Source organism: Leiobunum rupestre, chromosome 1 (assembly GCF_980474605.1).
Source record: "Leiobunum rupestre chromosome 1, qqLeiRupe1.1.hap1, whole genome shotgun sequence".
In the NCBI taxonomy this organism is placed as follows: Eukaryota; Metazoa; Arthropoda; class Arachnida; order Opiliones; family Sclerosomatidae; genus Leiobunum; species Leiobunum rupestre.
The window spans coordinates 89,073,441-89,145,529 of NC_143384.1; the positions used below are offsets into that span (position 1 = coordinate 89,073,441).

At 34.7% G+C, this 72,089-nt stretch overlaps 5 protein-coding genes across 5 annotated transcripts; 1 reads left to right on the plus strand and 4 right to left on the minus strand.

Moving 5' to 3' along the window:
- The first annotated feature begins 3,551 nt into the window (after positions 1-3,551).
- LOC149968825 (uncharacterized) lies at positions 3,552-9,539 on the plus strand. Its single transcript, XM_090173418.1, has 8 exons — positions 3,552-3,682; positions 3,754-3,851; positions 4,562-4,655; positions 7,149-7,313; positions 7,398-7,557; positions 7,919-8,133; positions 8,907-9,196; positions 9,255-9,539. The coding sequence occupies exons 1-8, from the start codon at positions 3,650-3,652 to the stop codon at positions 9,463-9,465; spliced, it is 1,266 nt and encodes a 421-aa protein (XP_090029544.1). The 5' UTR covers positions 3,552-3,649; the 3' UTR covers positions 9,466-9,539.
- Positions 9,540-15,910: 6,371 nt separating this feature from the next.
- Positions 15,911-16,396, minus strand: LOC149968826 (uncharacterized). Its single transcript, XM_090168885.1, has one exon. The coding sequence runs from the start codon at positions 16,394-16,396 to the stop codon at positions 15,911-15,913; it is 486 nt and encodes a 161-aa protein (XP_090025011.1).
- Positions 16,397-17,942: 1,546 nt separating this feature from the next.
- LOC149968827 (uncharacterized) lies at positions 17,943-18,542 on the minus strand. Its single transcript, XM_090168899.1, has one exon. It carries the CDS (start codon positions 18,540-18,542, stop codon positions 17,943-17,945), a length of 600 nt encoding a protein of 199 aa, XP_090025025.1.
- A 7,702-nt stretch (positions 18,543-26,244) lies between these two features.
- LOC149968828 (uncharacterized) lies at positions 26,245-29,424 on the minus strand. The gene is made up of 6 exons (XM_090168911.1): positions 29,241-29,424; positions 28,881-29,137; positions 28,096-28,740; positions 27,153-27,222; positions 26,443-26,611; positions 26,245-26,374 (listed from the first exon to the last, which is right to left on the minus strand). Exons 1-6 carry the CDS (start codon positions 29,422-29,424, stop codon positions 26,245-26,247), a joined length of 1,455 nt encoding a protein of 484 aa, XP_090025037.1.
- A 278-nt stretch (positions 29,425-29,702) lies between these two features.
- Positions 29,703-32,405, minus strand: LOC149968829 (uncharacterized). Its single transcript, XM_090168923.1, has one exon. It carries the CDS (start codon positions 32,403-32,405, stop codon positions 29,703-29,705), a length of 2,703 nt encoding a protein of 900 aa, XP_090025049.1.
- Between the last annotated feature and the right edge of the window lie 39,684 nt (positions 32,406-72,089).

Genomic DNA, 72,089 nt, shown 5'->3' on the forward strand with positions numbered 1-72,089 from the left:
CGGTAAGAAAGTACGAGAGGGATTTAAAAAAAGATATAAAATTTCTTCTACGAAATAAATTATTAATCTTCTCTACACTGCAAATTCAATAAACACTGCAAGATCACACATAGAACACCTTTAGATCATTTATAACTCTATTGAATTAAGATCACTATACACCTCAAGACCACAAAGAGCCCATGAACCTGCTGAGATCTTAAATATTGCCCGAGTATTCCAAATGTTCAAATTGGTGTTCTAATTGTTTGTCTCACGTGATCTTTCTAAGTGATCTAGACTTACACCCTAAAATCCAAAGCTTCAACTGGGTAATCACTTTAAATTAAATGTATTTAAATAGAGCACTTTTATTTCAGTATAGTAATATTAAATTGTATCCCACAAGTGGTCTTTATTGTTTTTCATATCTGCGTACCTAGTATGTGTGGTAACCTAACTAGAGTTGGCCGTACTAAGGCCGTACATACGGCTTCCTTTCAATGTATTGACACGTCTAGTGGTGGGTATTGTTCACAGAAAATGTGAATTTTTGCGGGCGATTTTGATTTTCCAAAGCGTTGCAACCAGTTTACCGAACTTAAAAATGATAAAAAGTAAACCTAATTCATAAATTAAAACTAATATATCTGTATCGTCAAAAAGTTTTACCTCGAAGATTTAAATATCAGAAAAATGATTCCATTTATATTTAGAATTTATACAGTCAAATAATTTATTGAATTTTATCAAAAGTAAATGAACTAACGTTATCAGACTGCTACACTCCCCATTTTGGAGGCGTTTCCCTTATGAAGTTACATTTTGGCCACGAATTTTAAATTTTGCACGCTTCAAGGCCGAAATAAAAAACCTTTTTGTTTTAACGAAAAAAATAGAAATAGCTAAACCCACAATTACCCAGTGCAATTTATTGCGTCAAAAGACGAGGATAGAAAATCCTTTTTGGACACGATTTTTCACATCATTTTCATAAGGAAAACGCCCTCCGATTCTGAGCGCTATTTCCATAACTTCGGTTCATTTACTACTGATATTATCAATTTGATTTTAGTCAATTTATTAACCTTAAATAGTAATTAGAAGTTTGTAAATTGTTTGCGAAGAAGGGCATCCGTGAAAAAAGGATAAACATAAATTATTGTTAAAATAATTTATTTAAAAAATAAAAAAATAATATATTAAGTTATTTTTATTTTCATTTTTCAAATCGATTTTTATACGAGTGATATATCCTCAGGAAGTGGTCTCATTGCGTAAACTTGGTATGATCAAAATATTAACTCAAATTCCTACTTAGTGATCAAAAAGTTAACCACGTTCTAAAAAATAAATGGTTCACTTGTGGATCACTTTGATATTTTTGATAGATGACTGGAAGAACGCCTTTAGAACACACCTTTTACTGTGGTGTAAGTGAGCATCACAAAGAGCGGCATGAGACCACTAACTCAATCGTATGTGATCTAGCAGGGTAATTTGGATTTATAGTCTGTCCGTAATTCTACAAAAGAAGGGTGGAAATTTATCTGTATTTCTGAAATTCAAATTATGTACTCCTTTCCCAACTGCATTTACTTATTGGTACCACTAGTTACGATAATATTTTTGGTTAGCCGATTCTGGTGTGTCAGGTGTAGTCCACTAACTAATTTTGAAGTGATTTTAAGTTGCGGCTATCACATGCTGTGTCTTTTGAATATTCCTTTTTTCTGTAGAAATTTTGATTTAGTGAATTTTATATAAACTTCGAACTAAATTTTATTTTAGTGTCGTTTCATGTTTTCTATTATTTTGGTAGATGAAACACGAATAAGTGTTTCAGACTGATCACAGATTAATTTTAAAAGCGTGAGATAGGATTTTAATACATTGTAAAAGTTATGTTATTATAATGTTATATTTAACAGCCATTTTATTTCTATTTTAAAAATAAATAAATTGACTTCGGTGTTAGTAGCTAGAGGAATCAATTTGTTGTTGCAGACTTTAATATATTCTTTATTCATGTGGGAAATGACTCGCCCTATAAGCAAGTGTTTAGTTACTACCAAAGAAATGAGTAAAATCTACGAAGCGATAAATCTTTTAATCAAACCGATCTTCCAATTTGCTAAGAACTGCTAGTGCATAGAGTCTGAATGTGAAAACTACACCGTTCATTCTCAAATTTTGCGAGTTGGTTTATAAAGGATATGCACGACATGACTAAAGGTGAAACCACAAAATATGCTTTTTTTATTTGCTGAATGTTTTGTTACATCTTAAGCAATTTAAGAGTGAGTGAAAGAATGTGAATTCTTCTCGGTACTGGCAAGCACTAAGACGATCTGCTAGGGTTCGTTTTCGGTGAAATTTGCTGTATACTGTTCGGAGTAAAATGCATCATCAATTTCGATAATTATGGAAAACAATATGAAATTTTGTTATTACAGATAAGTAAATGGACTTAAACCTATTGCTGAAAAAAGGAATGTGAATAGGTTGTCTTCTCTCATTTTGACATACATTTTCTAAAATCTCAGGAATGTAAAGTGATATTGCAAAAAACAAATATTTAAAGAATAATTTTAAATAATTTAAAATTGTTTTAGACTTCCTTTTACTGCTTCATAACTTTATTCTCAAAAAGAGATAGGGATTAATTAATAACGGATATAACGTAATTATAGTCATCTATTAAAACACATTTATCAAAGATACACCTACCAATTGTTTAATCAAACGATTATAATATCAAACTTTTATAAATTATAATCCCCTTAACCTTTCAACTATCTTAATTATATAGAAAATATAAAGCACTCTTACACAGCTATATTTAAGTAGCATGTGGTCGATATTTAATGACCCCAAAATCATTTGTGTAAGCTCTGTATTAAGTTTCCATTCTTTTATGGATTTTTTCCCAAGGTTTGCTGATATCAATCTAAGTCCTTATCATTCAAACATTTTAAACCAATAATTTATAAGGTGCCTTTATCAAATTGCAATATTTATTCAAAACTTGAACTTGAAATGGTTCCACGATTGTTTTTCTTTTATTCGTGACGTATCTTACTTACTGCCTGGTCTTTCCTTCGATTGTCTAGAAAGCACATGCTTAGTTTGAAATCGGATCTATGTCCCTATAGTTTGCAACGGAAAGTTTTTGGTCTTCTTTATAAGCTTTGTCTACTTTTATATTAAACATCTATTTCTAATCACAAGCTACGACCCTTACAATTTGATTCTCGATTTTCTAATCCAACAGAGATAAGGTACAATCTGAGGAAATATTGTCTTGGTTCATCCAAAAACTTTTCTTTAGCGAAATATGTAACTGAAAGTTAAGGAAACTCTTCAGTTAAGGATGGACGTGGAAAATGCTTATGCGAATTTTTCCTTTCTACTCGTGTAGAAATTAATTGGTGCAGCCAGGATTCAATAAGGGTTAGGGGTATTTTAGATTTAAAATTTTAAATATATACTGCAGCGTTATGTAGTATCTGACATAAGATAGAGTAAAGAAAAACACTATAAGGGCCCGGAAAGCTAAAACTTTAAAACCAATGGGACTTTTTTCATTGTAACTGTACGAAGTTACCTCTTTAACCATTAACTTTCGAGTCTAGAACCTGAACGAATAGTCAAGTTATAAGAACCAACAATGAACAATATGATACGAATTTGCGCCACAGAAGTAAGTACAAATTGATTTGCAAAAGTAATTGATTTGCAGATCTGAGATTGGTTTTTGTGTAATATTTATAGATTCCTTTGTATTTCATGGTGGAGCAAGAAAAGCCTTTACTCATCTCGGGACACTACGCTCTATTCGCCTATTCAATTATTCGAAAGTTGAACTGCAGGTAATGAAGTGGTGTAGGAACCACAAAACAATTTACTAGATTATCTGCTTTAATTTAACTTTATTCGTGGAGTAGCTTCAAAAGGGTAACTTATCTCGGTCGCCATTGCCGGTGTTAATGGCGTTATTTCCGTTTAAAGCTCATGTCGATTCCTACATCTACAATTGTCAGAAAAACAAAAGCCCGCCATTTTCGTTGTATTTCAAAACAAAATATATCAATTTGGCAACGCTGCTGCCTTTTTCGGGAGATTAAGAAACGTTTGCTGGCAGCACTGTTTCTCCACACCGAATAAGGCAGACTTAATGCGAAACCGAAATAAAGCCAAAGCTTGTTTGTGGTTACTACGTCCGGTGTTATCCACGAAGTTACACCCCCTTGGGCCGCTGCCAGAATTGTATAAACTGCTTTGTTAAATAGACGCTTAAATAAAACCTTTTTAGTGATTTCCCTAGAAGGAGTAAATTTATAAGCGTGCTTCATTTAAGACTTCAATATAGTAGGGCTTGTTCAATTTTACACGCTCCTCCTGAAAGAAAATAATGCCCCTTCGCTATAAACTTTAGCTTTAAAATAAATCTAACATACACACGTCACTGTTTTATTCAGTGACTCGTACGCTAGCGCATAGGAGGGGGAGGGGAGAAAAAGAGAGCAGCATTTATTGAAGCGCCTATCCACTATCTATTAACTATCTACCGTTCAAATAGTGACTACTTGGTGACGACGGATGATTTAATGGATTATGGAATGGTCCACGGGGAGCGAAATGGTTCTGGAGTCCTCGGACACTTACTCAGAAATGTAAGAATGGCATTCAAAGATATCAAAATAGCAGAGACTTGGATCGGCGAGAGATTTGAGAGTTAATCTAGTTTTACAAATTTCGATTCCATCCTTTATCCTCACATTCCGTTTAAAAATGAATCTTCAAAATATGTACTATTCCACGGTAATACGTAGTTCGCTTCTTTTGGAGGCTTTTATGTTAGTGTTTACAGTTTCTAACAGAGCTATTTTTACTATTGCTAAAATAAATCAAATATTAATTGACAATTAAAACTAAAAATAGTACATAAATTTCTTAATAGGCTTTATAAAATAGGCGCAAAATAAGAGTACATTTATTAAAGAAATTAGCGCAAATTTACACCAATTTTATTGAATATTTGCTAATCGAGCTAATTTTTAAAACATCTCAACCACAGCGGAAGACCGAACAAGCCGACAGTCCAAGACTCCCTTTTAGGGTGATTTATCTCGTTCACACTTGGCTCGTAATTCACCTTCCCTCGTACTGTGCTTGAAATATCAAAGCCCTACTGATTTTTATAAATAAAAGCTGGAAAACTATGAAACAAGTTTGTTATATAGGAAAGTATGAGGAAACTATTTCGCAGTGCGAGGCTATTCACTCTTTTTCGCGCCTTTATTTTACCCCTCTTATTTGCCTCCTGCTCGTCGGCCATTGCCTCTGCCCCCCACGGGGAGTCTAGCATCCACTCTTTGGGTTGCGGTAAAGGAGGATAAGGCTGAGAGAGGAAAATCCAACATGGACGTGCCCAGGAAAATACCGCGAAAAAGAGTGTATAGGGTACATGATAATGTTTGGAAATTTAGTATTTTCCCTGGTGTAACAACATTTTCCGATAGCAATGCCAAATCTTAACATAAGTGACTACAACTACAACTATAACGAGTGCCGACTGTTAACTAGATCTATAAGTTTTAAATAGACTGATAACACTTATTTTTCTATATCAGAAATGACCCATCCCTCCGAATAACCCCGACACTATAACATAACGCAATCCCGACAATTTAATACATACATGGAAACAATAATCCACCGAAATAACCATGCAGAAGACAGTTTAAGCATACTAGAAAAAAGAAATGAACCCAACAATAATTATACGATTCAGTTAAAATAAATTATATTAGCCAGATGGATACGAAATTAAGATAACAATTAAAATGGTTTCATATGCCAACCCTTGTACTTGTCAGCTTAGTGCACATAATTACAGTACACGTCTCGACGAAAATCGGTTGGTGATTACAGCGGTGTCGAGCTCTCCCTTCACACGCACCTGGTTTTTATTTTGACTACTTTTTAAGTTTTACTTAAAGTCACGATCACATGACCGTAAATGGAGTTTCTCACGTCAAGATTTTTCTTGTCTCTCTTGTATATTGTCAAAGTTCTTTCGTTATAATCATGGGTCTCATCCTGCCACTTAACTTCACACCAATTAGTAACAAGTGGTGGAGCTTTGGTGACAAATTAAAAAATTTGGTTTAACAATGTTTTTACCAAACTGGTGACTTTATGACCTATTCGTCAATGTCGGCAAAGGAGAAATATCAAAGTAAAGCGTCTTTATAAAAAATACTACAGTTTTTAACTATGTAGAATTTTCCCAGGATTTTCTAATGACATCTATATTTAAAGGAAAAAGTTTGACAGGGAGTAGTTTCTATAAATCGCACTTTTCACAATTTAAATAGCACATGTAACATAATTACTTATAAGTTAACCGGAAAGGTATCTTTTAATGAAACTTGGTTCATCGGATATGAGGTAAATTAGGTCATTTACAACTTCTTAACGAAAAATGCGCCCTCAACTTTATAGAAGGGACACGGAAGTTACCGAAGCATGTTTTTAAAACGCGCTTTAACCCTGACCTGTTTATGGCTTTTGCAATCTTTTGTTGAGCTTATGCATCGCTACCGGGATATTTTGTTTCCATGGTGAAAAGTACAAGGATTACAAGAATTTCTCAATTTTCGGCCTACTTATTGTAAGTTCCGTAAAATGCAATGTGTCATTGAAAATTCCTTTATGAAAATGTTTTACAGATGCATTCTTATGAGTGATTATGTTACATATGATCTTTGTCTACCCCATCGGAAACACGAATATTTATGAAATATTATGGAATTCACAATAGGTCTATAGTCCCACACATCTTGTACGTACTATTATCAAGAATTATTTAAGATACTTGATAATAATGGTCTGTAGATATTCTAAACTTCACTTTCGCATTGAGTACCTTATTTGAACCTTGGTGCGTTTTTTCGACAATGGTAAAAAAATGAATAAAGTTGTATAACATCACACTCATCTTTTGTAGTAAAAATTCACCTGCTTTAGGTATTTCCTGACACTTTTTCACACAGACGAGCATTATCTAAGTTAAGGTTAAGTGATAAAAAAGCAGTTTAATTTTTGGTAACACTATTGAAACATACACGTTTTAAATGCTATTTACGATTGCTTTTAAACAGGAAGCCGAAGTGGCGGTCAATCTATTTACGATTACTGAGGATAATTTTGAGTATCTGGACTTTACAAACGTCATGTTGGTGGACGAGTGGAGAATCTTCAGCTCCCACAAGGCCCTCAAGCTCGAGTTCTTCTTCTTCGCTATGATAACCATCCTCAGTGTGCCGGTGAGCTAGGTGTCCAAGGACGTCTCTATTTCTATAACCTTCTCTCGTTATCCAATGAATTCGATTTTAATTAATGCGTCACAGTTGTGGTTGTTGTTTATCGGATGTATATTTCTAATTGGCGTCGTGTGGAGTCTTTTCGATATCGTCTCCTCTGAGCTCATTAAAGGCAGATATATTAATTTGAAGCCTTATCCAACCATGAAGACGCTTTTCATCTCATTCAAGGTGGCCGTGGGTCAAGGTAATTTTCTGAAAGTGGGACAAATCTGAAGACGCTTTTCTATGGCCTGCTCCAAAACTGCCCCATCTCCCGCTCAGATCAAGTTAATTATGAGTGAAAGGAAATCATTTGAGAACTTGCGAGATAAATTTCCGAATAATAAGCGCTGTTTTCGAAGCAGTTTAAATTTTAAATAATGTTTTACCGTAGATTAATATGATAATTAAAAAGTTAATTGAATCAATTGTTAAAACAATCATTTGATTTAAATAACTGATTAATTTATATCAACTTTGATAAAAAAAACCATTATGCCCCCATCAGCATTCAACTTAAACACATTTAATGATCGTAAACGCATTGTCATTTTTTGCAACTAAAGCGATAGATTATCCAGCGCAAATGGTCTTTCGGTTCCATCTTGTCTCGTGGATGTTGACGTGCGTCGTTGTTCGAGCCGGATTCAACAGTTTCATCTTGTCCAAGCTCACCCATCCGGCCAAACCTTTTCGCATTAACGAAGGTCAGGACCTGCTAGAGTTCCCCGACCTGCCTTTCCTCGTCGCCGAAAACAGCCTTCCTCACCACAAACTAAAGGTTCGTGTTTTATCGAGGCGTTTTAATTTCGACCGCTTGGAGACAAGTCAGCAAATTTTCACCGTGAAGGAAAAGCCAAGAAATATTTAGAGGAGGAACGGAAACTGTAGCTTTGACAAATCTTTAAAATTTATCAGAAGGTTATAAAGCTGGCGTTATGAGAGGGGTAGTTTCAGTTAGGATTTAATTGATCAGATAAAGCTAAAGTCGAACCCTTAACAGAAAGTATAATTATTATTCTCATAAAACCTCAAATGTTAACTATTTTATTAATTGGGGACGCTTCTTGTCATGGCCCTTTGCGGATTGAAAAAGGGCCTAGGCTCGAAACGAAACATCATCAATCAAAAAAATTGGTCAAACCCTGAGTTTCCTCGAGTTAAATGTTTAATTCTTATACTCAAGAAGGGTTGCGTTCCCTTTTATATTTTATATTCGCTATGGCATCTTACTTAATATGAAAGATATGCATGGTTGTCATAAAGTTGTCAACTACTAATAAAGGCTCGTGTGGACTCTATGGAGCGCGGTTTCCAAGTGCCCTGTTTATGGTATCCATTATTTGAAGAGAGCTCCGCTTGTACTACACCGTCCACAGAAATTGTAAGTGGACGGGTCAAATCATTATAAGGAGCCACTAAGCCCACCCTACAAAATTTACCGAAATATTTAAATGACAAATGTGTACCTAAACGGAATACTGCGATCCTTAAAGGAAAACGCAGTTAATTCTGGTTTAATGAATTAAAAATCATCTCTCTTGAATCATTCAGGCTGCCACCGGCGACGTAGAACGACGTCTTTGGGGAAGAGTGACGAGTTTTAAAACGCTGTTGCACCCCGATGACATGGACTTTCCCGACCTAGCGGGCAAAATCAGGAACAATCTGCTAGTCGGTGTCTTGCCGGGACACGTTATTGTGGAAGGAAGCAGGTATTTTGCGGACTGTAACATACAGCAAGGTAACTTTTATCTGTCCACCAAGCCTCTGTACACCACAGTTCTGGGCTTTCCCATGAGAAAGGACCTGAGGAACGATTACAAGCTCACAATTAAGAGCACGTAAGATTGTTCACCCTACCTGTACGGTGCTACAGACTATATTATTTTCCTTTTGCAGCGCCCAACGGTTGTTTGAGTGCGCAGTTATTTTTTACAATTTGCGCCTTGAATGTTGGAAGGGTGAAAAGTGTTTCACCAACAAAGATGTCGTTCAGGAACTCTACGTCTTAGGCTTCGAAGCGTTCTCCGTCCAATTTTACGTCTATAGTTTTGGTCACATTATGTCGATTGTGATATTCATTTTTCAGTGGTATTTAGTAGTGAACTGAAATGAACGTCGTGGATTGCCCATATATTCAATGCTTTCTTAACAAATTCTTCAATTAATCACCAGGATTTTAAAATGTCGTGTTCTTTTATTATATATAAAATTGTTGAATTGACCGGGGTTTACTATATTTCAAAGGGGCAAAAATTAGCTTACTTTAAACAGCATATGACTATACTCGAAGTCACTGTCTGAAAAAACAAATCATACAATTAAATATATTGTCTGACCCTGACACCATAAGTAACAAAATAATAATTTAAATATGGCAATTAACAAACATTATCGCCGACCTGATTTTCAGAGTTATTGCGCAGTCAAGGACTTATTCAGCATAGAGCACCCCTGCGTCCAAAATATAAGCTAGGTGAAATATTCTACTACCGAAGCCCATAATTTACTACTCAGTGTCGTTACAAATCCAAGTCAGAGCTGGTTTAAATGTTAGTGTGGAAAAAAAGGGTTCAGCCAGAATATTATACATCAGAAAAATGACATCTTTATCATTATTACGTTACTTTTGCCGAAACTAATATTGGCAACAAAATATTTTCGAACTGAAAAAACAAATTTAAAATAACTTCATAAATCGTCTCTACGTCAAAAAGAACAAGGCAACCATGCATGTTTTATTTACCCCCGAAAGTCTGGGCTTGGCTTTTCAGCGTTAAATAGTTTATTTTATATGCATTACGTGAAATTAGAAACAATTTCATCTCTTTTTATTATTGATTTTCTGTAATCACCTAGGGGTTGTAAATAAAGGCCAAAATGTTATATATTTTATTTAGTTTAAAAAGGATTAATTTTAGATTATATATTTTTATTAGATCGTCTTATTAATTTAAAGAGACATTTAGGATAGTCTTTTTAGGTCGAAACGTTACATAATTATTATTACTTTCAAACCGGAGGCATACCACATTTCGTGATATTTTTGTAACACCTTTTTAATAAAAAGAGGTAGTCTATTAAAGTGGATATCTTATGTTACGTATATTTTGTAGAAATTTCACATTCCATATATTTTTGGTTTGTCTTTCTGCCGTATAACCTTATTAATGAGGCAAATATGGTAGTAAAAAATGGTTAAAATATTACATAATTATAATAAATTTCATAAAGGAGTAATTTCCTGATTTTTTTGTCTGATGGTTGTACATCCTTTCTAACTTACAATAAAAGCGGTAGTCTATTAAGGTGGAAATGTTGTGTTATGTATATTTCGTAGAAAGTTTACTTTCCATGTTCGTTTTTTTTGCCTTTCCTCGGTATATTCTTTCAAAAATACTAAAAAGGTATCAACTTACTTAAAAATGTTAATCTGATGGCAATGCCAATGCCGAGAAATTCGCTGATTGGTTGAGAGCTATCTCTCACATGGGTCCCAAAAGTCTTGGCTTCTGAGTAATTGGCCCTCAATAATCGTATCCCAAAGATGGATTGGTCGAGGAGTCATCGTTGCGTGCTTGGCGCGATCTCCCGATTTAAACCCTCGCGACTTTTATATATGGAGACAAATTAGATCACTCTCCCACAAGACGTTATACTTCAACTGACCTCTAATATTGGAAAATGGGTTTAGTATATAAAATACAATTTTAAATACGTTGAACATTTCTATATATTTTCGTCGTCAAAATTAAAAAGTTTGTTTTAAAATCTTTTTTAAATTAAAATAATTAAACTCCAAGTCAATTTATATAGAATTTATATCAAATTATTGTTATATTAACATAAACTCACACAAATCGGTGTATGATACACTAAATTTCTTAAGTATGGTTCTTTCGCACAAAGACAGTTAGTATCAAAAATGGCCGCCATTTTGTATTCAAAACTTATAAGTTTGATAAAATCTATCCTTCAAAATTATATTTATATGATAGCGCCAACATTGACCTTCTATTGGTCAAGGCAATATTAAAACGATTTGTAGCTCAAAATGTCCCTCGTGATCAAAATGAGCACCATAATTCCCGCGAAAAAAAACAATCATCCCAATAACTCATAGTTTCCCTCAATCGGACGTTTTCCAACGCTGGTGACTGTTTCCTTCTCTTCCGCTTAAAAATTTAAAACGAATGTAACCCAATCATTTCTCAGATTCTGGTATCTATTCGCTCCAAGTACGGTGTTGTGCCTTGGTTTTCTATTTGGATATCGAACGGTTAACAATTCACTAACCTTATGCGCGTTACGATTGGCTGCACAATAAAATAACTCGACCATAAAAGCACGCTGATCACGAGAATAATTTAGTGGCATGTGGATTAGACTCAATAAACGTTAGAGAATGGTTGAAAACAAAAAGATTTCACATTAAATACTAATTGAAAACTTGACCTTTGTGCGTAGTTGGCCTACTGATACGTTTTTAGGCCTACTAAATAGGTAAGCATTTATTATCTTCAAATTTTAATAAACATGGTAAATTATTCCATTTTTTTACAATTTTAGGATCTTGACAATATTTTCATCTTTTCAGTTCCATATCCCGGAATTTAGAAACTCATTAAAAATCACTTTACCATTTCTTCTAAAACATTTATATTCGGTAAGTGCGTATAGGTTCATTTTTTTGTTAAAGCAGTCTTTTAACATTAGCAACGGATCACAGGTTTTTCATTGGAAAGTATAGTACACAGCAGGTTTACAAATATTGATTACATTCGAAATTAGTTTAAAATATGTTTTTTTTTCTGTTTTGTAAAACCAATACATTTGGTTTTTAAGATTAAAATTGACATATAAATTTTGCATATTCTTTACAATTTATCCTAAAAATATCTGAGTTGTTATACAATTAATAATATGTGAATTATGTCGCCAGGATTGTTTTCACATAAAATACATCAACTGTTTAAATTGAAAAGTTTTGGTGCTATTATTGGAGTTGTAATATTACCCACTGTAATTATTTTCTCTGAAGAAAAAACAAGGTTTCCAGATTGGACTTAAACAATAGTTAAAGGAAAAGTCCGGGTTGGGTAAAACTTGGGTCTATTTGAAAGATCATGTTTAAATATACTCAAAAATATCAGTCGTAAAATTGTACCTTTTTTTAATGACGAGAAATTAATTTTTAAAGGAGCGAAATTTACCGCCAAGCGAGCTGCCATTTTCTTTCGCCTTCCCTCCGCTGACCGCGCGCGGGGAACAGAGCGCTGTTATAGCGCGAACAGCGCGTGATTAAAGTCCTAAAACGTCACCCCGAAACAAAAAATGGCAGATCGCTTGACGGTAAATTTCGCTCGTTTAAAAATTAATTTCTCGTCATTAAAAAAAGATACAATTTTACGACTGATATTTTTGGGTATATTTAAACATGATCTTTCAAATAGACCCAAGTTTTACCCAACCTGGACTTTTCCTTTAAAAGATTCAGTTACATTAAAATGTTTTTCAATTCTACTTTGAAGTGCTAATTATTTTGGAAGTAGAAGGGCTTTAAATTTATTATTTGACACTTTTTTTATGAGCAACTTTTGCTCCTTTTTTAGCTCTAAATTAGAATATCATTCTTGTGGTAAATTGTTCTCGATATTTCTTCCGTTTTTGATGGTAAATTGTTCGTTTATTATTTTTTATATTTTCAGAAACTGATTGGTTATTGAACGTTCTGTTGGAGCTCGAAGACCTTTATTTAAGGAATGGCAGGGATTAAGCTATCACGGCTGATTATTTGATCGAAGGGTGTTTTCCACTTAGTGCGGTAAAAGTCTAAATCGTAAAACGGATTGTTTAAAATCTGGAGGTTTATAATTAAATTTGTGTCAGTTATTTTCTTTAAACGTATAGGAGTCGCGTGCCAGAAGTTGAATAAGTCGTAATAATATTTCGATTAAAAATCAAAATTCCATGTAATTTTCTTCATGCCCAAAATTTGAAAATATTTGTTTGTTTTCGGTAGTGTTCTACAAAGGCACTCTCAAATCCGTGGCATTTTCCATCGTGTAGGCGTAATAATTTCGTAAAGGCGAAGGCTTTCCATTGGTTAGTTAGGGATTGTAGGCGAATTCCGCCGATAGATGGAGGTTGCGTCGTATCTTCCGAGTTTAACCTATGTGAATATTGAAATTATTTGTTTTAGAAATTCATTCGGTATTTCCGGCATAATATTTGAAATGAGGAATTTTTGCGATGCATTTACTTGCATATCATTAACTTCAGAACCAATCATAGCTAAATTTTCCGCCATTGCTGGCTTACGCACATAGGCTAATGCTCTTCCCTTAGAAATACGTCCGCAATTGATAGTATTTTACTTACCGATAATTTCATTGTAAGTGATGGCATATTTCTGGAATAGTATTAAAATCGATGGCGAGGAGTAATTGTATCAGTCAATTTCTTGTCTAGTGGGTCATTTCTTGCTGGGTAGACTTTTGAAGAGTCGACCATCTTAGACATGGGAATTCTATAGACTTTCCTAGGAAAGTTGTGACACGCCTTCTCTCTTACATTTTTCTTCTTGAGATTTCCTTGGGCGCGAAATCACAGGTCGCATTACGTCCACATGGACCGTACAAATTCGACCCCTTCGCTACGATTGGTTATCGTTACCTCATAGAATGACACCACGTGAGTGTGAGGCAATAATCGCCATCTATGCGACCCTAAAGGACCTAGTTCAATTCAGTTCAGCAGCCTGATTCATCTGGCCCGTGGTTAAGAGTTATCATAGGCTGAAGTGGTCGTGACGTATGCCTATTGTAATTGGCCCCAGAAAATTGAAGCGGGAAAGATTTCCCCCGGAAGTTTAACGTTATCTCTGACGTAATTCCGGGGGAAAAGAACTTTTAGCTTGGAGGCGCCTTCTGTCTTCGAGCCCGAAAGTTAACATTTTGAAAATTGGAACGGAAGGGAGTTTGTTAAAGGTCATGGTGAACTGGAAAGAGTGCTAAAGGTCACTTTTAATTTCAAATTGGCGTGTGAAGCTGCGGAAATGTCCACCGAACGTGTGTGCTAGTGTCGTATTAATTTGTAAATAAACTGTAAATTACACATTAGTTTAAAGAAATTAAGATCCTTTTTTGCCAGCCGAAGAGTTTTCATCTGCAAAAGTTAGAGAAGTACACTTGTTATAAGGTTTAATTCTTAGACTTAATCATCTTTTAGATTTCGTTCATGTCAATGTATGTATGCCAATTAGATTCCAAAAATTCGTCCTTTTGTCTGTACATAATCCTTAAGCGCAAACAATATGATGGTATGGATAAGAATGGAAATTACTCAATACACGAAGAACTGGTATGAACATATCATGTTGAGAAGTATTTTTATTTTAACATTTGTTATAATGGTACCAAAATGTAGAAGGTAGCTTGAGGGTTTGGGTTTCATACAATGGCCTCGTCTCATTCTCCATGGAAGAGGAAGACTTTTTTGACGTGATGGTAAAAAAGCTCATATTCTTATATTAAAAATTACACATTTTCAGACTTTTTTCTCGCAGAGTTACAAACTGCCAGTCCATAATTGACCCTTTTGACTTTGTGCGTGTCAATATCAAATCCTCCGTAGTAAATAATGAAAAATATGGATAAGAGAGGCGACTTTTTCATCATTGTTCAATTGGTATAAGTGCACGATTTTTAAAAATAACCAATTGTTTTTACGTTAGGAGTTGAATCGCTGGAAATACCCGTGAACGTGTAACAACTGAAAGGTCTAAGGAACTCAACTCATTTAACGATTTAAAACATAGCAAATTTATTACTTAATAGATCGTCATTACAAGAGAGGATCACCAACTGAATACAGAACTCTAGTCATTAACGTTGCGGCGGTGATTTTTATACAAAAGTTAAAAAATATAAAATAATACAAACAGAAAACGATTTTTTTTTTGTAAACGACTGATAAAGATAGACGCGGCGTGACCACCGATGAAAGTCCGACGATTAAACATTCCGGCCACCTTGAAATATCGTTTCAATTAATCAAGGGGTAATTGACACACTTTGGCAATTGGACGCTTCAATTACCTGTCCACTGTCTTCACGGAGACGACTCGAACAAGATTGTCCGCACCAGGATGAACGGTGACGACGCGGCTTATCTTCCATTTCGTTGGAGGGAGATTCTCATCCTTCCGAAGGACCAAAGTTACGACCTCGATGTTTGGTTTAGACGTGACCCACTTCGGCCGTTGTTGAAGGCGCGACAGGTATTCAATGCTCCATCGTTTCCAAAAGTGCTGATGAATTTTCTGACCCAGCTGTAAACGGGATAGGCAATTGGTCTTCTCGGTCGTCAGGTCTGGCTCCGGAATCGTGGTGAGCGGTCCTCCAATCAGAAAATGATCACAGCGAGATCATTTGGATTGGCGCTCATTGCCGTCAACGTCCGGGAGTTAAGACAGCACTCGACTTGACAGAGAAGCGTGTGGAACTCCTCATAGTTTAATATTGTTTCTCCAATGACTCTCTAGAGGTGGAATTTTACGGATTTGACTCTGGCCTCCCAGAGGCCACCGAAGTGAGGACCTGCTGGAGGATTAATTTCCAGTTTATTCCTTCCTCTGCTGCCCATTGAATGATTGCAGCGCTGTTTGACGTTGATGTTATGGTTTTTATGAAGTCCTTTATCGATCGGTTTGCACCGACGAAGTTGGAACCGCAGTCGCTGAAGATGTTGGCGCATTTTCCATGTCTGGAAATGAAACGCTTGAGGGCGGCCAGGAACGCTGCGGTTGACTGATCGCTGACCACTTCCAAATGTAAAGCTCTCGTCGAGAAGCAGGCGAAGTGGGCGATATACGCCTTGAACGTTTTTTGGGCACGACCCTTAAGAACTTGCAGTTGGAAAGGACCAGCATAGTCAACTCCACAGTTCTGAAAGGCTCGTGCCGGGTTGACTCTGAGAACAGGTAGGTTGCCCATGAGTTGTTTTGAAGTCGCTGTTGTTGTCGAACGCAGCTCACACATTGTCTTACGTGCAATCGGACGGCGTCCCGGATACCAATGATCCAATAACGTCTTTGATGAATCGAGATCAATAGTTGAGGACCACCATGCAGCTGGTTCGCGTGTTCATGACGGATGATCAGGTCTGTTAGCCTACTTCTTCTAGGAAGGATCACCGGATGGATTTGATCTGGAGAAATTCTGGCGTGTTGCAGACGTCCTCCGACTCGTAGTATGCCATATTCGTCCAGAGGAGGCGAAAGAGATAGTAATCTGCTCTTTGTCGGCAGATCTTTCCCTTTGCGTAGAATTACAATTTCTTCATGAAAGATTTCTTGCTGTATTCTTTTTAGCCAACAGCGTAGAGCGATCTCCCGTTCTCCTGGCTGAGTGGACCCGTGATTCGGGCAAGCTGGACGTTCTACGAGCTTCGAGCGTTTTGACTGAATCTCAGACAGTATGTGGTGACGTTGACGAGAGTACGCAAGGACGAGTATTTATGAAGAAGCCCGTCGTCGATTTGCGAATGAGTGACGATGATTGGCTCGTTGGCTCTTTCTTCCTGTCTACACTCCCCAAGAGGACCTTGCTCCACCAAAGAACTGATGTTGCTTTCAAACGGTGTAGGATTTCGTAAACATTGTGGTCCCTCCCACAATAGGGAAAATTTAGAGAGATCGCAGGCCTGTAATCCCCGCGATGCACAATCCGCCGGATTATCTTCACCTGGGATATGATGCCAGAAAGCCGATGGAAGCGTTTCTTGTATTTCGGCTACCCAATTAGCCACGAACGTCTTCCAACGCTATGGCGGTGAAGTGACTCAGTCCAATACGATCGTAGAGTCAGTTCAGCAATGGACTTCGGTTATTTCCTTCTTGAGAGAGCCTTGGACGAGTTTAATCAGTCTTGACAATAGAACGGCGCTACAGAGCTCCAGTCTGGGAAGAGTCGTTGTTTTCGGCGGGGCAACCTTGGTCTTGGCGGAGATCAGCTGGATGTGCACTGTCCCGATCGTGGAGACTGTCTTTAAATATATAGCGTCGAATTCATAGCTTTTCGATCTCCGGAATGTTATCTATAAACCGTCGCCATTTGCAAATGAGATGTAAAGGTAACTGCTCATCCCAATCGACCTTTAGCTGCCGTGGAAAGAATGGTACGCTTCGTGATGGTGGTTCGATCTTGAAGAGCCGTTACCGAGTAGGAGAAGTGGTCGGTGGACGGTGTCCAATGAAGGCCCAAAGTTTTTATCGTCTCGTCGCCGTCGATCCGAAGTGGGCCTTGTATTTCTCGAAGTTCGTTTTAGTTGAAGTCGCCGCACGCTCTGTTCCGTGATGAACGTTGCCTGGGACGCAGAATCCAGAAGGGCTCGTACTGATTCGGATCGGCCATTCGGTTCCAGGATCTCGATTCATGCTGTAGGAAGAATGATTTGGGATTCCCTTGAAATCCTTGATCGAGGACGCGAATGTTCCCTTGTGACATGAGATTTGATCGATGAGTTTGAACTCCGTGGGTCATCAGACTCCCGATGGAGGAGAGTGTTATGCTTGACATTGCCTCTTCAACAAGACCCAGCCTTGCAATCGTTGCTGTGATGCTCTGATCGCAGACAGTTAAAACAAAGTGAATGTTTCTTCACCAATGTCCATCTCTCGTCCGGAGAAGCCTTCGTCAAGGTTGAACATTTAAAGATCGGATGGTCTTCGTTGCAGACGACGTATCTTGATTTTATAGCTCCATGGTGTGAGGACATGTGTTTTCTCTGGTGAGAGGCGTCTTTGGTACTCGATCCTCCTTGTACGGAATTAGCTGCAGCCAGAGCTCTGGCGCGTTGTTCAGGGATCGCCGCTAATTCATCGTATTTTGGACGTTTAGATCCGGTGGGGAATAATTCCCATTGTCGTCGGGACTCTGCATCGAGATTTTCTTTGACGATGTAAATGAGAATTGATTCCCAATGCTGGACTGGCTCTTGTAGGACTTTCAAAGATTTAATATATTCTGATGTTGTATCGATGAGGCAACGTAGAGCCGTTGAACTTACGTCGTTAATGGACGCGTGACTGAAGAGACGCTTGACATGTGCGTCCACGATCTCTCTCGTATTGTTGAATCGTTTATTGGAAATATCCCACGCTTCTGTATAATTTCCGTCCGTCATTTGCAAAGAATGTATGAGGCGGGCTGCGTCAGCGTAGGTGAAATTCTTCAGATAGTGGAGCTTCTGGGCTCCTGATAGAGTGGCGTTGTTATGTATCGTCGTAAGAAAAAAGTCGTGAAAAGACAAAGACACCGTTTAGTAGCCTCCAAATTTCGGCAAGTCAATCGGTGGCAAGCGAATGTCCGATTACGACCGGGAGGCCGGCAAGACATTGGCTGTTGCTGCTTGGATCTTGCTACTGGCATTCCCAAGAAGGATTTCTAACGTCTCCAGTCTCGTTAGTAGAACATTGAACTCGGTATCGTGTATCTCGAACTCTTGACTCTTGCATTTGGCATTGATCAATTCCTGCAACGTCTCGAGCTCCGATATCAACTTCTGGTCTTTGTTCACGTATAAGTCTACCGCACCATCAGTCAACGGCAGTAGATCGATTTTTAATATAGGCTCCATAATGTTGTTTTAGATCCTTGTAGTTTCACCCTTGATGGCCTTACGTTTAAGTTAAAAGGAATCCATGACGATCGAACTCCTCTATTGTTGAGCTAGAACCTGGAAGACTCGAAGATCTCACGCAACTTAAAAAACTGAACTCGGTGGAATCAATTGTTGCTAATCGCTACGAGAGCTAGAGACGATTTCTATCATTTTAATAATTTTTTCTTGCAAACGTTTTTTAGCTTTTAAAAAACTTGGAAAATGATTTTGAAACATCTAATTAGACATAAATGTTTTACTTTTTTATTTCGACCCAAGACAAAAAATATAATGAAATAAAAATATAGTTTATCATAAAAGAGGACAAAAACGCTTTGACATTTGTGAAGTCTGTGTCAACGTTGAACGAAATATATATTGTAGACCTTATAATATAATTTAATCGATCAAAAAAGCCTTCCTATGTTTTTGAATGTTTATAATATAAATAAAACGTAATCAAAATATAGGTTTACCTTTTCATGTAAACACGCCTTGACACGTTACTCTCGGTTGTTAAACAGTCCTCTTCTTGACCCGCAACTCCATTAACGCATACAGAGTAAAAGAGACAGACTCTTCAAAGGTAACGTTAATTTATGTTCGTTAAATGCATTACATATGTTAATTTTCCCACAAAAATACTAAGCTCTCGTTTAGATTCTAGGTTGTTGATTAATATTTGTTTACACAAATCCTAGCTGACAAAGCAAAGTTTAAGTTTCAAACCAAGTGTCGGCTTGACGTGTAATAGCTCTTTTTTTAAAAGATGTCGTTAGCGTTGAAATCAAAATATAATGCTTAAGCTACATTTTGACCCAAAAACCGGACATGAAAGAAACTTACGAGTTGATTAACTTGGTTGGAAATTTTATTATAACTTAAATTGAGTTATTTTTACAATATATTTTGTATGTGATATATAATTTATGTTAAAGTTCACTATGTAGAGTACAATTACAATACTATTAGAAAATTATCTGTCGATGTTATCGTCGCACTTTATTGAATTTTACTTCCTTTGTATCCAACGTAATTGACTTATCTGATTTTGACTTAATGTTTGATTTTCTGATTAAATAGTAAACCAAGTATTTTTCAGAAAGGCACACATAAAATTAAAATTATAATTTTACTGGAAAACATTTTTACAAGAAACGAATAGTTTGCTTGATTAAAATCTTGTTTTATTAAAAAATCAAACCAAAATGTATCTTTCATACTGGTACCTCATTTTATTTCTATAGCTATTATTATTCATTTTTTAAATTTATTGTTCATTTTTTAAAAAAAGATTTTATTTAACAAGACTTTTCTTCAAATAATTGTTCGTGTGTTACCTTTGAATCTTCAAAATTTGGTGTAGAGAACATATACAATTATTATTTAGCAAGCCACCGAGCTTTACTCTTCCCAGCCTTAAAATATTTAACGTTTCAATTGAGTCACTCTTCACTGTTAGTCGAAACTCTAAGCACTTCTGTAAGAGCTTAGTCCAAAAATTATAAATAACTTTTTATAAAAAATATGCATACAACATAAAGAGTCGAGGCAATAATCAAAACATGGAGTTGACATTTTATTTGTAAATAATTTGCTTCAAAGATAGATTTTGCGGCAGTTGATTCGCATTTTTCTTCCTACGAAATTAAATCGTGTAATACCTTCTTCGCCATTGTCTCCTCGATTTTTCAGCGGTGTTTATTGCATTAAACACCAGATTAACAAAATTTCTGACTTTCATAAAGTTACACTACTCTCCCAATGGAATTCAAAAAAGTTATTTTAGCTTGCCCAACTTGAGACTTTTCAAGTCGTACTTTGTCGGTGACGCTCTACTTCTTTGACCATGGAAAGTCAGTTGCCATAAGAAAAAATCATTTACCAGCCGGCTTACACGAAGAGCTTTAAAATTTTATGAAAAACCACTACCCTTTAAAAAGTATAACCCAGTTACATCGCTCTCCTATCCTGCACATAAATGGAATCAACTACCACAAAGGAACAATTTTAGTGTTAGATCTCTTACAGAAATTTTTAAGTATAGCGATTTGTTGCTATTGTGTGGCACATCAATTTAACAGTAATTTCAATTCTTACGAAGTTATTGATTATGACAAGTGGCACGTCATGTTACTAGGCAGTGAGGTAGATAATTTTGCTTTAGAAATGTACGAACTAAGGGGGAAATGTTATGTACCACTACGACATGCTCTTACAAAATAATATTGCATGGTTTGTTTTTATGTAAGATCAACTACTAAAGATTTAAATAAAAAGTTCACAAATCATTTGATATAAATGAATTATGTACAAAAATTGCCTTTTTTCGAAATTCAGTTTTGCGTCAACATATAGGCCAAACCATACCATATATCATTAATATATAATTACAGATATTATTATTGTAGGCAATACCACTTTAGACATTTTTAAATATAAGCTTACTCTTCATTATTTTGTATTATTAATATTTTTTTTAGTCTAAATGGAGTTCCACGTAACATATGGTTCTTCTAAGAAACTTATTAAACTACCAGAAAACTTTGACCTCGTCACCCTTTTAACAAAAATCTCGAGTGCATTTAAAATACCTGGCTTACAAGAAAGTTTAGAACTTCAAGTTTTTAGTAAAAAATACGACGATTGGATACATCTTGAGGTGAATGAACTACCACCTAATGAATCAAGTCTCAAAGTATCCCTTAAAGCTAAAGTTGTGGAGGTTATACAAGAAATTCCCATTGATAACAATATTATCTCTTCTACTATTGAAAATACACAACCCACTACTTCAACAGATGCAATTGCTTCAACTCAAAATTCTTCATGGTAAAATTATCTTTTACTTTTGGAATATTTTATAAATTTTAATGATTCAACTATTTTTTACACCGATTCCTATAGGTCATCGATGGACAAACAGTTTTGTTTGGTGTATAAATTGCCTAATCTTCCTCATCGTGTAGTAGAGCTTATAAAATCACGAAATTCTGAAGTAATCACTGTTGAAAGGCACAGAAATGCTATTATTGCTACTTTATCGGAAGATCTATTTCATCGCACTAAGTAAGCTCACTTATTTTTTTTCATTTAACGTGAAAGGGTATATTGGCTTCATTTAATAATTTAGATATCCCACTCATATGCAATATGTTGAAGTGGTCTCTCGTTTGGGGAGAACATATCCTTTACTGGCTGATCGGAATGAAAAGGGAAAAATGATTAATGAAGGCTACGTAAGATTGTCTATTTACAGCATAATATAATAATAATCAGCTAGGATAATACCCAAGTCACCACTACAGGTCTAAGTCATCTTGCGACTTGTAAGGCAGTTAACATTACTTTTCAAATTATCTAGGAAAACTCAAGAACGAGAGAAAGTCTTTGATCAGTGACAATGAAGTTAAAAAGGCAGTAGAAACGTATGGTAAAGCAGTTCAACTTAAAAGAAAGAATCAGACCTCAGATCTTATAGAAGTACCCAAAAAACATCAACGTGGGGTATTTGAAAAAAAAACCACTAAAAAACTATGACAATATTTACAAAATATATGTAATTCCCTTTAAGGAGTGGAAGTATGCTGAAGAGGATGTGGAAGATGAGAAAAGCATACAAATTCATTTAACACAATTAAAGAAAGAGTGGACGAAGACCAAACCAAATGAAATTTTCTTTGACGAGAAAATGGAAACTACCCTAAATTTAAGGAAAAAAATGTGCATCAACGAGGCAACATCAATAAATAAAATTTTTCTAGAATTTCCAGTTTTGGAAAACGAAAAAGAGGTATTATTTATTTAAAAAAAACTAACAAATAGAAAATTTACTTTTATATATATGAATAGTTTCTGAAAGAAATGGCTCGTAGAGTAAACTTAACTAGCAAAGTAGATAAACTATTCATCAACTTTGCTGTTGAATACTATGATAAATTGTTATCACTCATAGGAAAGAAACCAAAATCAAAAGCTTTTCTTGGAAAGTTAAGGCTTCATTGTGAAGTTTTAAACGACGAAAAAATTAAAGGTAAGTTTTGATGAAAATGTTTTCAATTAAATTTTTAATAATTTAGAAAAAAATCATTTCAGAATGCAGGATTACAGCCTCAATATTGGGATTACCTTTTCTGTTCAATGAAAATACCTCCTTATGGTTCACATAAAATGTATGTAAATTTAACGTCAATTTAATTTGAAAAACGAAATTGTAATAATGGCTTTTTTATTCTAGGACGAAGAATGTTCAGTACCTCTAGTCAGAGTTGAAGCGAGCACAGTTTTTTTTCATCCGGTGCTTGTAACAGTTGAAAATGAAAAAGTTCCATGTTCAACCGTTTGAAACGCTTGTATCACAGCATTTAGTGTATATTATATTTTTCAGTTTCAAAAGAACTTTGGAGTTTGTATAAATTGCAATTTTAAAATTAGATAAACCAAAAAAATCCTCCTTAAACTCAATCCTTATTAACGAGACTAAGAGCTGTATAGTAAAATATTTCAAATGATACGTTTTTTAAATGGAATTTTTATACTTTTTTTAAATAGAGTATAAAATTGATTCAAATTCTTTCTTAATTGCTCCTAAAAATTTTTAACGAAAAAAAGTATCTACCTTAATTAGAAATGTATCTGGGATAAAATTGAACCATCAGGGTGGTGTTTAAAACCATAAATTTAATAATATTGAAACATATAGGGTAGTATTTACGACTCAAAATCAACTTTATTTGAGCTATAAAGGTTTGTAATATAAACCTTAAAAGTGATTAAAATGGAACCCTATAGGGTAGTATATTTGACCCAAAATGAACGTATATTGAACCATTTACGGTTGGATAATATAACCTATAGCTGTCGTTTTAGATGCGAAATGAACGCAAATTGAGCCATAAAAGGTTTTATTTTGAATCCTAAACAGACTCATATTAAACTACAGAGGGTTGTGTTTTTAACCCTAAAGGGAATAATAATGAACCATAAAGCTCGGTAGCTTAGACCTAAAATAAATTCAAATTGAACCATAGAGGGTTTCACTTTTAACACTTAACAGACCAAATTTAAACCTTATCTGGTCTAAATTCAAACTTCAAAAGGACGAAAATTGGCTTTAGTCCCATTCGACCGAAGGCGGTTTTTGAGGTGTCCCATTCGACCGAATTCCGCCGAAACGTGCGGTTTTTATGTGTCCCATTTGACCGAACGCTGCTATATAAATTGGCTTTTGCTATGTTTTCAATTTAGTTACTGAAGTCGTTTGTAATGGAGCGGATAGCTAATAAAGGAGGGTATTTATACATCAATAATAATTATAATTATCTTCACCTAGTCGAGAAAAGTAACTGAACCAAAACTGAAATAGTAAACTTAACCAACTCTAACCTAACCTAACCTAGCCTTACCTAACCTAACCTAACCTAACCTAAACATGGATCTTCGATAGTACATACCTTATAAATAAAATACCAAATCACCCCGCCAATTGGGCTACATTTAAAAATTCTTTCGGTCGAATGGGATTTCGGTCGAATGGGAATAAACGGAAAATTGTACCTAGTATGGTGCATAACCAAATTTCTAAGGGTTTACACTTGAACCTTTTGGGGTTGAATATGAAACCATATTTGAGGGTTCAATTCTGTACCATTAAAAAAGGTTCACGAGCGAGCCTTAAAGGGTATTACCTGGGTTTCACCAAATTGCACCCCTAAAGGTTTACTTTTAAACCATTTTCGCTAACAGTATAAGTGTATCAAATTTCTGTCTTCATAATGTAAATCATCCTATCATTTTCAGTATGCTTTACACACTTCTGACATAATAAAGTAGATATTAATTGACTAATGGTAGGGCTTCCCATCAGCATTTTGAGTAGTAATAACGCCCATTCTGTTTTATTCAAAATCCGTTACATAAGAAAATATTGATTTGGGACGTTAAGCTAGTGTTGAAAAGGTAAATTTCGTGTTTAAAGACCTTTTAAAAAGCCAAATATATACAGTTTCTCTTTTTATAATATACATACCCCAATGTTTAACTTCGCGGTATCTATCTTACGAATGTAATTAAATGAAATCTTTACTGTGATGGTTTATTTAATAAATTTGGTTGGTTTAAGGTTATTTTGTCACGGTAGAAAATTCATTATAGGTTATTCATTCAGAGTGTAACTTAAAGTTACCCTGAAAGAAGTACGTAACTGGTCTACTCGTTGAAGTTATTCGCGTACTGGAACCCAAACCAAGAATTGATGGTTTCTCGCGGAGTAGTTCAAAAGGCAGAATTATAAAACCAAAAGAACCGTTTAGTGTACACTCTAAGAAATTACCGTAATTTTTACGGTCAAATTACTGGCAGTTACCTGCCAGTAATTTGACCGTAAAAAAAAATGTCAAATTTATCAGTAAAATTCAATGCTTTATTACAGTAAAATGAACGGTAAAGAGCTTATTAAAATTACGGGAGTATAGTAAAATCAACATAAATTTGGCCGTAGAGCTAACATTCACATAACTGCAAATTTTACGGTGCTGTTATTGAGTAAACAACGTTTATATTGTATATATAAGTACTATGATACATTCGGATTTACGGTAAAAAGGTTATTAAAATTACGGTGAATTTATAAAATCAACCGAAGTTTAACCGTAGAGTTAACATTCATACAACTGCAAATTTTACTCTGCTGCTGTGTAAACAACGGTTATATTGTACGTATAAGTACAGTGACACATTCGGATTTAGTATTCGCCGTAAAGTTAAATGTAATGAAACCGTTAAATTTACCTGTTTGAAGCATTTTTGAAATAGCCCAAATAATAAATTGTTTAAAAAAACTATTTTGCAATTAAGTAACAATTAAAGGCGACAAACAAAATGTTACATACATACATAGCCCAGCCTTTTTTAATTTATGCTTTATAAAGATTTGTATAAAGACAACAAATTTTTTCACCTCAAAATTAAGTCAAAACTGAAAATTTCTTGCGCTACACTTAAATAAAATCATTTATTTAAGCGTAATTGCAAGAAATACTGCAATTACTTATAGAATTACTCCTCAAAGTATTTGCTTTGGTTACATTAACTTATAAGATATTGCAAATTGAAATGGTTTTAACTAACTGCATAAATAGAGTATTCTTAAAGTGGTTAAAAAACATTTAATTCGATTTTTGGGAAGTTACAGGTCATATACATAAGAAAAATCATTAGGTAAATCCTACACTTTATCAGGATCTACATTAATTCGACCAAAAGCCGAAAAAGCATTTCGCAGAGTAAATATTTTTCTATTTATTCCACTTTTCTTTCCTTTACTCCCATTAACTGGGTCAATTGACATTAGGCTCCTAAAAAAAAATAAATTAAATTATACTCAAATGTTAAAATGCATAAGGTCAAGTGCTTTTCAACAAACCTCTGAATATATTCTAATGATATTGCCAGTTCGGGAGGGTACTTAATGTTGAATACATAATACGAACTAAACATCGTCACAATTGCCGACAAAAAACTTGTAATACCATTTATAACAATGGTGCTATCGATTCCTACAGCAAACTCATTTGCTGTTAAAAGCGAGGAACCTATAATCACAAAAACTTATTAGCTTAAATAAATTAAACAGAATAAAATGAATTTGAATTTAGTACACAAATAATTATTTTAACAGAATTGTTTTCGAATCAAGGAAAGGTCTGCGCATGGGTGACAACCCAGAGGGTGAAAAATCACAGACCCAGGATATGCTACTCAAACCTGCGACTTTTGAATCGTTGTCCCAACATCTCTTCCATTGGACTACTGAGTGATGACACGTATTGACAGGCCTCAGTCGTGCAATTTTAGAAGGACTCAGTTGGGTTTGATTTGTCACTAGAGATATATGCCCTAGAGACTAATAGAAACCTACTGAGTCCTATTAAAATTGTATATCCAAGGTCTGTTAATACATTCCATCAGTAGTAAAATGGAAGAGACATTGGGATGGTTAACCAAAGGTCACAGGTTCAAGTTGCAGACCTCGGGTATGTGATTTTTCACCCTCTGGCCTGCAGCGCATGTGCAGAGCTTTCCTTGATTTGAAAATAGTTCTGTTATAATAATCTAAGTTGAAAAGAACCATACCAAAGACAACAATACAAGGATAGATTGGAAATGTCGGTTTAGCTTCAATTTCGGCGAATGTTTCAGTTTCCTAAATGAAAAGTACATAAATATAGTTAACACTTACAAATAATATGACTACGACCATTTCAGATAAAATATAAGAATATTTTTGTATAAAGTACGAGCAACACTAAGATAAAAAATTAAATTATAATAGAATGAAGTGTTTATATAATTCAAGATTTATAATAAATCTAAAAATCCCATACACTATTTGGTCCCTTAAAGATGGTTCCTATTTTTATATAAGAAAAATAATTTCAACCAAACTTAATAGCCAATTAATAATAAGTAATTAAACTATATATGGCTAATGAATAAAACCAGATAAAATGCGAGACAAACCCATTATGGATGAAAAAATTTAAAAAATACCCAGCATGAGGCAGTTTTAAGTGAAAGTTAGGTAGTTCACGGGGTGTTTCGGACAAGTGCAACCCCACCCCAACAAATAAAAAAATTTAAGCTGAATCTAGACAACTTCCTAATTGGCACATCTGTGAATTTCCATTTTCAGCGAGGGGCACATAATTATTAGTACCCTCTCGCATGAATAAATCATTGACTAAAATTAAATCTGTACATACAGTTTTTAAAACTTAAACGGGGTGTAAGAAAATGAACTGAAAGTTCAGTTTGCTATAGTTGCCCATAAAGATATTAAGTCATGCATGTTACGTTTCCAGTAGCCGACCCAGATATTTTACTAACGGGGAGCCTAAAGTATTGTAGAAGGGGGAGCCACAAAAGTTTAGTAAAAAAATAAGACTAAAATCAGACCTTCAGTGGAGGGGGAGGGGGGGGGTAAGGATCTATAACCCCTTGGATGCGCCACTGCTCTTTTCTGACTATCTGACGTCCATGGGTAGTTAGAAAGGTATCACTTTTAAAAAGTACTTACAGGGCTCATGATGAACAGCTTGTCAGATTGTTCTTTAAAATATTCCGCTATGAAATAAAACAAGGCTCTAATTTCAGAGTCGCATTCTGAAGTATTGGCCAATTCACTTAATATGTTCTTTAAGCCAGTAGATTTCTTCTTTTGGTGCTTGAAGAAGGTTATGTGCATCTCTAGTTCTTTTTCTAAGGAACTGACCAACTTATCTTTCATATGGAAACCAAGAAGTCTTTCAGCATGATCCAAAAGTCCTAGCTCAGTGAACAGGTATGGATGTTCCACTTTTAAATATTTAGTCCCTTTATTATCATTTATTTCAAGACGTTGCAATGCGTATATCTTTTTAAATAATTTGCGGACTTCATCATCATATTTTCTTTCTTTAAACATTCTCTTCAAAACTTTGTTTTCTTCCATCATACTCTCTTTTTGCGGAATTGAAAGGAGGAGGGAAAATTCAACACAGCCATAGCTATCAGCACAAAGAAACCGTTTTGGAGCAACATCCTCTTCCAAACTTTCAAGTTCTAAACTTGAACGTCGTCGAACTTTAACATGTGAATTTCTTAATGAATTTTCAGTACGATTTATAAGTTGATTTAAGAAACTTGCATACCCACAACCTAGCACATTATCAGCAGCACGATCCTGAAGGGATTGAGGGTATGTTGAAACAATTTTCTGGGCCACTAATTTTAAATCAGCCCTCACTGGTCTTGAAAGAACCTTAGTTACTGAATTGATAACATGCTTAACTAGAGCATTTCTTTCTGGCTTTTCTAAAAAACCTTAAGATGAAGTGCATTTTGCACTTCAATGGGCAATTCTTTCGTATCCAAGTTCCACGATGCAATATTGCACGTTGAAGGTGAGGTAGTGCTAGTCACAAAACTACGAGTAACCCTTTGATTTTGACCTGAGGTAGAAGGCCTGGAATAGCTTGAGTCAATTTCAGATGAGATTTTATGGAAGCTTGAATGATCGCTACTCTGTACTGAATAGTGGCATACATCAATGTCCCCAAAATTAGGAACAATGACATCACCTGTAATTAAAAAATACAACAAGTTTAATTATTTCAAATCTGACAGTAAAATTTAGCAAAATCCATTCAAGGGTCATTAGCATCTTTTTAAAAAACCACTTACTTTTTTTAAACGCCAGAAGTTTTCGAGCGTGTATTGGTTTTAGAATTTCTCTGAGATCTGATTCTTCTACTTGAGTCTTTAAATCATCAAGTGAATCTACACCTAAATCCACCAGGCCATCCATTAGCTTTTCTGTTTCTTCTTCACTGTAGTTTGGGAAGACATTTTTGAAGTGTTTTTCCATTGCTTGATCTTGGTGTAAGATATTTTGCTACCTAAAAAATATTAAATCACCAAAATTTGCCTATTAAAAAAAAGCTTGGATTAAACAAAATTTATATTTATCTTAATAATAACAAAAATTTAGCAAATTTGAAACTTTAATCAAATTAGGGTTTGATAAGTTATACATATAGATACGCACAAAATTTAAAATGTAATTAATTGATATACAGAAAAGTTTAAACTTTTAATTAGGGTTGTTAATGTGAAATGCTTACAGTAACTAACAAAGATGTACGGTTAAGCCTCAAAACTATTTTTATGAAAAACAATTGAATGTTTAAGGTTAAGTACATTTATGTTTCCAGCTTTGTAGGCAAAGAGAGGATAGTAATCTGGAAGATCTTTAAATTCTTTGCAACAAAATAATACACGGTCAGTGCCCATAAGTTCGTAAGCATGAATATGTGCCACATGTGATACTTTCAATAACTTCATAATAAAATAAATCTTTGAGCTAGTTATCATAACAAAAGAGATTTGGCCAACATTAAACATTCCACAATTACTGTCCTCACTGAGAAAGAGAAATTGATCTTTCACGTACGTTGTACCTCTGATAGAAATTTTGGTGGTGCAAGTTGGAGTTTTACCATCACATATAACAATATCACTCAGTGCACTTTGAATTTCAGAGCTTAAAGAATTTGGATTATAATCAAAACAACGAATGCTTGCCAAATTAATTTCTTCTCTAAATACTGATCCAGTACTATAATAAGCTTGCAAACTTTGGTGTAGTGTTGCCAGACTTTTGGTAATATTTCGAAAATTTCCAGTTTTGCGTGCTACCTTTTTAAAATATAAATGGAAACTTTCAAATCTTAAAGTCCATAGCCATATCAATGGCCCATGTTCCAAAATTTGTAGTGGGTAGTGCATTAAATAATGGTGTTTTGGTCTTAATGGCACTTCCTTAAAGAGTTCAACTCTTAGAAACAAATACTCCCGAATTTTGAAATTTAATATTCCAATTTGATCTTTCGAAATGGATGGAGCAAAAACTAACTCACAAATTTCCTTAAGTAAAAGAATTAAATTCCACACTTCATCATCTCTATCTATGATATAATCCTGAACCATGATAGTCAAAAATCTCATAAAACACCAATTCTGGGACGCATTTCCAGAGAGATTTAGAGAATTTTCTTTTAATGGTGCAGGTGCACTTGTTGAATCAGAACCGTAGAATTTAAAGTTTTTAAAGAGGGCGTTAATTTGTAAAAATGAAAACCACCCCTTAGCAGCTAAGTTTTTCATGTACAGCACTAAGTCATAACTTACTACACCCTCCAGCATATCATGGCCAATGCAACTGGGAAGGCCAGAATCACAAACATGAAAATAAGACAATTCATTGAAAACAGAATTTAGTTTTACTCCAGTTAAATGGGTAATTTTTTTATTTTCTGCAACTACTAAAGGTAAACTACTAAGAGCTGTTTCATAAGACACTTTAGTACGAAGCTGACCAATTTCCAACAAGTTATTCCCTGTTGAACATATTTCACAAAATCTACATAAATAACCACTCCTAAAACTTTCAACAAGTCCACCAACACCATGGGACCCAAGATTATCTCCTACTATACAATGTAAAAACCCTTTTACTATTTCGGGAAATCCTGGAATAGACATAGACACCCCTAATTCCAGTTTTTTAAGATCATCTATCAGGTTTCTTAATACCGAACTCCACCCAAATAACTTTAAGTGTGATTCCTTAACAAGACATACTAATTGCATATGGTCCACTGTTGACCGGCGGTAATTTTTTAAATTACCAATGGTATAGTAAACCCCAATTAGTTTGTGAATAGATTTCCTTGATCCTAATGGATTGGCAATTTCAAATCCATCTTGAAACAATATTATCTGTATGACCTCTTTTGAGTTATTTTCAAGAATCAGTTTGTTCCTTTTGAAGGAAGCACCATCACCAATATCACTTAAGATATCACTTTCGGTGACTCTGTCATTGTTAAGGTTTTTGTAAACTGAAGGATTTGATAGTAGAGACTTTAAAGATTCAATTATTGGAACATATTCCATATTGCAAGGTTTTTTCCATTTATCGATGCCAAGATTAATTGTTACTGGACTTACATAGCTAAATGTTTCTTTAAAATAGGTTTTTCTTAAGTATTCAGTTTTTAAAGTTGAACTTAAAACAGAACCAGCGATGAAATTTTGGGAAAGAAGAGTTTTAAAATTCTCAATTTGGTCATCAGTGGCATTAATACCAACCTCTCTGAAAATATCATTAACAGAATTCAAAATAGCTTTCTTCTCAATATCACAAATTATATTCAGTTCATTAACTATTTCTTGAACTGTAATAGATGGAATTAAATTTTTTGCCTCTAGTTTAAGGAGAAATTGTCCTAATATTTCAGATAGCCCGTCTTTATTTGGAACACTTTCATCAAAAACACAATCGGATGAGCAAACTATATCTATATTACTACAACTAGGTTCTACTTCCCTTATAGAACTATTTAATGCTTCAGGACCAAGCTCAGCAACTTCACTGAATTGATGACTCCTTGAAACATGAGCTGTAAATGTGCTCTTTAGTTTAAAAAGACGAGTACTTTTATCATCACAGAAAGGACAACTAAATACTTCTTTATTTCTTAAATGCCATCTCATATGATCCCTAAGCTCTTTCGGCGAAGAAAAAAGTTTCTTACAAAGGGAAATGGAACATTTAAATAAGTGACTATTAGTAACGGTAGTTAACGACACAGCTTTTGCAGAGTGGTCTCTGCTTATATGACTAGTTACACTAGACACGGCACTGAAGCTTCTCTTACAGTTCTTCACAGTACACATAAAACTGACATTAGGAGTATTCCTGTGGCACATGTAGTGGGATAACAGACTGTTCTGAGATGAGAAAGCTTTTAAACACACTGAGCACGTATGAATTTGGGAATTCATTTCACAAGTATAAATATGATCACAATTTAATGTAAAGTTAAGTCATTTTGTTCTGAAGATGATGAAAATTCACTCCATTTAAGTTTCACAAAAAATTAGAAGTTCGATTTTAGATAAGCAAATGAAAATACTTTAAAATTATAGTAAATAATATTTATAATAGTCACGACAACTTTGGCAGATCCAAACTCGAAAAGATCCTGGTGGATTAATCCTAATATCCACTTAAGATATCCACCTAAGAAAATCCAAAATATTTGAAACCCTCAATAGATGAAAAAACTGTGAATTCAACTTAATTTTCAACATCTATGCAATATTTTTAAAGCACCACCTACAAATTCTAAAAAGGAGCGTACTCGCTAGCACCTCTTGAAAGAAGAGCTCAAACAAGTCAGTCTCGCAGAGGAAAAGCCAAAAAATGTCTTGGCATGCGGACATTGGCAAAGCACCACCGACAAATTGTAAAAAGGAGCGTACTCGCTACCACCTCTTAAAGAAGAGCTCAAAAAACTAGTCACTTCTTTCAGAGAAAAACCCAAAAAACTATCTTGGCATGCAACATAGGCAAAGCAATACCTACAAATTCTAAAAAGGAGCGTACTCGCTAGCACCTCTCTTGGAAGAAGAGCTTAAAAAAGTCATTCTTTCAGAGAAAAACCCAAAAACAAATAATGTCTTGGAATGTGACATTGGCAAAGCAGCACCCACAAATTCTAAGGAGCGTACTCGCTAGCACATCTCTTGGAAGAACTCAAAAAAGGCTTTTCTCTCAGAGTATAAGGCAAAAAAATATGCCTGGCATGCGACATTGGCAAAGAACCACCTACAAATTCTAAAAAGGAGCGTACTCGCTACCACCTCTTAAAGAAGAGCTCAAAAAAATAGTCATTCTTTCAGAGAAAAACCCAAAAAACTATCTTGGCATGCAACATTGGCAAAGCACCACCTACAAATTCTAAAAAGGAGCGTACTCGCTACCACCTCTTAAAGAATAGCTCAATAAAATAGTCATTCTTTCAGAGAAAAACCCAAAAAACTATCTTGGCATGCAACATTGGCAAAGCACCACCTACAAATTCTAAAAAGGAGCGTACTCGCTAGCACCTCTCTTGGAAAAAGAGCTTAAAAAAGTCATTATTTCAGAGAAAAACCCAAAAACAAATAATGTCTTGGAATGTGACATTGGCAAAGCAGCACCCACAAATTCTAAGGAGCGTACTCTTGGAAGAACTCAAAAAAGGCTTTTCTCTCAGAGTATAAAGCAAAAAAATGTACCTGGCATGCGACATTGGCAAAGAACCACCTACAAATTATCAAAAGGAGTGTACTCGCTAGCATCTGGCTACATATTATACTTCTGGAAGGCTATATTTATTTAGGTATAGACACTCGACAGACCTTATTAACTATAGTTGATAACCATTAAGAGTCCAAAATTATAATAGGCTTACAAATTTTAGTGTGTCTTAATGTTAATTCGTATGCTATTTCATTAGGCTTCTTAAAAGTAGTATGTAAATTATTCACGCGTTTATTTCTGTAATAGGCACAAAACCATAAATTTTACTCACCGAGTCCTATTTCTGGACATCAAACCAGCGTTTCTTAATAATTACCTTTGGAACTGGCAACAAACAATTTCAAACCTGCGAAAATCGATTGAATTACCAACAGTCTTGCAGTTTTTAATAAAATTAATTTGTGTTTATAAATAATACTTACAGATTTAAAAAAAAAACCTGACTATGCTAGGTTCGCTGCATTCACTGTGACTGTCCAACGCGGTACAAAAATAGGCTTAGATGAGTCTAAGCATAGACACCGGAGAGAAATGGCGGGAAACTGGACTACCAGAAGTAACCAGATGTACCGAAAAGGTTTAAAAACTGCAAGCAGCGTTGCCAGATTTTTCTGACCGAATTATTGTTCAAAGGGTAATGATTTTAGTACAACAATAGAAATTATGATACCAAGTGTTCGTTCCAAAACATGCAGATATCTGTTTTCGTGCGTCGTTTCTATTGTGGAGTGGATGTAGTCAGTATGGTCAGTATCGACTATCGAGTAATCTGGCAGCACTTTAAGGTCGTCTTAATAATCATAGCATTCCAAAGACAACGCGTGAAGCCTGCAGCTTTCCTACTGTTTTACACATTTGGACTAGATATTAACAGCGTAATTAAATATTTTAGTAGTAGAAATAATGTAAACATATATAAAAATAGGACGATTATAGTACAACAGGTAGGAAATATAGTACTGATGCAAAATTGTGGTATTTTTTGCAAGAAAATCAGATTTTGGCACCCCGGGCATCGCCCCTCCCCCGCTCCTGCCTAGCTACGGCACCATTAAAATATCGTTTTACACATTTGGCAAATATTATAAATAACGCTGTAAAATGTGGGACATTTAAATTGTAACTTATAAATAAATAATTATATTTGGAAATTGTATACAATTTTTTAATTAAAATTTGGGGTCCTGATTACCCCTCGTCTCCTTATAACTTGGGGGGGGGGTTCTTACATTGGTTTTCACACTGCCATTACTCCATTACTCTATTCTGTAATTCTGTTACAAAATAGATGTTACAAAAATATTAATCTCAAGTTTTAATTATTATTTTCATGTTATTTAACACTGAGGAATATTTGCAAAAAATATTTTGTTCTTCACTTTATTTTTTAACTTGTTTTATGTGACATTCGTTTTTACAGTCAAATAATTTTTTTCATACGTTCAACCATTTTATTTAATGTGGCGCCACCGTAGGAAAATAAATGTTTTTTACCCGTTTTTTTAACGGTCAAAAATGGGGAATAATGTTTTAACGTAAACTTTAATGTTATATTACCGTTAAGTAACGTAACAGGTTTCTGACCGTTAATTATACAGCAAAATGTTCAACGGTAGTATGACTGTATAGTTTACTGTGATATAACCGTTCGTTTACGGTAATTTCTTAGAGTGTATAGATAGAAATAAATAAAATTAGTAACGAAAAGAAAGTACGATAATTTAAAAAATTTAAAATTTATTCTACAAAATAAATTATTCTAGTGGTACGAGAATGAAGGTGATATTTTGACCTTGTGGACTTTACCACCAAAGCCGTCCAATTTCCGAGGTCAGTATCAAGTTTTTAACAAATCCCTTTAACGCAAGATAAATGGCACTTATTTTGCACAAACATAATACTTTAATCTTCGGTACACTGCAATTCAACGAACACTGGAAGATCACATATAGAACACCTTTAGATCACCTATTACTCTTACGATTTAAGATCATTTTACACCTCAAGATCTTAAAACGTGCCCGAGTAATCCAAAAGTTCAAATTGGTGTTCTATAATTGTTTGTTTCAAGTGATATTTTTAAGAGATCTAGACTTACACTCTATAATCAAAATGTTTAATTGAGTGATCACTTTTGAATCTTTTTAAATAGGGCACTTTTGTTTCAGTACAAGTAATATTAAATTGTATCACACAAGTGCGTCTTTATTGGGTTTCATAGCTGCGTACCTAGTCTGTGGGGTAACCTAACTAGAGTTGGTCGTTCCTAAGACCATTTACACCTGGACTGCAATGAAGGTAGGCGTTGTTGTTAGGCTAGTGTCGACGCTACCCCAACGCAACCATCGTTATTTAGAGGCAACTCTCGTCCACAAGAGAATTTGTGCTAAAAAAACGCGTAAACTTCGCGCTCCTCTCTCGACATTTTACTCGGTCGACCAGTGAGTCGTGACCAATTGATGTATCTTCAGAAAGTGATCTCATTTCGTAAACTTGGTATGATCAAAATATTAACTAAACTTCCTACTTAGTGATAAAAAAATTAACCACGTTCTAAAAAAAGAAATGGTTCACTTGTGGATCACTTTGATATTTTTGATAGATGACTGAAAGGACGCCTTTAGAACACACCTTTTATTGTGGTGTAAGTGAGCATCACAAAGAGCGGCATGAGACCACATCTAGCTGACTCAATCGAATGTGATCTAGCAGGGTACTTTGGATAGTATGTCCGTAATTCTACAAAAGAAGGTTGGAATTTTATCTCTATTTTAGAAATTTCAAATAATGTACTCCTTTTTTCTTAACCTTTCCACTATCTCTATTATAAAGAAAATAAAATTCATACTTTTATGGATGTTTTCCCATTTTGATTGATGGAGTTATTTATTTTTAATACATTCCCAACGTTTGCTGTCCAAAAAACAAGCGTTTGAATAATTTCTTCCAAAAAACAGCAGGTTATTTTAATCAGAGTCCTTATCACTTTAAATGAAAAGAGACTTAAAACGGTTTTAAAATTCACAATTTATTTATTTAAAAAATCCAACGTTTCGGAGGAACAGTTCCTCCGAAACGTAGGATCTTTTAAATAAATAAATTCTCTCTCTCTTCACTTCTTATCACTGTAGACATTTAAAACCATTAATGTATAAGGTGCCTTTCTCAAATTTCAATGTTTATACAAAACTTTAAATTGAGCTGATTGCACGAATGTTTTTTTTTCTTTTATTCGTGACGTATCTTACTAACTGTCTGGTCTTTCCTTCGGCTGTCTAGGAAGCATATGCTCAGTTTGAAATCGGACCTATATCCTTGTACTTTTTGGTCTTCTTTATAAATTTTGTTTACTTTTATATTAAAAATCTACTTCCGATCACAAGTTACGACCTTTACAATTTGATTCTCGATTTTCTGACAGAGATAATGTACAATCTGAGTAATTATGGTCCTGGTTCATCCAAAAACGTTTCTTTAGCGAAATGTGTAACTGAAATTTAAGGAAACTCTTCAGTTAAGGATGGACGTGTAAAAATGCTAATGCGAATTTTTCCTTTCTACTCGTGTAGAAATTAAATGGTGCAGCCAGGATTTAATAAAAGTTAGGGGTATTTTAGATTTAAAAATTTAAATATATACTGCAGCTTTATGTAGTATCTGACATAAGATAGAGTAAAGAAAAACACTCTAAGGGCCCGGAAAGCTAAAACTTTAAAAAAATGGGACTTTTTCAATGCAACTGTACGTAGTTACCTCTTTTACAATTAACTTTCGAGTCTAGAACCTGAACGAATCGTCAAGGTATGAGAACCCAAAAATGAAAAATATGATACGAATTTGCGCCACAGAAGTAAGTATAAAATGATTTGCAAAAGTAATTGATTTGCCATACTGAGATTGGTTTTTGTGTACTATTTATAGATTCCTTTGTATTTCATGGTGGAGCGAGAGCAGCCAATGCTCATCGCCGGACACTACGCTCTATTCGCCTATTCAATTGTTCGAAAGTTGAACAGCAGGTTATGAAGTGGTGTAGGAACCACAAAACAATTAACAAGATCGTCAGCTTTAATTTAAATTTATTCGTGGAGTAGCTTCAAAAGGGTTACTTATCTCCGTCACCATTGCGGAGTTGGTGACGTTATTTCCGTTTAAAGCTCATGTCGATTCCTACAACCACAATATTCAGAAATGCTAAAGCTCACCATTTTCGTTGCATTTAAAAACAAAATATCTGAATTTGGCATCGCTACCATTTTCGGATGACGGAGAAACGTTAGCCTGGCAGCACCGTTTCTCCACACCGAAAAAGGCAGACCGTTTGCGAAACCAAAATAATAATAATAATAATGTTTGTTGTTTCTACCACGGTGTTATCCACCACGTTGCCTCCCCTTGTGGCACTGCTTGGGAATTCTTTTAACTACTTCGTGGAAAAGACGCTTAAATAAAACCTATTCAGTGATTTGCCTTGAAGTAGGAGTATATTTTTAAGCGTGGGCCACTTCAAATTTGAATATATAAGGGCTTGTTGAATTTCGCTCGAATCTCCTAAAAGAAAATAATGCGCCTTCGCTATTAACTTGAGCTTTACAAACAAATCTAACATAAACACGTCACTAATTTATTCAGTGACTCGTACGCTAGCGCATAGGAGGGGGAGGGGAGAAAAAGAGAGCAGCATTTATTGAATTGCCTAATAATTATCTAGCATTCAAACAGTGACTATTTGGTGACGACGGATGATTCAATGGATTTATGGAATTGTCTACTATAGGAGCGAAATGGTTCCGGAGTCCTCGAACACTTACTCCGAAATGTAAGAATTTATAAAATATATGCAAAATAAGAGTACATTTATGAAAGTAATTGGTGCGAAGTTACAGTAATTTTATTGAATATTTGCTAACCGAGCTAATTTTTAAAACATCTCAACAACAGCGGAAGGCGGAACAAGCCGGCAGGCCAAGACTCCCTTTGAGGATGATTCACCATCCCTCGTCCTGTGCTTGAAAGATCAAAGCACTGCTGATTTTTATAAATAAAAGCTGGAAAACTATGAGACACATTTGTTATTTAAGAGAGTTAACGAAACTATTTCGCCATGCGAGGCTATAGGGTACATGATAATGCTCGGAAATTTAGTATTTCCTCTGGTGCCCCAACATTTTCCGATAGCCTATAAGCTATGCCAATTGGTACATTAGTGACCACGACTACAACTACTACTATTACGACTGCTGACTCTGATAGATATATATTTTTTTAAATAGATTGATAACACTTATTTTTCTATATCCGAAATGACCCTTCCCCGAATAACCCTGACACTATAACATAACACTAAATTCCAAAATCCATTTTTAAGATGAAAAAAAAACTGAGTGCAAAGAAATAATTTTAATTATTTTTTTATTTATCGAGGACAAATATGAACATTAAGAATATTTCTGATAGCTTTAGCACTTTTAACTTTAATCCAGCCAAATTTAAATAGTTCCATCTGTCGACATTTCAAGGTCTCTTGTCTTGACAGTAACCCTTATATAATTAATAAATATTTAATTAAATATAAGATTAATATAATTTATTAATATTTCATTAAATATAAGATTAATATAATTTATTAATATTTAATTAAATATAAGATTAATATAATTTATAAATATTTAATTAAATATAAGATTAATATAATTTATAAATATTTAATTAAATATAAGATTAATATAATTTATTAATATTTAATTAAATATAAGATTAATATAATTTATTAATATTTAATTAAATATAAGATTAATATAATTTAAAAATATTTCATTAAATATAAGATTAATATAATTTATAAATATTTAATTAAATATAAGATTAATATAATTTATAAATATTTAATTAAATATAAGATTAATATAATTTATTAATATTTAATTAAATATAAGATTAATATAATTTATAAATATTTCATTAAATATAAGATTAATATAATTTATAAATATTTAATTAAATATAAGATTAATATAATTTATAAATATTTCATTAAATATAAGATTAATATAATTTATAAATATTTCATTAAATATAAGATTAATATAATTTATAAATATTTCATTAAATATAAGATTAATATAATTTATAAATATTTCATTAAATATAAGATTAATATAATATATAAATATTTAATTAAATATAAGATTAATATAATTTATAAATATTTAATTAAATATAAGATTAATATAATTTATAAATATTTAATTTAACATAGATTAATATAATTTATAAATATTTAATTTAACATAAGATTAATATAATTTATAAATATTTAATTAAATATAAGATTAATATAATTTATAAATATTTCATTAAATATAAGATTAATATAATTTATTAATATTTAATTAAATATAAGATTAATATAATTTATTAATATTTAATTAAATATAAGATTAATATAATTTATAAATATTTAATTAAATATAAGATTAATATAATTTATAAATATTTAATTAAATATAAGATTAATATAATTTATTAATATTTAATTAAATATAAGATTAATATAATTTATTAATATTTAATTAAATATAAGATTAATATAATTTAAAAATATTTCATTAAATATAAGATTAATATAATTTATAAATATTTAATTAAATATAAGATTAATATAATTTATAAATATTTAATTAAATATAAGATTAATATAATTTATTAATATTTAATTAAATATAAGATTAATATAATTTATAAATATTTCATTAAATATAAGATTAATATAATTTATAAATATTTAATTAAATATAAGATTAATATAATTTATAAATATTTCATTAAATATAAGATTAATATAATTTATAAATATTTCATTAAATATAAGATTAATATAATTTATAAATATTTCATTAAATATAAGATTAATATAATTTATAAATATTTCATTAAATATAAGATTAATATAATTTATAAATATTTCATTAAATATAAGATTAATATAATTTATAAATATTTCATTAAATATAAGATTAATATAATATATAAATATTTAATTAAATATAAGATTAATATAATTTATAAATATTTAATTAAATATAAGATTAATATAATTTATAAATATTTAATTTAACATAGATTAATATAATTTATAAATATTTAATTTAACATAAGATTAATATAATTTATAAATATTTAATTAAATATAAGCTTAATATAATTTATAAATATTTCATTAAATATAAGATTAATATAATTTATAAATATTTAATTAAATATAAGATTAATATAATTTATAAATATTTCATTAAATATAAGATTAATATAATTTATAAATATTTCATTAAATATAAGATTAATATAATTTATTAATATTTAATTAAATATAAGGTTAATATAATTTATTAATATTTAATTAAATATAAGGTTAATATAATTTATAAATATTTAAAATTATGTAGAATCAATTATAGTACCTAACGTTATAACTTTGTAAATGACATTCGCCAAAGCTGTTTTTTAGAAAAACACCGCAACTTAATAAGCGTTGGTAGCTGAGTGGTTATAGTAAGTCTCTTGCACGAGGCAGACCCGGGTTCGATTCCCGGCCGGCGCCAAGAAATCGCAAATTGATACTAAGACGAATACCGTGAACAATTGGTGGAAACCCTGCCATTGGACGTTGAGAGGTTGCATAACACTCAGCATTCGGACAACATACTCAACAATCATAACACAAACACCACAAACTCAACATCCACAACCGTTATAACACGAACTCAACGTGCACAACCATCAAAACACAAACACAACCAACTCAACACTCACAACCGTCATAACACGAACTCAACATTCACAACCTACGCATACATATTTCAAAAACGTAATACACCAAACCGTCACGACGGTGAGCGAAAAAACAACATCCAAACCAAACCGCAAATGAATCAGTTGACACTCACCGTCACACGTTGGTTTTGCCAACCCTTTGAGAAACTGCGAACGCAGAGATTTCGAGAAACTGCGTACGCAATGATTAACCTTTGCACGGAAAATACGAACGCGTTCGCAGGACAGACAGACAGACAGACAGACAGACCCACAGACAGACACGGTGATTGTAATACCCCTCCAGGGTACAAAGTCCCCTCGGAAAGGTAAAAACTGTCGGTTCGGGAAATTATTTTCTTTCGCGTTTTATTATCGTTTCCGGTTAGACGTTTCTGAGCTACGACTAGTCATTTTTCATCAGTGTATTAACGCCTTCATAATTTAATTTCGCTTTCGCAATTTTCTTTAAAGATGTAGTCAACTCTCGATCTTGCTTCATTACCACAAATAAATCCTGCTTCTCGAAATGTAACCATTCTTTTGTCCGTTAACTTAGCGTTCTTTTCTGATTCATAGTTTGTCTCGTATACGTCAAAGCAAATAAATTCACATTTCCAAATTTTTGTGTTGGAAGGTGTTTTTGCAAAGCGGGCATTTTAAACGCAAACATTTAATAAATCATTTATATGTACAAGTGGTTTTAAATAAATAAGTTATCAAATAAAAAACGCATAAATGGGGATAAGTAATTGTCATAAAATACTCGTAGAAGTACTACGTGCTTAAATGAAAATTAAATAAAAGTTGATATTTAACCGATCCAAAGTCACATTGTTTTGTCTCATTTTTCTAAAAATAATAATAATAATAATCAGCTAGGCTAATAACCCAAGGCACCACCTTAGGCCTAAGTCATCAAGCGACTTATAAAAGCCATGAATTCAGGTGGCCGGGTTACAATGCGTAGGAGGGTGGTGGCAAGACCTTCAAGTCACGCGAGCCAACAGCTCCCTACACTTACTATTACCGTTAACCTCAACAAGTTTTTCTGGAAGAGGAAACCGAAGTGCTCGGGGGAAACCTCTTAAACCAGCGGGGAGAGAATTTGCAAACTCAACGCAGAAGCAGACGTTCGAAGTTCTCACCCAGTGCCAAAAACTTGTATCAAACCGGCTCCTCTTGCTGCGAGGCGAAAGTGATAAAACTGGGATAAATGGTATTAAATCTTTAATTTTTCAACTTTAAGACCCAGTTAATGGGAAAATAATAATCTCACTAACGTAGTTAGTCTAATCCTTTCCCTAATTGTTCGTCATGGGTTTATGAAGAAATTTCATATAACTTATGCTTCAATATGTTTACTGAAAACCTTTTGAAAATTCGTATACCAATTCAAATTGGAAATATTTAATAAATTGTTGATGACGTAATTTTTAAATGTTGCCAAGGGGACTACGTAACCTAGGAGGGGTTTTACAATCACCGTGTCTGTCTGTGTGTATGTATCTGGCTGTCCGTCTGGTCTGCGAACTCGTTCGCATTTTCCGGGCAAAGTGTAACCATCGCGTACGCAGTTGCTTGGAATTAGGGAAAAGGTTTTTCCAAAAACCCTTCTTTTCGTCATCGGGCGTAGTATAACCTAGGAGCAACAAACACAAGGAGAACGCAGCTAGCCTTTAAACATGCTAACGAAGGGTTGTGTACGAATTTCATTGGACGAGCGTCACGAGCCTTTACGCTGAACGTTTTACGGGCGGGGGGAAGACAATTTCCTAATTTTCCCCTACGGACGGCAGCAGGCGCTAAAGCGTCTAGTCAATGAAAAACGTACACAAGAAAATCCACGCCTTTTGACGGGTTGCGTTCTCTTTGTGTGGGGTGTTGTGTTTGTTGCTCCTAGGTATAACTTTCTTTTTAACTTTTGCGACGGACCGATTGCTGAGGGTTACGATAAACGTCTCAACGTCCAATTTGCAGGGTTTCCACCAAATGTTTACGGTATACGTTTTATTAACAATTTGCGATAGTATCGCTCGGGATTCGATCTTGGGCCCCCTGCCTGAGAGGCGAATGTTCCACCACAGAACCACCGATGCTTGTTATTCTGCTATGTTTTTCTAAAACAGCTTCGGCAAACGTTCTTTACGCTGTTATAAAGTTATTGACGTCAATTTATTTTTTAACACTTTAACTATGTATAAATTAAATCAAATTGAAAATTAATTAAAAACTCTTATTGCTAACTTGCGGACGATTTACCGCTAAACCATTGACATCCCCGACACTATTTTCAAAATACAAAATATTATAGGCAAACTGTTGAAGTAAAGGGGTGTGTTTTTAAACGGGAAAAATACAAATATACTTGTAGATAGTTTTTTTTATTGAACTTTGTGTTAAGTTTTTTTTAACTGCGTTTCTTATTTATTGTTTGCTTATGAAAATCGAATATAAAAACCGTAGACTCAAATGTTCATTGATTAGTATGGTTTATATATCCCACGGCTACGGTATGGCAATTTTAAAATTCTGATTTGAGCTCAACTGTTCCCATGTCTGTAAGCTGATGCCCGCTTGCGATTGTTGATGGTTTATGTCATCGTCCGTCGGTGAGCTATTCATGAATCTGTCACGTTTGCAACAGCTACGAAGGAGTATATGGAATGGTTTTGGACCATTATAGTCCATGAGCAGGATGATATTTCGATAACCAAAAAAGTGGCTAATTTTCAATGTTATTTTCATAAACAGGAGTGCTTTAGATATGCAAAAATCGGTGATGTGGGGTTCTATCGCCCAGCTATCCAAGATGGCGGCGATAGAGATCATTAAATTGCTTATATCTCGACCGCTATTTAATGTATTGTCATGTGCAATACACCAAATTAACGAGAAGTGGTTGTCGTACATGTTATGATTTATGACGTTTCTTTATAGATGGCGCCATTTGGCGGCTACATTTAATTAAAGATATTTTCGTTTTTTTTGAAAACCTTTTTTTTACTTAAAAATGTAAAATATTTATATTAAATTTTTTAACAATTATATATTAGTAGCTGAAGATTTTATCAATCTTTAAATATAAGTATTAGTCACCTATAATAAATAGTAACGGAGATATATAACTAATCGTACAGGGGGCGATTTTCTAATTTTGGGGCTACTATAGCATTACATCGCACATAATCTCTACCAGCCACCACTTGTTCCGTTCTTTACGTATTAGCGCCTTGGTGTTATATTTTTACTCACTCTCTCCTTCGTTTTGTTGTTTTCCTGGTTCCAAATTGAAGGTCACACTGTCAAAGTCCAGCCTACGATGCCCCATATATACTGGACGCTTTTAACCTGACCTTTTTTCTAGTCAATATTGTTTAACTCTCGCTTTGGCAATTGTTTCGTGTTTTTGTGTATATAGCGATTTAATTGTGCTTCGACGGTTTAAAAAGTGTTTTTCAGGGATTCCCTCACTTTTCAACCACAGTGTTTATTTCTATGAGCAATTGCGTGAAGGTTGGATTTTTTCCGTCCATGTTTTAAACATGTCGAAGATTTGTGTAATATGTAGCAAACGGTCAGCTGAAAGTAAGAGTCTAAGTAGATCGCAAGATGAGAGATCGTGGCAAACCCTTTGTGACGCTGCTGAAGTTAGAGATTTTGAGACTATTCTTACTTTATCAAAAGACCCATCTACTTTATTTACAAACGTATACTACCATCGGAAATGTAGAGCTAGTTTTCACGTCGAAGACTAACCTTGCTGTAATAGAAAGAGAACAAGGATCGTCTAGTCAAGGTAACGGTTCATCACTGGAAATTAATCCAAGACGCTCATCTTGAAGTTCGGAGCAAGTTGCCTCAGGTTCCACAATTCTTGAAAAAATTTGCATATTTGCTCAAAAAACCAAGTACTTAAAAGTAAACAACACGAGAGAACCATAACTACAATCCGTGGAGCTAAGGTCGGATAAAACTGTAAGAGAAATCGCCACCGAAAGGTGTGATAAAAGAATTTTAGCTATTACATCCAGTGACATTATCGCCGCGGAAGCGCATTATCATAAAACGTGTTATAGAATCTACACGAAGAAAACTACCGTTACAGTTTCGGAAAAGTCTCAGAAATTAGAAGAAAATCGGGGGTAAATGTCGCAACCGCGCGGCCATTGCTATTTTCCACCGAAAGTCGGGTCTCGGGAATTTTGTTGGCAAATAGCGTAGCCGCGCGGCCAAAGCTATTTCCCACCGACACGAACCGAGCCTCGACTTTCGCTGGCAAATAGTCTCACAAATGATGGAGGCCATTTTCCACCCTATATCTGTTTTTTCGTTTCTGTGGTAAAAAGTCTTCGCCACGCTTCCCGTGCTATTTGCCACCCAAACCTGGGCTTATTTTATTGCTAAATACAGAAATCCGCTTTCATAATACGATTAGTATTAATTTCACGTGCGTTCCTGATTCCTGGATTCCGGTCTCGGAGGAGTTGTCCCGCCAGGACGAGGGTTGAAGATAAGAAACGTTCTCGGCTTTTTCCGTTTCGTTTTTTTAACAGGTTAAAATCTTAAATAGAAATAAGATATTCTTTTTAATTATTGGCAATCTTGGTTACTATTTTTTAACCTAGTAATATATATATATATATATATATATATATATGTATATGTATATATAAATTAATTAAAATAACAAACGTTTATTAATTAAAACATAAATAGTATATATATATATATATATATTTATATATAATAATAATAATAATAATAATAATAATAATAATAATAATAATAAATTGGCTTTTTATTGGATATCAAGACTCAGTTCAACAACTGCTTTACAGCTAGGTCCAAAACATTTTTTAAATTACTATATACACAGAACACTTCTAACATATTTTTAGTTCCTAAGTTCAAAAACAGATTTATACATTAGTTTGAGCTACAAATTCGCGAATTTTATTTTTAAAGTGGCTTAAAGTTGAAATGTTGTCAAGAAATTTTCACACTGGCATTACGAAGATGATTTTGGCTAAGAATTGGTACTTGAAAACCCATTTCACTATGCCGAGTACTGTAGCGATGAAAATTTTTAACTGGCTGGAATAGCTGCTGAAGATAGCTCGGTACAAGATGGCAGTGCACTTTAAACATGAAAATGTATAAATGGATTATGTACTCCTGTTTCAACGTAAGCCAATTAAGTGTGTTACGAGAGTCTGTCGCAGAAGAGGGCCGAGACACACCTAGTACAGTTTTAGCCGCCCTATTCTGTAATAGTTGTAGGTGTTGGAGTCGAGTGGAACTAGCTGAGTTGTAGATCAGATCTCCATAATCAAAAAGAGGTTTTACTATGACTATGTAAAGGTATCTCAGAAGTGGTATATTGAGAGACGGTTTCAAAGTTCGTATACACCAGAGACGCTGGTTTACTTTCTTTCCTAGATAATCTGTGTGGCTTATCCAAGAAAGAGTTTCATCAAGATTTATTCCAAGATATTTTGTCGATCGTGTTCTTTCAACACCCGAGATTGGTAACGATTCGATGTTATCAAAAGGATGAAGGTGGTGAACAGATCCAAAAAGTATAAAAGCAGATTTCTGCTTTTGAAGGTGAAGATGAATACCGCCCAAATGATTTTCCATATTGAGGACATCAGCGTCCATTTGGAATATTAACGATTGAGGGTCGTCGGCAATGAAAAGAGACGCAGTATCATCCGCAAAGAGATGAGCCGTGCTGTGCTCCATCGAAGACGCAACACAGTTTATATACAGGGAGAATAAAATAGGACCAAGTATACTGCCCTGAGGAACTCCGATGTTAACAGTACGATTTTCGGAAAGAGATCCTTCAATTTTTACTCTTTGGAGTCGGTCTGAGAGATATGAGTGGAACCACTGTAGACAGGAGGTAGATACACCAATATCTTGTAATTTACGTAGTAAAACATTATGATCCACTGAGACGAATGCTTTTGTGATATCTAGAAAAACAATTCCAACATATTTCCCTTGGGAGAGAGCCATCGTTATCTCCTCAATTAGATTTATGATGCACGTGATTGTTGAGTGCTTTGGGCGAAAACCAGATTGTAGCTTGTACAGGATATCATTATCTAATAGGAATTGAAGAAATTGTTGGTGAACAGATTTCTCCGGCATTTTGCTGACATTTGCCAGTATCGCGATTTGACGATAGTTATCTGGATTCGATTTATCTCCCTTATTTTTAAATAAAGGTGAAACTCTTGCAGACTTCCATTCTTCAGGAAAGACGCCACTCGCAAAGCTTCGATTTATGATTTTAGACAGAGGTTCAGCGAGTAAAATAGCAGCACCTTTCAAGATTCGAGGCGCGATACCATATATATATATATATATACTATTTATGTTTTAATTATTAAACGTTTGTTATTTTAATTAATGTGTTATGATTCCTAACTAGTTCGTCAGTTTAGTGTAGTGTAAGGCTTGCTGTCATCATTGGTGTTTAAAAACTCCAATAGGGGCCCTTGGCTAGAGAATGAAGGGGCCTCTTAAGGGTCATCCCGGGCTGTGCGGGGAGTAAGAAATAAAAACTAAAATGGTTATTTATAGGGTAAAAAATAACAAACGCTATAGATGAAAAAAAAATACCTACGTTACATCTAAAAAAACCTCACTATCATATCACCTCACAATATCACTTCAACACCTATCATCCGAACCTCGCATATCACCAATGAAAATTAGACGCCTCTCCAAAATCTAGAAGAGGGCCGCTTCTCATACTGACTTTTGCTATCCCCTGAACCTCATCTATTACCTTTTACCAATCACCGTACCTATCATCTATCACCTATCACCTCACCTAACCTAAACAATACTAAAACTAAAAATAATTTTAGAATCTTAGAATCCTTTAAATACAGTATGTTTGCTACTAACATAGGTAAGAGAGTACTATTTGACAAAATATACAACTTAACATATCAAAGTTTATAACTTTACACACGTCACTCGAAACGCGTGGCATGAGGGCTTGCCACCACCCTCCTACGCATTGTAACCCGGCCACCTGAATTAAAGGCTTCAAAAGTCGCTTGATGACTTAGGCCTAAGGTGGTGCCTTGGGTATTAGCCTAGCTGATTATTATTATTATTATTATTAAAATAATTATCTAATATTGTATATATTTCAATCTTTGTTTTTTTTATATAGAATCCTATACAATGAACAAGATATTTTATTTATATTTATATTTAATTCTAAATGTTTTTCTTTTAGAATCCTCTGTAAAACCCAATTCCCTGTAGAGTAAACTTGATATTTTATTTAATTCTTAATCTTTTTCTTCTAGAATCCACTATAATAACAAAGTATCTGTAAAGTAAAGATGGCATTTTATTTAATTCTAAATAATTTGCATCTAGAATACACTAGAATAAACTATTCCATGTATAGTAAACATGACATTTTATTTAATTCTAAATAATTTGCATCTAGAATTAAATAAAATGGCATGTTTACTGTACTTATAGTAGGTTATTACAGTCGATTCTAGATGAAAATTATTAAGAATTAAATAAAATATTAAGTTAACTGTACAGGGAATAGGTTATTATAGTGGATTCTAGATGAAAATTAATTAGAATGAAATAAAATGTCATGTTTACTGTACTTATAGTAGGTTATTACAGTAGATTATAGATGAAAATTATTGAGAATTAAATAAAATATTAAGTTTACTGTACAGGGAATAGGTTATTATAGTGGATTCTAGATGTAAAATATTTAGAATAAAATAAAATATCATCTTTACTTTACAGATACGTTGTTATTATAGTGGATTCTAGAAGAAAAAGTTTAAGAATTAAATAAAATATCAAGTTTACTCTACAGGGAATTGGGTTTTACAGATGATTCTAGAAGAAAAACATTTAGAATTAAATAAAATATCAAGATTAGTTTGCGAGTGATAATTTTTATACTGGATTCTGGAGGATTTTTTGGTTTAATTAAAATATCTTGTTCATACTTCTTTTTCGTTTGAATACGACACCTACCGGGCAATCGCAAGGTATTATGGGTATCTACATTTTTATCGGCTTTGCTCTATCTGTCGCGTCGTCTGCTAATCTAAGGCTTAAATATTTTTTGGTGTGAGTAAGATTTCCAGAGGTCAAATTGACGATGGAGATAAATATCAGGTATTTAATAAGGAATTTAGTTGTATTGCAGTTCTAAATGGAAACTTTATTATTAACAGTTGCTTAGAAACTCCAAAAAGGGGAGGTACAAGGTGTTGCGTAGTTGGTTGTGGGAAAACCAGCTACAATTGCAAAGCAAGCTTCCACCTTTTCCCAAGAGACAAAACGTTAAAAAAGAATGGATAAGTAGAATACAGTCTGCACCTTTTGATTTCAAAACCTTGCACAAGCATAAAGGTAAATTTTCAACCTGGATTCCTTCTGGAGCCATCGACTAAAATCTGTTGATATAATTTCAACTTATCCGGAACCAAACTATATGACGATGTTCTGCCTCGATATTTTCCTTGGAAAACGTTTGAACATGTCATATTAAAGCCTTTTAATGGTTAGTAATTAACTTTTCAATTTATAATTGGTTAAGGCCGGTGGTCCACTAGAGGTTTACATAACCATTTTGGCACCATATCGTCTCTGTTTGCCATAGAAAGTCTAAGAGATACGGTGGTGTTAGCCTCTTAATTTTTTTTATATTTACAGATCAGTTTGGTGAGAACTATCTCATTGTACCACCAGAAGAAACTTTGTCTCTTGGAGCAAATGTTCTTATCAAGAACGTGGAAAAGACAGTTTCATCCCAAATGAACAGAAAGGAAGAATGCGCAACAAGGCATTTTGAACACCCATATGTGATAAAGGACTATTACTCTGCAATTATTAATGACAAAGATGCACTAATCAAACAGCTATTAGAAATTGTATTAAAGTATATGCCGCAATAATTTAAAGAGTATCCCAACACACGAATTATTTTAGACGCGACAGAATTCTTCATTGAGAACCCTTCAGATTTTCGGGTACAGTGTGACACCTACTAAACCTACAAATCACATAACACAGCAAAAGGACTCATTGGTATCACCCCGAATGGCTTATTAGTTTCGTGTCAGATCTTGCACCTGGCCGTATTTCCGATAAGGAGATTACATATAATTCTGGTCTTATTGAAAAACTAGAAAAGGGAGACTCGGTCATGGCAGATAGTGGATTCATTATTAAAGAGATGTTGGAAGAAAAAGGAGTATCGTTAAATATTCCCCCGTTTTTAGGTGGTGCGGACCAGTTAAGTTTGGAGAAAGAAGTTACCACAAGAAATATTGCTCGTTTGAGAATCCACGTCGAAAGAGTTATAAGAAGGGTAAAGTCATTTCGACTGTTAAAATTTGTTTTTCCTAATAATATGCATGATAAACTCCATAAAATCTGGAAAATTACCTGTTATTTAGTAAATTTTATAGGAGATCCCTTGCTTGATAAATAGTTTCGGTAAATTAAAATTTCAAACTTAAACTAAACAAATCATTTATTGAAAAGTCACTATCATTATAATTTTTTTTATAACATCAGGTACTGTAGTTGTTGTTTATTAAACCTTTAAAAATGACTAAATTAAAATTTTACACTATCATACAAACTCATTTTGACTGCTTTTTTAGGAACTTTATATTTGAATTTACACGTTCTTTAAAAATGATTAAAATGAAAATTTTACACAAACATACGAACTCATTTTGACTACATTTTTAGGAACTTTATATTTGAATTTACACGTTAACAAGTACTACACCTTTAAAAATGACTAAAATTAAAATTTTACACAATCATACGAACTCATTTTGACTACTTTTTTAGGAACTTTATATTTGAATTTACACGTTAACAAGTACTAAACCTTTAAAAATTACCAAATTAAAATTTTACGCAATCACAGGAACTTTATATTTGAAATTAAACATTAACAAGCTTTGTTTTTTAGAAAGTGATTAAAATAGAAACTGGAGATGTTCGACAACATTTCATTTTCCCACAAATGTTGGTCGAAATGAATTCTTTCAGTACAAATATCCTTTCCTGAGTATACTAAAAGATCACACCATTTCATGCACGTAATTGCTAATTGCCCAATAATTTGATAGTAGTACTTATGAGTTCGTGAAAATTCAATTATGCTATTGCGTTCTTTAATGAAACCTGGTTTCAACTGAACTATTGCTTCCCTAATCGTCAAACCCAATTCTTTAACTTTAGCTAAAGTTTTAATTTCCATGAGGCCCCATTCGTTGATATTATTGTCATATATCAAACGATCAGGTGAGGCACCGAGAAATGGCAAACCTGGATTCAAACAAAATCCTACCAAAACTATCCTTGTGATATTGTTATGCATGTCTGCGAACATTTGTGAAGCTGGCTCTTCAGACTTCAAACCTTCCATCATATATCGGCTTGAAAATTTTCCTTTTTCATTTCTCACAGTCTTTAAAAACGCTTCGTTTATTTCTTTTTTTCTGCTAAATATTGATCCAAAATTAGAAGCAGTGAGTCGTTCCATTCTGGCATTTCCCCATAAATTACTACCAGATTGTAGTCTAGTTCGATCTTCCAATTCCCATGCATCGGACATCGATAGTTTCAGTTCATCCAATGATGGAAACGTAAATCCTTTTATCACAATTTCATACAGAGGAATTCTAATACGCTCTTCGTTTTCTTTTTGTGGAGCTAAATGTGTTGGGCAAGTTACTGGTTTTTTGTTATATCAGGTGTGAAGTTATGCGCTTTGAGAATATCAGAAAACATGGGAGTTATGCTTGGGTCATCTGCCAAGCGTTTCAAATGCTTTTGGTCCACCTCCACGAAACTTTAAGCTGAATTTTCCTTTCTTCGAGCGAGAGGCTGCCTGTAGTTTTTTCCGTTTTGTTAGGCTCGTGTTTGTCGAAAAATCAGTTGGAAAATCTTATTGGGGTTGCATTTGCATTTTGTGATTTTAATTTAGGTTCAGGCCACACACATTTGGGTTGTCAAGAATTATGAACAAAAGCGCTATAACGTGACAGCCGGTCCCACCAACACCAGATTTACAAGTGCAATAGCCTCCGCTAACAGATCCATCGTACCATAGCCAAACAACAGGGTTGTACATTTTTGATAAGGTATAGGATGATTGTACAAGTACCTTCGCCCAAATTAGATTTTCACCATAATGCACTAAAATGTTTCTAACTTTCTTTGAATTAGCCATTTTGTATTCTTTAGTATAATGTTTTCCAGCCTTATGTTTATCTTTGTGTTGTATAATTGCCTGTTCATTGAAGGCCTTTGGAAATTTCGACAATTGTTTTGTCCAGTTTCCCTTGGGTACGTTTGGTTTTACGATTTCATGAATTGAAGAGACCAATCTTTTAAAAAAATAAATTGCAGCGTTAGGATAACAGTAACCAAAAATTAAAGAAACATTTAGTGTACTCACTTGCTTGGATTTTCCATAGTGCCCACAAATTATAACCAAGGCCTAGCAATCATTGCCAATTTTTTCTATAAATATGTCTTTAAAAAACTAAATTATGAGTACAAACTATAAAAAATATATTACAAATAATTTCCTAACCTGTTTTTAGTTCTAAGCTTTTGTATTTTTATAATTATATCCATTAAAATTATCCTTAACGCGAGTTTACACAACCACGTAAAGCAGACGAAATTAGTAGGAAATTCACAAAGAACTCTGGGCAAAATGTGATTTCCCATAATACCCTGTTCAGTTGGAAACTATGGCACCAGGTGTCGTATTCAAACGAAAAAGAAGTATTGTATAGGATTCTATATAAAAAAACAAAGATTGAAATATATACAATATTAGATAATTAGTCTTATTTTATTTATTTTTCGAGTGACGTGTGTAAAGTTATTATCTTTGATATGTGAAGTTTTACATTTTGTCAAATAGTACTCTCTTAACTATGTTACTAGCAAATATACTGTATTCTAAGAATTCCAAGGTTCTAAAATTCTTTATAATTTTAGGGTTACGGGATTCTAGAGATTCTAAAGATTCTAAGATTCTTTTTAGTATCACCCCCCGGAGCGTGTATCAGATAGTTTTCACCAAGATGTTCTGAAAGTAACTACAGAATGTAAGAAATTAAAAAGCACATGCGTTGTAATAAATTCAAAATTTCAAACCTTTGAAAGGCTTCAGAACTGCACATTCAAATGTTTTCCAAGGAAAAAAGCGAGGTAAAACATTATCATAGTGTTTAAATCCAGAAGAATTAAAACTTTCCTTTGTATTTATTCAAAGTTTGGAAATCCTTAGGAGCAGACTGCGCCCTATTAATCCATTCTTGTTTTAATGTTTTATCTCTTGGAAATAAATGAAAGCTTGTTTTGCTGTTATAGCTATTTTTTCCACAGCCAACAACACAGCATCTTGTTCCTCCATTTTTTTTGGAGTTTCTAAAAATCTGTAGATAAATATATTTTTTATTAATCACTACACATTTTATGACATTATTTATAATATTTGTAATTAATTACCTTTTATTTTTGTCCATTAGTTTTCGAAATTTTAAAATTGAAACTGCTACAACTGTTAAGCCTTTACCAATGTGCTACGGTGCAGAAGACAAGACTCGCGAAACTAAGCAGACGATTTTTTTTAATGTTAATACCCATAATACCTAGCGAATCCCCAGTAGGTGGCGCATCTCAAAAGGTCTATTGATAAAACTGATATAATTTAACAAATATTAAATAAAATTTGGTCAATTCGATCAAAATTTATCAAATTCGAATAGAGTTAATGAATAAAAATGGAGAAAGGCGAAATATAACGTTTAAAAAAATAATTAATAAATAAAATAAATTAGTTTTATCAAAATTGATAAAAGGAATTAATTTGATCAAAATTGATAAAAAGGAATTAATTTGATCAAAATTGATCAAAATTACTAAAATTAATTCAAACTTGATTAATTGCCTAACCGATATTATTTAACAAAACTATAAAATCTGATGTTTGTATATTGGTTTGTTGTTCTTTATGCACGTCTAAGATAGTTGTCCGATTCCCCCCGAAATTTGGACTGCGGCATGGTGGTACCTCCCGTCAGATTTTAAAGGTGCTTGAGTTTGCCAACCTTAGTAGTTTTTGGCCGTCAGGTTTTAAAGGTGTCTTCAGTTTGCTTAGCTTCGAAGTTTTTGACCACAGGACCAATAACACGTGACCGCAAGACAGAAACACGGGATTTTACCTATATCTCGCTCTGCGCCAAATCAGGATAGAGGCGTTTTGATTGTTACTGGGTTTGTTATAGTAGTACACTCGTTTTTTTTAAGAGATACAATGGGTTTAAATAGGTGTACGGGGTTTTACGAATTATACTATCAAGGCAGTTGAGGGCTGTGTTCGAGTAGTGACATAAACGTTAATCTGCAAAGGAGGTAGACAAAATGCGGTAAACAGGGGGCCCAGCAGTTAAGGGCCTTGAGGGATTGATTGGGGCCCGTAGATTATTTGAAATAAAATTTAGTCAATTAGATCAAAACTTGTACAATATATTTAGATTAAACTGGTTAAATGTAATAATATTTAGATTAATTTGGGTAACTGTGTTTAAATTGAACTGTAATTGGTTAATCTTGATTAAATTCAACGAAAATTGGGTACATTTGTTAATAGCACTTACAATGTTTGCGAAATGTAATTGTGTCGGTTTGTTTTTACTATATGTATAGTTTTAATGAACAGGGTTAGTTCCACCGTACTAATTATCATGATTACAGAATATCATTAAAAATTTTCACCTTAACTTAAGACGTTAATTAACTAATTTTATCAATTTTGATCAAATTATTTCCATTTTATCAAATTTGATAAAACTAATTTACTAAAATCAATTTGGTGATAAAATGGTCAATATTACATTTTTTTGAACGTTATCTTTCGCTTTTCTCCATTTTATTGATTCTGATCAAATTGATAAAATTTTATCAAAAATTTTATAAAATACTAGCTGAGAAGCCCGGCCTCCGGCCGTGCTTCAGCTAGTTAAGTAAATTGGGGTTTAGAAATCGGGAACAAAATGCACTTTACTGCTCCGGCCGGGCTTCTTAGCTAGTTGAGTAAATTGGGGTTTAGAAAACGGGAACAAAATGCACTTTACTGCTCCGGCCGGGCTTCTTAGCTAGTTGAGTAAATTGGGGTTTAGAAAACGGGAACAAAATGCACTTTACTGCTCCGGCCGGGCTTCTTAGCTAGTTGAGTAAATTGGGGTTTAGAAAACGGGAACAAAATGCACTTTACTGCTCCGGCCGGGCTTCTTAGCTAGTTGAGTAAATTGGGGTTTAGAAAACGGGAACAAAATGCACTTTACATTAAATATGCAAATTAAATTATTTTTAAATAGTAAATAGGAATTTTTTTAAATTGCAAACGTTTAATAGTGCAAAATATCATATCTTGTAATATTAACATATATTTGATTTCTTTGATTAGTTTAAGATGTAATTATGATAATGCTTTTTTGTACACAATAGTTTTAGTTTCTCCGTTTGGAGTAAGTATGTACAGGTTATTTGCAGCTCCAACTCTTGAGCACGCCACATAATGCATGGGTTTTCTAAATTAATTTCCGCAGTTTTAAGTGACTCTCCTTATTAATTGTCATTGCGAAGCTAAGATTGATTGGAAATTGTAGGCATTGAAAATCAAATGGCATACCGGTTGGTATTATCATGGAAGAATGGTATTTAATGGGTATGCGTGGAATGGATAAGGCTCGGGCAAAAGTGTCTGCGTGACACAGATAGAGAGGGGAGGGGGTCTGAAAAAAGAGAACGAATGCGAGCGAAAAGGGTCCAAGGTCGTGCCATGCAGCAGCTAAGTGAGACAATTAGAGCCAAAGATATAAACTCCCGTGTCGCTTAATACCCGCGTCTCTTGACAGCGTGAGGTCAGGGGTTTCGGTCTTGCGGTCACCGCTTATTGGTCCCGTGGTCAAAAACTAAGAAGGTTAGCAATCTCAAGACGCCCCTATAACCTGACGGCAGGGGCCACAATGCCACAGGCAAAATTGCGTGCGAATCGGTCAATTATCTTGGGGGTGCATAGAAGGTAACAAACCAATATATATATATACATATACAAACATCAGATTTTATATATATAGATATCGGTTATCCCCGATTTTAGGCAATTAATCTAGTTTAATAAAATTTTACCAATTTTGATCAATTTTGATCAAATTCAAACAACTAAACTCCATTTTATTAATTATCGTCGATTTGGCGATTAGTTGGCAAATACAACTTGTTTTATCTTTATATTACGCTTTTCTCCATTTTTACCGATTCTGATCAATTTTTACATATTTTGACCAAATTGACCAAAATTCATCAAAATATCTATTTATTTTTTAATCTATTTTTTTTAATTTTTCACCGAATTTTTCCTTAGAAGTGCTCAGGTTCCCATGTTATTTTCAATGGGAAAATATACATACTGTATTGTCAAAAACATTTTCGGTTGCCATGGCAAAACTAACGCCCATTGCAACTTTTCCCTTGGTGAAATTTCAGGTTACCATAAGGTCTACATACCCACCTAGTTTCAACAAAATCGGTGATTATCATCTCGGATAATCTCCTCGTAAGTCACTATGAGAAAGGAAAAAAGCACGATAAACTACGCGGATAAAATTTAAGACGACATACGAGAAACCTTAGACCGAGTGACAGTCACTCTTAAAGTCACCATATGATAATTTTAAATTTAAACATAGGCGTATATGGATTACAAACCTTGAAATATTTTTTAATTTAAAATATTCAAACTTTAAATTACTGTACAAGTATTCAAATATTTTAATTTAGGCTTAAATAATTAGTCTCGACGCAGAGGCGAGTAAGAGCCAGCGCGCTTCGAAACATCGTCTTTAAATTCATTCAAGTGTCGGCTGCAAAAGAAGCAAATTATAAAATAACACTTGTTTTGTGTTTGGAAGTGTTGGGATCACTAAATAATATATAAATGGAATCTATTAAGTGCTAAAAGTGTCGAGAACGATGTCTAAAAAGACACTTATTGCATTAATTTTAAATAATTTTTAAGAAATATTCTAGGGTCTAAAATTGCAAATGTGCCCGGAACAAATTATATTTTATTACCTACTTAATCAAATAAAACAAAATGCATTCATTATTCTTAGGTCATTCTCATAAAAAAGTAGAAATAAAAATTGTCAAAATTGCTAGACAAGTTTATAATTTAAAAAAATAGTTAAATGTTCAATCAAGCAATTGCTGAGAGCCTGAGAGCAAATTCCTGAATATACAAAGATTCTTCCACAAATCAAACTATTCTACCTAAATCTAATGGCGAAGATAACTGATAGTTAGGTAGCAACTGTTTTGGGCTTTCAGTTTGATTTTTCAATTTATGTAGTTTAAACACTTGAAAAGTAAATCACATTTTTAAGTGGTTTTAGACACCTTAAAGTAATAAAATGTTAATAATAGGGTTGACGAGATTAGCTGATTCTTAGGCAATTGTTGGCGGTGCAAGCTGAAGTACAGTGTAGCCTCGGAGCAAATTTAAATGTCAATCTGCCAGTGTGCGAGCTCTGATTGGTAAAAAAACTGTTTTCAGAGTATTTGGAAATACTGGAAACAAAATGGCAGAGATCTAAGTAATGAAATTTTCAAATTTGCCTTAACCATAAGCATTACTCGATCATCCCAAAATAAGCGTTTAAGCAAAAGGCACCGTTTGTTCACAAATTTCAAGCGTTTCGTCTATGTGTTGTTCCAAAATTCTAAAATTATGTATAAGGATAGTAAGCTTTGTTCTGCCAATAGAATAAATCAATATTATTTATAAAATTTAATAATGTATAGATCTTTCTTTCCTTTCAAGGAGGGATATTTATTATTTTACGTATCAAAATATAGACGATGACCATTCAACACGATTGCAGAAAATGTCTAAAGCTCGATTTCCCAACGAAGAACATGTCCTCGTAAAAAATATAGTGCTTTTTATCGGTACGGTCAAAGGACCATTTAAACATGAATTAAGTGGACACATTTTACCACCTTCATCAGCAATAAAATATTGAGATAGTGTTATTACTTCACGTGATCAGGGTGATAAAGTTATCGAGGGTTCAGAAGGTTTTGTCGAAGACGATTGAATAATACTTTTTCCACTTCTTAATTGGCTCCCGAACCCAGCCAGACGCCTTCGCATCTTGACTCTGCTCCAGAAGATCGAAGAGGTCAATCTCGACTTCTTTGATTGCCGTGCGCGCAAATACCTTGTGGTTACCCGCAAAGACAATTACATCTTTTGCCATAGTAGTCAATACGAAGTGCTCAGCCTAGCCATCGACTTCATCAAACGCGTGCTTTATTTCGTCGATTTGAACATGAAAAAGCCGAACATTTCAGCAGTGAATTTCAATGAAAAACGGTTAGCCAAATTGGGTGTAAAAGACGTGATCGACGTGTGTCGTGTTGAATTGATTCATTGCAAGCTCAAATTAGGATTAAAGGGAGTGTGAACATTCACACTTATTATGTCCATCAATGAATCTCACATTTCAACCTGCAGGTTTAACAGAAGCTACAGTAGATGTGATTGCCGTTAAACGAAGTCGTTAGAAGTAGATTTTTCGATTACTTGCATACTCCCTTTAAGATGCGGAAATAAATAGGTGAATTTTAAATTTTTTTAAACAAAAAATATTTGAAGCGTAATTTTTAATAATTTAGGCTGAAAGAAAGAGCTGGTTTATGGATTTGGGTAGCTTGTTGTAAGAATAATAGAAGTAATAAAAATCTTTAACATAGTTATTTTATCGATTAAATTAAATCAGATTAGCAAAATCGTTAATCATCCGGGACGGTGGACCCAAAGGTCTAATTAGGTCAAATCCGAACGTCAGTTGGTGAAAATAACCTACCCTATGCGCCCCATTCCATGAAATTTAAGGGAAGGTGACGGAACAGCCGAGGTTATGACCATAGCCAACTAGATTAAACAAAGCCTGTGCATGGTTCGGATATTTTTTTAAAAACTGAAATTTTAGGGACGCCTAGAGTGGCCGCTAGAGAGAGTTTTATGGACTACAAGAGATGACGTATTACTATGACGTTTATGCGCTGTAGGGTCGGCGCAGTTGCATCGTTATCCGGCAAGACCGGCATTTGTTGCGACGCGAGTTACCACGGCGGTAGCCGTCCTAAAGGTTTTCATTAGGAAAATTTTACAATATTAAGCAGGTAAGAATTTATTTTTATGAAAATATAGATTTCTGTTAATCCTAGGCACACAAATTTAAAGATGTAGCGACGTGCTTTTTGTAGGAAAATAAGCAGTATTTATATATATTTATCTTTGTAATAGGACTTTGACTGAATCCTAACCTAAAAATGTTTTTTCAAATAAGAGGTTTTAAACATTTTCCAGAATGATCTATTGTTTAGTACCGTTGTGTAAAAACAACGACTGGAATAAACAAACAAACAGAAGTTTTCATCGGATACCAAAAAAGGCCCTAAGATTTTTAAGATCGCACGTTAGTATTTATGACAGGAAATAGGAAGTTAAAAGAAATGTGTGTTCTTATTTTTAAGTTAAAAAATAATTAGTCAAATGTAGTGATTGAAGTATAAAAACTTTGTTTCTCAGAAAACATGATATGATAATTCATTGTCAAAAATTGTATTAAATACTTGTTAATGCGATATTACAAACTAGAGTTAACTGGTCAAAAGAACCAATAGCATTCATAATTTTCATAAATAAAGTGTTGAAGCCCATTACAGGCCTAATTGATTATATACATATGTTAAAAGATTATACCTTTATGTTTTGAACTTTTATTAAGAACCCCTACAGGACTCGAATAACTTTGGAGATGCCCCCCGAATGTCAAAGTCCATAAAACGCCACCTAGCGGTGTTCGGGAGAACTAAATCCCAGCTAGGAGAAGGTAAAATATACCCCTTCGTCCGGATAGCATGCACAGGCTTTGTTTAATCTAGTTGGCTATGTTATGACGTAGATAAAGTGAAGCTTTTGAAAAAATTGGGAAATATATTTTCAACAACTAACTTTCGGAATCAATCTATTCGAAGAGGTTTTTTAAAAAATTACTTAAATTTTCTATTGATTGGTTTAATTTCCAGTCGAAAATGTTTCTCAAATCATTTGATCGTTTGACTTGGAAGGTCATCGGAAGAAGGTGTGGTTAGTACTTTCGCCAGGTTCGATTCCAACGTGTGGCACTTGGTGAAAACTCATAGCCATTCTTTCTGCGTAGAGTTTGCAAGTTCACTCCGCACTGGTTAAAGGCGTTTTCCCCAAGTTCTTAAGTTTTCTCTTTCCATAAAAACTTGCAGATATTAACGGTTTTAGTGAGTGTAAGGAGCTGTTGTCAATGCAACGAGGCAATGTAACCCAACCACCTGTTTAATTCATTAAAAGTAGATGACTTGGGCCTAAGGTGGTGCCTTGGGTATTAGCCTGAATGATTATTATAAATTACACTCATACAGAGACTTGAATCTCACGCAGATAATTCAATGTGTTAATCGTAAGTGTTTGGTTATACATATTAAATGAATATAGAGGCAGATATGATTACGAATGACAATAGTCAAGATTACTTTGAATTTTTATTGTCAGTTCGAAAATAATTTGTTGCCCGTAAAAGTTTCGATTGCATTTTTCTGCCAATAAGATGTTCTGACTGAACCCTAATATTTTATATAGCTTCGACTTGGACTTCCAACGACACTGAGTTCTAAATTGTCGTTTCCTGCTGCAGAATATTTCGTCTGGGACATTTTTATACACAATAACTAATCCTTAACTGCGCCATAACTTGGAAATTCCGGTCGGTAATAATATTTGTTAATTGTAATATTAATATTATTATTATTATACTTAAGGTATATGATTTATTTTTTTCAGACAGTTGCTTTGAGAATAGACTAATGGTGTTTAAAGTGAGCTAATTTAAGACCGTTTAAAAATGAAGTATCCACATTTAATAAACCCTGTCAAAATAAATGGCATTTGTTTATCATAGAAGTATATGAAAGCAGTAAATATTGGGGCAATTGACGACGTTCATTTCAGTTCACTGCTAAATACAACTGTATGACGAAAATCAAAATCGATATAATGTGACCAAAAATATAGACGTAAATTGGGACGAAGAACGCATCGAAGCCTAAGACGTGGAGTTCCTGAACGTCATCCATGTTGGTGAAACACTTTTCACCCTTCCAACATTCAAGGTGCAACTTGTAAAAAATATTTGCCGACTCAAATAAACGTTGGGCGCTGCAAAAGAAAAATAATTCAGTCGCCAGCACCGTACCTGTAAGGTGAAATTTGCACAATCAAACTTACGTTCTCTTAATTGCGTGCTTGTAATCGTTCTTCGGGTCCTTCCTCATGGGAAATCCCAGGACTGTGGTGTACAGAGGCTTGGTGGACAGATAAAAGTTACCTTGCTGGTTGTCACAGTCCGCAAAATACCTGCTTCCTTCCACAATAACGTGTCCCGGCAAGACACCGACTAGCAGATTGTTCCTGATTTTGTCCGCTTCGTCAGGTAAAATCATGTCATCGGGGTGCACCAGCGTTTTAAAACGCGTCACTCTTTCCCAAAGACGCCGTTCTAAGTCTTCGGTGGCAGCCTGAATGATTGAATAGATATGATCTTTAATTAAGTGAATTCATTAAACTGCGTTTTTCTTTAAGGCGCGCAGAGTGCTTCGTTTAGGTACACATATTCGATTTAAAGATTTCGCTCAAATTTACAGCTTGGGCTTTGCGGCTCCTTATTGATTTGACCACAAATTCGGTAGCTTCAACTACTTCGAATCCCAACTCTTTCAATTTCTCAAAAGCGGATACCTCTTAAAACGATCGATACGGTAGTTCCAATAGTCATGCAGAGTCAGGACACCAGGAGACCGAGGTCCTATTAGCCTATTGGAGACAGGGCACCTGGAGAACGCGCTTCAATGAGTGAAGTGGAGGTTGTATTACTTGTTCGTTGACAATTTTAAGAAAACCATACAAATCTCGAATATAAATCAACACGCCCTCTCTCATAAATATATTAAACTAAAGGTAGCTCATGGTTTAACATATTTTATTGATTTGAGACGTTTTGCGCTTGAATCCTTTTTCAATCCACAAAGGTCCACGGCCAGAAGCGTCATTAATTAATAAAATAGTTTGCCTTAGTAATTTTTCCCAGTAAAATGTTATAATTGCTGTTAATTTCACGACTTCAGCTTCATCTGATCAATTAACTAGTAAAACGCCAGCTTAAGAACCTTAAGATATATTTAAAAGATTTTTCAAAGCTGCAGTTGCATCTTCTATTTATTCTATGGCTCTTCCTTCAAGCTGATAATTTTGCTTAAGTGACTCCATGTGGTCCAAGGGAAAACGCTTCGAGAAAACACGAACCTTTAATTTGTGGTGAGGAAGGGTGTTTTCAATGACGAGAAAGGGCAGGTCAGGGAACTCCAGGAGGTCCTGACCACCGTTAATGCGAAAAGGTTTGGACGGATGGGTGAGCTTGGACAAGATGAAACTGTTGAATCCGGCCCGAACGACGACGCACGCCAACATCCACGAGACGAAAGACCATGTGCGCTGGATAATCAATCGCTTTAGTTGCAAAAAATAAAGATCATATAATAATTGTTTGTTATCAATTTGATATTAAGGAATCAGTTTTTTTAATATTATTATATATATGGTGAAACATTATTTTTAAATTTAACCTGCTTCGAAAACCAATGCCTTTTATTGGAAAATTTATCCCACATCTTTTCTAAGGATATCGTCACGCGCCAAATTTACTTGATCCGAAAAGGAGTTGTGGGCAGTTTTGGAGCAGGCCATAGAAAAGCGGCTTCATAATTGGCCCCACTTCCAGAGAATTACCTTGACCCACTGCCACCTTGAAAGAGATGAAAAGTGTCTTCATGGTGGAATATGGCTTCAAATTAATACCTCCAACTTCCATGAGTTCCGAGGAGACGGTACCCAAAAGACTCCATACGATTCCAATTAAAAATAGACATCCGATAAACGCCAACCACAACTGTGCCGCATTATTTAAAATCGACTTAATTGGATAACGAGATAAGGTTATAGTAGTAGAGACGTCCTTGGACATCTAGCTCACCGGCACACTGAGGATGGTAATCATAGCGAAGAAGAAGAACTCCAGCTTCAGAGCCTTGTGGGAGCTGAAGATCCTCCACTCGTCCACCAACATGGCGTTTGTAAAGTCCAGGTACTCAAAATTATCCTCAGTAATCGTAAACAGATTGACCGCCACTTCGGCTTCCTGCTTATAAGCAATATCAAAAACGCATGTTTAAATATGCATCTGCGAAGTTGAAGTTTAGAATATCTTCAGCCCCTTGTTCTTAAGAACCTTACAGAATTCTTGATAATTATACATGCAAGATGTCTGGGACTATAGACCTATTGGAAATGCCATGATATTTTACAGGTTTTCTTGTTTCCGAAGGCGTAGACAAAGATCATATGTAACATAAGTATGCATTTGTATAACATTTCCATAGAACAAATTTCACTGAGACCTTGTTTCATACGAAACTTATAATAAGTGGAGCAAAAATTTAGGAATAATTGTAATATATGCACAATTGAAAATTTAACCATGCAAACAAAATCACCTGTTAGCGATGCAAGAGCTTAACCATAGGTTGCAAAAGCCAGAAACGGGCGAAAATTCTGAGCGTTTTCAAAATCCGCTTCGTAAACTTCCGTTTCCCTCCGATAAAGATGATGACGCATTTTTTGTCACGGAATTGTAAATGAAGTTATTTGCGTCATATGCGATGAACAAGGTTTCGTTAATAAAGTGATTTTTTTACATACTCTTATAACAAGGATAAATACTAAATTTGCGAGCAAATATTTGCGGGTTTACTCTGTTAGCACTGGCAACCCTGAAAAAAACACGGGATCTTTAACTTAAATATTACCCTGTTACATTTTTTAATGATGTATATTCTTGTTATTTAGTCCGACCCCTTGCACTTCATCTCATCTTATTCATTGCAACGAAATAAAAACCAGTAACGCTATAGGAGGCCGAACCAATATGAACTTTCAAGCACTGTGAGAGGGGAGGTGAATTGCGAACCAAGTGTTAACGAGATAAAATTCCCCCAGAAGGGGTCTTGGACTGCCGGTTTGTTCAGTCTTCCGTTGTGGTTGAGATGTTTTTAAATTAGCTCGATTAGCAAAGGTAAAATAAAATGTTTTTTAATTCTCGCTATTTTCGTTAAAAATTGTGTTTTTATTTAAAGACTTTTTTATAAAAGCTACCACTTTGATACGTTTTAATTGTTAAATAACACATGATTCATTTTAGCAATGGTAAAAATAGCTGTGTAAGTAACTGCAACCTTGTACCTCTTCGTCGTGGAGGGACAACCCTCCATGCTGGCCAACTAAGGCCCTGCTTCTTTCTTAAGCCATGGTGTAAGGTATCGTGCTGAGGGCTGGGTGGTAGCGGGGATGCGAAAATAGGGTAGCATGAACGGTCCCCTCGGGGAACCAGGCGAAACCCCGTTGTAACTAGCCTTCCGCCCGGACAGAGGATTAAGCGCAGTGACCTTTTTACTTTCCTCTTTTCTCGTGGGACCAAAATGGAAACACAAAACAAACAAAAAAAAACAAAAAAACAGGGTTAGTGTTCGAAAGAACCCGGCCTTAGCAAGGGGAGGGTTCGAAAGGATCTGACCCAAACAAGGAGAGGGTTCGAAAGAACCCACCTTAAGCAAGGGGGACTGTCCCCAATTAGAACCCGGCCTAGCCTTCAAGGGTCTGCCTCTGTGTATACTGCAAAATGGTTGGGGAAGGAGTTCGACCAGAAGGAGTTGGTTTCTGGTGGGTCATAACTCTCAGTAATGCGGGTAACAGCCCTGCCGAAACCATTCAAGGTCGCTTTCCGCACCAAAGATGTGTACACGAAGGACGCTAATGTCCTTCTTCTCAGACTTAAAGACTTTCAACAGCGCGTTTAATACGCAATGCTGGAAGATTGTCAACAAGTCTGAGGTTCCAACTGCCCTCTGCTCAGATGGAAGGATAATCGGTCAAGGCCATCAGGGAAGCGGGTCTTAGAGCTGAAACTGGCTTGGACAGGGGTTTCTCCAAGATATTCTTTAATCCTAGAACGGACAACTCGAAGGACCCGACCAACCTGGATGGCACATCGACATCCGGCAATATTCCGGATTTGGAACAATCTGCGGTCTTGGAGATGGAAGACGTGATTCTAGCCACTGGAGAATCTGGGGAGGAAACTCTCGCAGAGGATCTTAAGGCTATTGACTTGTTGGATATCGACGAGATCAAGGAGGCTGCTCATATGGAGGGAGCAACAGGGGGGAGACTGGGGACGCTAGTAGGGCTGGTGGGAGTGATGTAGCCTCCACATCCACCACTTGGTACGACTTGGCAGAGGAAACTGCCTAACATGTACTCTGTAGCTGCGATTACTATGCAGCCCAGAGGTTTGAGCATTTGGATTTGCATCGGTTGGAGACGCAAGACGTCTCTAACATCACGGCCAGGAAGATTTTAAGCTTTGTGTCAGCAATAGGACTTATCTAAGTCACCCAGTTTGGGGATGCACAATGGACCTCAGGTCGAAGTGCTTGGCTTGCCACCCCACTCGATAATAATAATAATAAAGTCTTTTTTTTATAAAAGCTACCGTTTTGATAAGTTTTAATTGTTAATTAACATCTGATTAATTTAAGCAATGGTAAAAAGAGCTGTGTAAGTAGCTGCAAAATGGGTTTTGTAAGCATTACCATCGTACCAACTGACGTTTGCTGTATAAAAGCCTCCAAAAGGAGCGAACTACTTATTAACGCGGAGTAGTACACATTTTGATAAAACCCTTTTAATCGGAATGTGGGGATAAAGAATTAATTCAAAATTTGTAAAACTAGATAACCTCTCAAATATTTCACCGATCCAAGTGCCTGCTTTTAACCAAAGCGTATTTTGGTATTATTGAATTCCATTCTTACATTTCTGAGTAAGTGTCCGAGGACTCCGGAACCATTTCGCTCCCCGTAGACCATTCCATAGTCCATTGAATCATCCGTCGTCACTAAAGCGTCACTGTTTGAACGGTTTATAATCAATTGACATTTCATTAAATTCCGCTCTCTTTTTATCCCCCCTACCTGCACGCGTGTGTTACTGATTGAAATAGTCTCGTGTTAATGTTAGCCCTATCTGTAAGGCTAACCTTGTTAGCACACGCGAAGTTTTTTTTCAGGAGGTGCGTGCGAAATGAAATAAGCCCTTCTATATTGAAATGTTAAGCAGCGCGCTCTTTACAATATACTCCAACTTCTAGTCAAATCACTGAACTGGTTTTATTTAAGCGTCTATTCCACGAAATACTGTAGTTAAAATAATTCCCTAGCAGCGTCTCAAGGGGGTGCTGAGTGGCGGATCGCACCTGACATAGAAACCACAAAGAAGCTTTGGTTATATTTTTGGTTTCGCAAACGGTCTGCCTTATTCGGTGCGAAGAGACAGTGCTGCCAGGCAAACGTTTCTTAATGTTCCGTAAAAGGCAGCAGCGTTTCCAAATTCAGATTTTTGGTTTTGAAATACAACGAAAAAGGCGGGCTTTTGTTTTTCTGACAATTGTAGATTTAGGAATCGCCATGAGCTTTAAATGGAAATAACGTCATTAACACCGGCAATGGCGACCGAGATAAGAAACCATTTTGAAGCTACTAAACGAATAAAGTTAAATTAAAAGCGGACTATCTTTTAAATTGTTCTGTCGTTGGAACACTACTTCATTACCTGCTGTTCAACTTCCGAACAATTGAATAGGTGAATAGAGCGTAGTGTCCCGAGATGAGCAAAGGCTTCTCTCGCTCCACCATGAAATACAAAGGAATCTATTAAAATTACATTGAAACCAATCTCAGTATGGCAAATTAATTACTTTTGCAATTCAGTTTATACTTACTTCTGTGGCGCAAATTCGTATCATATTGTTCATTGTTGGTTTCTTATACCTTGACTATTCGTTCAGGTTCTAATCTCGGAAGTTAATGGTAAAAAAGGTTACTACGTACAGGTGCATGGAATAAAGTCTTAGAGCTTTTATTTTTAAGTTTAAGCTTTCTAGTTCCCTTCGACTGTCAAACTTTGCTGAAAATACAATATTTCCGCATCTGAACTATATGTCCTCATTACGTACCCTCCATTATATAAAATCTACACCCCTTAGTTTTTAGAAACGAAAAGTTCGCATTTGCATTTCCCCGTCCATCATTAGCTAGTTTGATTTAGTTTCCTTCAATTATTATAAACTTTCGGTTATATATTTCGTTAAAGAATAAATTTTTGGTTGAACTAAGACAAAAATTCCTCAGAATGTTTCTAATTTCTGTGTCTTTTTATGCTATTTAGCATTTTTCTCAAAAACTACAAGAGTTAGTGTTACGTAATTATGTCTAGTAAGGTAACACTTAAAATCAAAATTTTCAGAAAAATTCAAATATTTTTAAAGTTTTTAAAAATTAATTTTTTTGCAGGAAGGTGCTAGAAAAAATACCAATGATAAAGTTGTTGAGCACTGTCGTTAATGAACAAAGAAAAAAAATCCCATTAAAAAGACCAATTTTTCAGAAAGATAAAAGCAAGCTGTCCATTTCTCTTCTTTCTCCTTTACAGGTACTATAAGGTGGTTAATTTCTATGGATATTAAATCTTTGTACACGGTGATTTCTCACGCCGATGGTCTTCGTGCCCTCCAACACTTTTTGAAAAAACTGACGGACAAGTACCCTCCCACCGATACCCTCGTTCGTCTCGCTGAAATGGTGCTGACGCTGAACGCTTTCTCTTTTGACGGCAAGTTCTACAGACAGGTTAGCGGTGATGCTATGGGTACTAAGATGGGACCAAGTTACGCGAACTTGTTCGTTGGCTGGGCTGAGGAGCTATTCTTTTCAGGTTACGCTGGCCCTACTCCGGTTTACATGGCCGTTTCATCGATGACGTTGCCCAGTTCGCGTCTTGACCTAGAAACCTCCTTCGCATCCTTTTGCGCCATGCATCCTACCCTGGAGTCCACGGTCGAAGTCTCCGAGACAACTATCAACTTCTTGGATTTGTGTATTTTGGTTTCCGGTGATGGCGTGTCCACTACTTTATACCGCAAGCCAACTGACTCTCGTTCATACCTTTTGCCGACATCTTCTCATCCTCGGCACACCAATAATTCAATTCCATTTTCCCAGTTTCTTCGCTTACGCAGAATTTGCTCTTCAGATAATGACTTCAACAACAAGGCCATCGAAATGCGCGATTGTTTTTCGGCAAGAGGTTACTCTGACAAGGTTCTACAGCTTGCTCTTACCAAGGCCTCTGCTGTTACACGCGATGATGCTCTTGCCGTTCACCCCAAGAAGCCCGCCACTGAGAGGCCTTCTGTCGTCCTGACGTATCATCCGCAAATTCATCGAATCGAAACTGTTATTCGGAAAAACTATCACCTTTTACAGATGGACCCAGACACAAGCCATATTTTCAGTGATCCGCCCAGATTTTGTTATCGTGCGATCTATCCTTGTTTCTAGCTCCTTGCCGGGACATGACGCCAGCGCGACTTACGAGGGTACCCAAAAGTGCAATCGTCCGTGGTGTAACACTTGCGCTTTTGTGTCTGTTGTCCGAAGCGAGATTTCCAGATCAAAGGGTCTTTCACCCGCACGACGTCCAACCTCGTTTACGCTCTAAGCTGTAAAGTCTGCTCAATGCTCTACATCGGTGAGACTGAAAGGCGGCTCGCCGACAGGTTCAGGGAGCATCTCAACGACATTAGAAAGACGCCAGCAAAGAACCACGTCACCCAACATTTTAATCACATTCACAACATCAATGACGTTTCCATCCGCGTCATGAAAACTACTAATCATCCCACGAAAGGCCGCCGCACTGACGAAAACCGCCTCATTTTTTATTTAGCCACAGCGTTTCCGTCGGGGTTAAAGATTAAATTAGTTTTTAGCTAGGTTAGTTCGTTTTTTAGGGGTTTTGTTGTGTTTTTTGCGGTAATCCCGACTTCGTGTTTTTCCCGCCCGCGTTCGACATTGCTCGATTTTCGTCTTTTTCGAACGAGGATGGTTTTTTGGTTGTCGGGTAGGGGTTTGTTCGCCAGCATTTGATGTTTGCTTCCCTCGCCTCTCGTTTTTCTTTCGTCGTTTCCCCCCCCCCCTTTAATTGTTCATCAAACTTATTGCGAACATTCCCCTTTTATGACAGTCCTTTTTAGATTTTGTAGTCCCCCCCCCCTTTTTTTTTGTCGCGTGTTTGTATCCTCCTTTTGTTGTCGCGTGTTAACGTCTCGCGCCTCGCGTCTTTAATATTTTTAAACATTTTAAAATAGTCGGTTAGTCCTAATAAAGTTTTTCGCCTTGAAGGCCTATCGGCCGAAGTACCGCATATTTTTCCCCAATAAAGCTTAGTTTTCTCCCCCACTTCTTGGTCTCTTAACTTGTTCGCGTTTTTACTCCTCATGTGGGGAATTAATCAGTTTTATGCACTTATTTAAAAAAAGTCTAAAAATAGGTTTTTGCATGTGATTTATCCAAATGTAAAAAATCCTACTTATAAAACATTTTCTGTTGCTTTTGCGTAAAGGTCGGTTGTCAGGTACTATTTAAAGTGAAATCTCTCAGTTTTTAAGCTATTTCTAACATTTATTGGGTCTAACCAACCATGACGCCACTTATAAGTGGCGTCATGGTTGGTTATGAGTGAGAGTGATGAATAATAAACTTAAAAAGTTAAATTGAAACATGTACAGGTCCAAAATGAACTTTAAAAACAGCGAACCTTCCCTAACATTCGGAGAATTACACGCAAATCTTACTTTTGGAATTCCAAATTCAATATACAAAAAATAACAAAATGAAATAAAGCTTTAGGCGAACCACTCAGTGAGAGTGATGAATAATAAACTTAAAAAGTTAAATTGAAACATGTACAGGTCCAAAATGAACTTTAAAAACAGCGAAACCTTCCCTAACATTCGGAGAATTCAACGCAAATCTTACTTTTGGAATTACAATTTAACTATATAAATTATCACAGTATAAAATAAAGCTTTAGGCGAACCGTTCAGTGAGAGTAATGAATAATAAACTTAAAAAGTTAAATTGAAACATGTACAGGTCCAAAATGAACTTTAAAAACAGCGAACCTTCCCTAACATTCGGAGAATTACACGCAAATCTTACTTTTGGAATTCCAAATTCAATATACAAAAAATAACAAAATGAAATAAAGCTTTAGGCGAACCACTCAGTGAGAGTGATGAATAATAAACTTAAATTGAAACATGTACAGGTCCAAAATGAATAGACTTTGATCAAACATTATTTTCTTCCTACCTCTGTAAAAGACACATTAAAAAAATCGAGTTAAAATCATTAAAAAATCAAACAGTTTTTTAATAAAATACTTACTCTTATGATATATTATCAGCAATACTAGAGATTACTATGTTATAATCTTTAACGTTTGTGTAGAACGCATGATGTACTTTATGGTGACCGATTCCAAACTATCGAGTAATGGCGTCGTACAAAAGAAACTACAAACTGGGCTACCAGATATTTTAAAAGGACTTTAGCTCGGCCAACTTAGATCAGCTTTTTCGCAGTAATTGGCTGTGATTGTAGAAATAATTCATCAAATGAAAATAATGGAAATAAAAATTAAGAAAATAATAATATAAAAAAATATAAAAATTAAGAACAGAAAAAATTAATTAAATAATTAAGTAGTTTTGATTTAACACGTAATTTCATTAATTCACGTTAAATAAACTCGTAAATTTAAATAATAATATTCTTAATAAAATTAATATTTTGTGGTTCATTAATCATTATCAGCTCAAATACAAATACAGGTGAAAAAAATTAAAATTAATTGCTGATAAACGCACCTCTCGATAGCATTGATGGACGTCGATTGGGCTGAATATCGGATGTCACGAAATTGGTTCTACGAGGACTAAAATGGGACGCCCGTTATTCGTCCCGTAGGACGAATTTTGGACGGGACCAAGCTGGGCTCTAAGGACCATGCTGGGACGTCCCAGGGACGATTTGTGTTTGCTGGGTAATTCTCGTGAGCAGTGCGCTTTTATGGTTGAGTTATTTTATAGAGATGCCAATCGTAACGCTTGAAGAGTAAGTCAAATGTTAAGTATTCATTAACGAAGCCACAGCACCGTTCTCGTAGCTATTCGAGACTTGGACAACTACGGAAACGTCAATCCTAGGCCCTGTGGACAAGGTTGTCAAAACCTTAACATGGTGGAAATCATACGAGCCTACTTTGCTGCGTACCCTCGAGCAAGTATTAGGAGGTGCAAAAGTAAATCTTACGTTACCAAGGAACTAAGTTT

Coding starts and splice junctions, on each gene's coding strand:
- LOC149968829 (XM_090168923.1), bottom strand. CDS start 32,405: ATGAATTCCCAAATTCATACGTGCTCAGTGTGTTTAAAAGCTTTCTCA.
- LOC149968828 (XM_090168911.1), bottom strand. CDS start 29,424: ATGGAAAAACACTTCAAAAATGTCTTCCCAAACTACAGTGAAGAAGAA. Junction 29,138..29,240: donor ACTTCTGGCGTTTAAAAAAA/GTAAGTGGTTTT, acceptor TTTTAATTACAG/GTGATGTCATTGTTCCTAAT. Junction 26,375..26,442: donor TCATTAGAATATATTCAGAG/GTTTGTTGAAAA, acceptor ATTTTTTTTTAG/GAGCCTAATGTCAATTGACC.
- LOC149968825 (XM_090173418.1), top strand. CDS start 3,650: ATGAACAATATGATACGAATTTGCGCCACAGAA. Junction 3,683..3,753: donor TACGAATTTGCGCCACAGAA/GTAAGTACAAAT, acceptor TAATATTTATAG/ATTCCTTTGTATTTCATGGT. Junction 7,314..7,397: donor TAACCATCCTCAGTGTGCCG/GTGAGCTAGGTG, acceptor AATGCGTCACAG/TTGTGGTTGTTGTTTATCGG.
- LOC149968827 (XM_090168899.1), bottom strand. CDS start 18,542: ATGACGGACGGAAATTATACAGAAGCGTGGGATATTTCCAATAAACGA.
- LOC149968826 (XM_090168885.1), bottom strand. CDS start 16,396: ATGTGTGAGCTGCGTTCGACAACAACAGCGACTTCAAAACAACTCATG.